At 41.5% G+C, this 72,089-nt stretch overlaps 2 protein-coding genes across 2 annotated transcripts in view; both read left to right on the forward strand.

Moving 5' to 3' along the window:
• Positions 1–7,818: 7,818 nt before the first annotated feature.
• On the forward strand, positions 7,819–33,451 carry WARS2 (tryptophanyl tRNA synthetase 2, mitochondrial). The gene is made up of 6 exons (XM_081321593.1): positions 7,819–7,872; positions 19,682–19,939; positions 31,219–31,299; positions 31,912–31,997; positions 32,347–32,465; positions 32,900–33,451. The coding sequence occupies exons 1-6, from the start codon at positions 7,828–7,830 to the stop codon at positions 33,346–33,348; spliced, it is 1,038 nt and encodes a 345-aa protein (XP_081177719.1). The 5' UTR covers positions 7,819–7,827; the 3' UTR covers positions 33,349–33,451.
• A 24,302-nt stretch (positions 33,452–57,753) lies between these two features.
• The window catches only part of TBX15 (T-box transcription factor 15), an 80,133-nt gene continuing 65,797 nt past the window's right edge, over positions 57,754–72,089 (forward strand). The window contains exon 1 of the mRNA XM_081318435.1: positions 57,754–58,212. Within this exon, the coding sequence (XP_081174561.1) occupies positions 58,011–58,212 (202 nt within the window). The 5' untranslated portion in view covers positions 57,754–58,010. The remainder of the gene's footprint in view (positions 58,213–72,089) is intronic.

Below are 72,089 nucleotides of genomic sequence, written 5' to 3' on the forward strand. Positions count from 1 at the left end.
ATTATCAGGGACATTAAGCTCATTCTTGTATAGTTCTTCTGTGTAATTTTGCCACCTCTTCTTAATCTCTTCTGCCTCTGTTAGGTCCCTGCCAGTTTGGTCCTTTATCATGCCCATTTTTGCATGGAACGTTCCCTTCATCTCTCCAATTTTCTTGAAAAGCTCTCTGGTCCTCCCTATTCTATTGTTTTTTTCTATTTCTTTGCATTGTTCATTTAAGAAGGCATTCTTATCTCTTCTAGCTATTCTTTGGAATTCTGCATTTAATTGGGCATATCTTTCTTTTTCTCCCTTGCCTTTCGCTTCCCTCCTTTCCTCAGCTATTTGCAAAGCTTCCTCAGACAGCCATTTTGCTTTCTTGCATTTCTTTTTCTTTGGGATGGTTTTGGTTGCTACCTGTTGTACAATGTTGCGAACCTCTGTCCATAGTTCTTCAGGCACTCTGTCTATCAGATCTAATTCCTTAAATCTATTTGTCACCTCTACTGTATATTCAACAGGGATATGATTTAATTCATACCTGACTGGCCTAGCGCTTTTCCCTACTTTCTTTAATTTAAGCCTAAACTTTGCAACAAGAAGCTCATGGTCTGAGCCACAGTCAGCTCCTGGTCTTGTTTTTACTGACTGTATAGAGCTTCTTCATCTTTGGCTGCAGAGCATATAGTCAATCTGATTTCTGTGTTGACCGTCTGGTGATGTCCATGTGTAAAGCCGTCTCTTGGGTTGTTGGAAAAGAGTGTTTGCTATGACCATCGTATTCTCTTGACAAAATTCTATCAGCCTGTGCCCTGCTTCATTTTGTACTCCAAGGCCAAACTTGCCTGTTATTCCAGTTATCTTTTGGCTTCCTACTTTAGCATTCCAATCTCCCATGATGATAAGGACATCATTTTTGGGTGTTAGTTCTATAAGGTGCTGTAAGGCTTCATAGAACCGGTCAATTTCATCCTCTTCAGCACTGGTGGTTGGGGCATAGACCTGGACTACTGTGATATTGAATGGTTTGCCTTGGATTCGAACTGAGATCATTCTGTCATTTTGAGGGTTGTATCCCAGTATTGCTTTTCCTACTTTTTTATTGACTATGAAGGCTACTCCATTTCTTCTGAGGGATTCTTGCCCGCAGTAGTATACCTGATGGTCATCTGAATTAAATTCACCCATTCCTGTCCATTTTAGTTCGCTGATACCTAAGATGTCGATGTTTAGTCTTGTCATCTCTTGTTTGACCACGTCCAGCTTTCCTTGATTCATGGATCTTACATTCCAGGTTCCTATGGAGAAAGAATCTTTACAGCATCGGACTTTCCTTTCACCACCAGACATATCCACAGCTGAGCGTCCTTTCGGCTTTGGCCCAGTCGCTTCATTCTTTCTGGCGCTACTAGTACTAGCCCTCTGCTCTTCCCCAGTAGCATATTGGACGCCTTCCGACCTGAGGGGCTCATCTTCCAGCGTCATATCGTTTTGCCTTTTGGTACTGTCCATAGGGTTTTCATGGCAAGATACTGGAGTGGGTTGCCATTTCCTTCTCCAGTGGATCACGTTTTGTCAGAACTCTCTGCTATGACCTGTCCGTCTTGGGTGGCCCTGCACGGCATAGCTCATAGCTTCATTGAATTACGCAAGCCCCTTCGCCACGACAAGGCAGTAATCCATGAAGGGGATACTCAAGTATATACGGTAATAGTTCCCACCTCATTTTGAAGACAAAATTCTCGATAACATTTACTGAGCAATATCACTTATTGATTTGTTTTAATTCTGTATATTTTAATATGATTTGTTGCAGCCACTTTTTAAAGCATCACAATATAATTGCAAATGAAATTGATAGCATTGTATCCATTGCATTTGCAGTTATAGCCAGAGTTTTCAGGCTAGTTACTAGTTACTTCCTCACTGGAGAGCTATAGAAATGTTTGTGTTTATCCACCAGTCATTGTGCTAAAGTAGCAGCAATACAGACATGTCTATGGAGATTCTCAGTCATCCAGGTCCCAAAGATGATTTTTTCATGTGGCAACCGGACTTTCTTGTTTTTCTTGAAGATGTTTCGCTTCTCATCAAAGAAGCTGAAGAAGCATCTTGGATGAGAGGTGAAACGTCTTCAAGAAAAACAAGAAAGTCCAGTTGCCTCATGAAAAAAGCACCTTTGGGACAGCAATACAGCCTTTATAGATAACTCCAACAACAACTGGGCATTGCTTTGAAGGTGCTATAAATCACTAGTGAAGAAATGACCTCTGTAAAACTCAAGAGTCTTATTCATTTACATTGAAACTTATTCATTGTGCTGAATCAGTGAATTGGCTCAAACTGTTAAGAAACTGCATGTGACCTGAAAACGCTATTTTCTTGTTCTCCTTGACCAGCCATTTTGTGATGAATTTCATATTCTTCTGTTGATGAATTGGAACCATGCATCCTGGTGATTTTGATTCTATTAAAACATATTCTTGGTAAAGGAATATCCAGTATATGAGTCCTTTGGGAGATAGGGCGGCATAAAAATCCCATAAAATAAATAAATATGTGCATGTTATATGACAATTTTATAATTATATTGTTTTCTTTTGATTGGGAATGCTTACAAATATTGAAAATCAATCAAAATTTCAAATCCAATGCAAATCATTTTCATGTGCCTAAATGGAAACCATCCATTTCCAATTTATTTGTATCTCAAGCAACTAGAAATGTTATCTATCATTGGAATTTTTGATATGTCTTTAATTTTTTCACTTCCACCTCAGAATGGTTGCTTTGTGTACAGTAGTAGTTGTGAGAAATATTTGAGTGTCTTGGTAGACCACAGAGAAAGCATGATCCAGCCATTTGGTGCAGCTGCCAAAAGGGTCAGTGCTGTTTTGAGCTGCATCATTACAGGTGTAATGTCAGGATCACAGGAAATGATAGTGCCATTCTATATGGCACTGAAATATTGTGTCCGATTCTGCTCATCACAATACATAAAGGGTGCTAAAGACTTGTAAAGAAAAGTAACAAAGATGGTTAGAGGCTTGCTTACAGGCTAAATCCTACAAATAGCATTTAAAGGAATTTGGTATGTTTAGCTTAAAGAAGAGAAAGTTAAGAGGAGATATCAGTCTTCCAAGGATGTTACAGAAAAGAGGATACTGTTAAGTACTTAATCTGTATGTCATCTGCGGGTAAGATGAGAGCCAGTTGATGGAAGCTTGACAGCTAGTGATCTACACTTAGAATAAGGAGGAATTAAATAATGGAGTAGCTGAAACAGTGGGTGCCCCATTAGTAGAAATATTCAAAAAAAAGATTGATTTACCGTTCAGGGTGATATGAAAATTCCTATACTGGGAGGGGAGTTCCTTCCAACCTTACAATTCTGTGAATCTACAAATGGGTAAATCTGCTAATCTATGATTTATTTATTTATTTGTTCTATGAAGACAAAACCATTTATGGCTGGAAAGAGTGAATTAGGAAAAAAGTCATCATGCAACTGTTCCCAAATGCTGTTAAGTTGGCACATATGTAAGGAATTTCTACCAGATCCATTGTCAGGAACAGAGAATTCCCTGATAAAATGCACCTCTCCAAGGGATGAGAAATCAAGGGGGCTGGGCAATGTCAATGAGTAGGTGATGATTCCTACTATATAGAGTACTGATGTATGTGACACATTGAGTTTTTTCAGCAGCCAACTCTGCTGAACTACCATATAATAGTATCTCAGAGACCAGGGTGACATTTGGTTTGAATATTGTAGTTGAATATTTTCAGTCTACTGCAGACTCAGAGAGTATTATTGTATTGTCCTTATGTGTGCAGTCCATTGACTTGAACCTTTTGAATGCCTTAATGTGGAATCAGCATCCTCTGATCTGTTATCCATATTAAATAATCTATTAGTTATATTGAGGAACCCTCTTCTTGAATTGCTTCTTTATTGTGCTGTCCAAATGATAAACCAGCAGCACATTTATTGACATGGAGATATATGTACCAGTTTTGTGCATCAAGTGCTTGGCTTCCCATTGTTTTCAACTGTTTTGAAAACATAAGAATTTGGACTTTAATTCTGCAGAAAATTTAAACTTTCATTTTCACAGAGGGTAGTAAAAGAAAATATCCCAATAATGACAGTGAGCAAACTGGCACCACCATTACATGAGTTTGAAAGGTAACAAAATATATGCCATTTGTGAAGCAGTGTTTGTTAAATAATCTTAACAAAAAAATAGACATCATCCCTAACAACCACCAAAATTATGCTCTCTGTTGTCTTCTGGCCAGCACCTCTATTTATTTTTGGGTTGCTGGTTGGCTGTTCCCTCTTAGAATACACCCATCAGGAGGCAGTTAAAGCCAAGGGGACTTCTCCAGAGACTACAGCTGGGATATGTTTTTCCCCTTTATTATTACTTACGTTTATATGCTGCCCATCTCACTATCAAGCAACTCTGAGATACTGCGCCTATCCTAGATTGCCCAATACAACCTACAAGGTTGTCACCTACAAACAAGCATTTTCAAGTTTCTGTGCCAAAGGAGAAAAACCTTTGTTACAGGATTAGTCAGAATCCTTGCACACTTACCACTAGTCTATTATGTCCTTTTGACTCAGTGACTCATAAAACAAAGCTATTGACAAGGAAAAAAGAAAATAATTAGTAGATTTAACATTTCTCAAAGATCAAGGTGTTTGGCCACATTTGCTATATTTAGTTTAAATGCTACTTTATATCTAGTCATTTCTAAAGCAATCTTCATCTTGTTACAGTAGATAAAATTCCTTTCACAGGACTGATGTCCATACAACTGATAGTGGATTGCAGCCTATGAATACATACATACATACATACATACATACATACATACATACATACATACATACGTGTGTGTAAATTTTTTGGATTGCTAAGAAAGAATTAAAGGGAGACTAATATGGCCATTTCAAACTTATTTGTTCTCATCAGTCAGCCATTAGTCTCCCTTTAATTCTTTCTTAGCAATCCAAAAAATTTACACAAATATGAGCAGTCACTGTTGTGACTACTGCCTGTGGAAGGCCTTGGGTTAGGCTGAAACAGGAAATAAGATTTGTCCTGTGTTTGGGGCCTAGCAAGGTATTCTAAATACTTAACAAACATAAGGCATAAACTCATTGAAAAATAATAATATGAATATTAGAAATAATCTGTATGATGTTGATGTACATCCACTATTAACACTAATAATTTTTCCCCAGATTTTCAAGTTGATAAGTCTAGTGGGAACAATAAAAAAACAACAGCAAGATGTACACCATGGCCTTGCTTATTTCATTCCCCTTTCAGCTCTCTTAAAAACTGTTATCTATCTCCAACCTTTGTGGTATGCAGCTGAGAAAAAGAATGTACAAGGAAAAGTTAAGAAAAAGGTAAATAGTAGTATAGGAAGAAAGTGAGGGAACAGCAGATTTGAAAAGGTTGCAAATGGATGTACTGTAAGGAGATGGTTAACATTTGGCCATCTTTTGTCTCACGCTGCTTGAATTTCAGGCACTAAGTTTGGAGTGTAAACATCTGTTGAACACAAGGCATGTGTTGGCCAGATTGTGCTGTTTCAGGCTCAGAAAGAAATTATATAAAATCACGAAGTGTCTGACACCAAGGTACATAAAGGAGGGGTTGATCAGTGGAGACACGAGAAAGAGAAAATCAGACAATAACCGAACAATAAAATTTTGACAGGATTTCCTTGATGCATTCTGGATTTTATAATCATGGTCAAAAACAGTCCATCCACACCCCCAATCTCTCTTCAGCAGCCAAGCTTAATCGTGAATTGTTCTAATCTTTCATGTTCCATATTGTAGCCAATAGTTCTGAAGCCAGGACCCACAGAGATAACTGTGTTCAGTTACTGCATATAGGAGACAAAGTCATATCCCTGTAAAAATCGTTTCTGACATTTGGGGAACAATTAATTATTATATTTATGAGGAACAGCCATGTTCATAATATATTGTCCAGGTTTTCTAAATATATGGAACTCTTCTTGAGATTGGATAGTTAGATAACACAGAACAAATTTTTGATGAAAATAGCAATCTTATTTGCAATTTATTTCAGCCTTATAGTGAATGTTTCGAGTGGGTGATGAGACAAGTCTAATAATAGCCAAAAGTCTTTGATTCAGTCTTTCCCATTTTAGCAATCTTTAGATTTTGGGTGACATGGTTTATAATTCTACTTAGCAAGTCCAAAGGCCATTCTGGAGATAATAGTATAATATGTCTGCCTTAAGATACACATGCAGCAAAAAGGCTTTGGTTGTTCTAGAGCAGGCATGTTAAACTCACGACGTCATGTGACATTGTGTGATATATCACGACTTTTTTTCCCATTGCCGGCAATGGGGTGGGCACGGTTTCACTATGATGCATCCGGCCCGTGGGCTGGGCTGGCAGTTTGACATGCCTTTTCTAAAGCCTAGAGGCATTGCATTTCTAAACAGTGGAAAAATAACAGACTACAACTGAAAAAGTATTTAAAACCAGAGACTGATAAAACCCCACTTTTTGTAAGGCAAGCCTTTCTTTAAAAGAAAAACATACACTATATTATGCAATTCGCCACTGGAGAGGAAAACAGTTTTTTTTGTAGAATGGAATTTCCCGTCCTAAGAATGGTCACTGAGAAGGTGGTCTACAGTTTACCTGTCCCACTTCAAACCATTTCTGGCATCTCAGCATTCTTGTTTAATCTTTTCACGTTTCTCGTATCAAGCTATAGTATTTCAAATGCACTGCATTAGTCCAGATATGATGTAACTCTGGCATGCATCACTGTTGTTTAATCTACCTTCTCCAAGGAATTGATGTAACTAGAACTCCAATCTCAGATGGTCAAATGCATTCCTACTCAGAAGGGTTGAAATCTGCTCCAAAGATATCACAAAAAATATACGTCTGTTTTCAAGGGAAGTCTTTCTCAGGACTCCGCCACAATTTAATAGTATTTAGCTTTTCCAATATCTATACACTAGTCTAGCAGTTTTTCTGAGGGCCACATAGCATGGATGTGAATCAAAGGTAAACCCATTTTAGTTTGCCAGTGCAATACTACCTCACATCTTAGAACAGGGGTCTTCAAACTTGGCCCTTTTATGACTTGTAGACTTCAACTCCCAGAATTCCTCCTCCAGCGTGACTGGCTGAGGAATTCTGGGAGTTGAAGTCCATAAGTCATAAAAGGGCCAAGTTTGAAGACCCTTGTCTTAGAACTTTAAATATGAGGATTTTGACTCCCACAATTCTCCAGCTAGCATGCTGGCGAGGAATTCTGGAAGTCCACACATCTTAAAATAGCTGAGGTTGAGAAGCACTCTTCTACCGTAGCAAGCTTGATTCTCTCAGTGTTTATTAGCCACAAACACAAGAGAGACGTCAATCACTACTTCTTTTAACTTCAGTATTTTCATATGTTAAAAAGAAAGTGTCTTAAGGAAAGGGGGGGTAAAGGCGAAGGCTGAGACAAGAAAGGGACGGCCATGAGAACCAGGGGACGACTCCAGCTGGGGGAGGAGACGGCAGAAGGAAAGGGAGAACGCGCAAGGATAGCTTTCATTGAAACCATTTTTTTCCCGAAAATTTTGCTGTGGGTCGAATTTGATCCTATGATCCATTAGGTGTTGCACAGCAAGCCCTTTCCAAACTGTTCCAAGCACCATTAGAGACATCCAAGCCTGATGCAGAAACCCTGCAAGAGAGACGCGCTCGAAAAGTTGGGACAGAGATGAGGGCGTTGAATCACGGCGCATGCGCAGCATCACGTGACCGCCGCCCCTTCTTCCAACATGGCAGCGCCCAGTTCTGCTCTTCGGACTCTCCACCTTGTGCAGGTAGAGCGGAGGTCTGGCCCGGAGGGCGGGGGGAATTCGATCCTCGAACAAGGAGAATGATATTCTGACTCAGTGTTTCGTCGCCTCGCCCGGGACAGCGTAGCGCTGGATCATTTAATTCAGCTCCGGAGCCTGAACGGCAGCCAAGTTATGGTTGCATCCCCCTTTGTATATTCTAGTTCCTCCCCGCAATTCTTTTGTAATACGGCTGCTGTCTTTTTCCAAGAGAAGTGGAAACCGGTGTCGGGTATCTTTAGCATGTTGGACTTACCTCGACAAAATTCATTTTTTTATTGCATCTGTACTTACTGGGGGCCAATCTCCATCACTCAGACTAAGCCAGCCCGTGATATCGGTGCAAAGGAAATAGTGGGATATATAGAGCCCTGAACTCCTAGGGATAAGTAGATTGTAAATGTAGCAAATAAATAAATAAATAAATTGGTGTTTGGAATTTACACATATACAGATTTTAGGCTAGCCTTCTTCCTGATATGCTAGTTCAGAGGTAGGCAACCTTGGCTCTTTTATGACTCGTGGACTTCAACTCCCAGAATTCCTGAGCCAGGGAGTTGAAGTCCACGAGTCATAAAAGAGCCAAGGTTGCCTACCCCTGTGCTAGTTTATTATGTACAGGTATTTTAAAATAATTAGTCCCCCAGAAAAAATGATTGGCCTAGCACTTTAACAACATTAATTCTTGTAGTTGTGATTAAATGCTAAAGCATTTCTGTCTGCATATGACTGTATGTATGCACAGTGCCATTTCATTTAGTGTTTCTGCCGGTATTGTATTTTAAGTACTTCTGTGACTGTTTTTTAAAATGGCAACTAGCTGCTGTGAATGCTCTACTGGCAGGAATATTTGATATACCTTGAAATAATAATGATACAATCTTTCATGAGACTATGAAATTAATAATTATAGCATCAGAAAATGATAACTTTAGAGTTAAAAGAGGGAGAAATAAAGTTGCAAGTCTGCTATATACTGTGCTTTTTAGAAAGCTAAAAGAATAAGTGTTATCAGCAAAAGTTGTAAAACTGAATAGCTGGATATTCATAGTTGAGCATAAATTGTATCAAGCTTGATTGGCTCTGCTTGTCCAACAGGATTTTGCTTATGGCTGCACAGAATTTGTCAACTTTATATGTTATGAGTGGTAAGAGTCAGAAAATAATAGAGAAAAGTGTAAAATTAGTATATGTGTCCTGATATCCTGATAAGTAGTGGAAGCATAAGGAAACTGGATATCTCTAAAATGAACAGAACAGCAGGAAGTGCTTTGTGGTTTGAATTTATAGGGTAAATAAAAATACTCTGTAATAATTAACATAAAATAATGATGCACAACTTTTTGAGATCAGGGCTGGCCTTTTTATGTTAGCAACTATAGAGTATTGTATCTGTGGCCAGAAGAAACTAAATTTGATTTCAGATTATTTAATGAAAATTAAATCCAGTTTAAGATTTCCATCCATTAATCATCCATTTTCATCTTATTTGTTAAAATTTACAAGTGGCTCCAAACTTTGTAGCAGGTTTAAAAGCCAAAATTGTGTGGTTCTTATATAACTGTGAGATATTAGATTATTGTAGAATATTCCTTCTCTAAGCATGGAGAGTAGGAAGTTTACTTGTGGTCAAAGACCAAAATTTCAAGCATACTATAATAAAATGCAGCCAATAGAGTCAGATTGGTGGAGCAGTGGGCTAATGCCTCCTTAAGTAACACCAGCTGCCTGCAATTAGTGCAGGTTCGCATCCCACCAGGCTCAAGGTTGACTCAGCCTTCCATCCTTCCGAGGTAGGTAAAATGAGGACCCAGATTGTTGGGGGCAATAAGCTGACTTTGTAATAATGCCGCCGGGAGGGGGGAAAGGCCTAATAAGCAGGCATATACATAGAATGAAGGCTATTGCTAAGCACATTGATTTGTGCTTTAAATTGTAAGCTGCACTGAGTCTTCGGAGAAGGGCAGGATATAAATGGGACTAAAAAAAATTAAAAACAAAGGTGAATCTACAAAATTAAAATATCACTAGAATGGGTTTAAATTAAATTTATGGTAAGAAGATGAAGCATGGAAGGCAAACTAAGATACCATATTTATTAAAATAATCAGGAAAATAGTGAAGAGCATTAAAAAAGGAAATACAAATCATCTTTTGAAAACCAAATGATCAAGTTTGCTAAACAATTAATTGTCCTACACCAATAGGAATTGTAAGAAATTTGTTGTTTTGTTGTTTTAAAGATATTTTCTGAGCTGACAAGTAAAAGGAACTAGTGATCCCTTTTCCAATCACATATAACTATGGCTTGGAAAAGGAGTAATTAATTCAGTGTACCATGTCGTGTAAAAAGGCATCACGGCAGGATTTGTGAAACTGTTTTGTTTCCTCTGGGGAGCATCAGCAAAGATTTTATAGAACTGTAACATTTTAAAATCTTCCCTCTAAGAAGGAAGGAAAAATATAGCTCTCTCTGTCTGTCTCTATCGTATTTCTGGACCGCCTATCTCTCAGAGTGGCCCAGCATTGTAATTTTTGAAGGGATGTTCTTTTCCCTGTTGATTCATAATCATTCATAATGAACAAAGAGCTTGGGGGTAGGGGGTAAACTTTCAACCAGTGGACAGTAATACAAATCCATGCATCAGTTCTATTTTAATCAGAGTAAACACTCTCTCCTTAGTGCCACATTAGTTACACATGGAGTCACTTGGAGTAATTCTTAAGAAATTGGATTTAATCCTTTCCAGAGGGGCCAAGGTGTTACAAGGTCCCAACTGAGTATCAAACAAAAGTTGCACATATGCCTTAGTCAAATGAAATTTTAACACTGATGGAATATGCTGTGCTCTTCTAGAAAAGCTGATTTTAGGGCATTTTGGATTTTATAGTTTTGGTATGTGCTATAATTGGAAAAACTATGAAAAACCATGCCCAAATATTTTTTTAAAGATTTTTTTTAGCCACCAGAAATGCAACCTAGGTCACTTTGGAAAAACTTAAGACCTCAATTTTAATGTAATTATTTTAAGTCATTATTAATTTATTTGATGTATTAAAATTTATTTATTTTTTAATCAGTGCAATGGCTTGCCTCCAGATGTTAGAAGTGAAGCTGAAGGCTTTCAAAAAGAGATGGCATGATGTAGGGTCTACTGCTCGACCGGGGAGTTGGATTAGAGGACCTCCAAGGTCGCTTCCAACCCTGTCATTCTATATGTTCTTAAGTGCTCCCTCAAAACAATAAGGGTCTTCAGCACTATCTTAAAGCAATGTGTTGTGATGAATGAAGGCGAATATACGCATCCCGCGATAATGTTGCAGGATCCCGTCTGGGTTGGTCACCAGCACCAGAGGTTTAGTCTTCTGAGCTTTCGGACTTCTTGTGCTGGAGTCCATCCTCAGGAAACCTCTCTAGCAGTGTGTGTGTTATAACAGACTTTTTGGCTAAATTTGGGGGATGTCAATCCAAATTAACTTACTTTGGTCACAAGCAGTTTGGTATATAAATTGATGAGAAGGGGAACCAAAATATATCTTTTATTCCTCTTCAAGTTGTATTGTAGTTGATACAGTGCCTCACATGCTACCATGAAACTTTATTCTGGAGTTCTTATGAACCTGGCTTGATTGAATATTTTGGGCAAAATGTTGCAGAATTAAGGTGTGATCAAAGATAGAGCATCCAGCCCTAAAACCTCCATGCTCATCTGTCCGAATATACTCTGCATTGACCCAGCTGGTTAGTTTTTAACTGCCTCAGTTGTTGGCTGGAGATGAAACCAAAAGGTAATGCCATGAGGACCTGGAATAAAAAAAAAACCTAGGTCCTGCGGCAAGAGGATATGAGATTGAGACCAGAGATAATGATTCCAATAAACTCATGCCTGTATTGTCAGTACTTTTCATTTTTACTTTATTAGCACCACTCAGATGGAGTTCAGGGTGTAGTTTCTGTTGAACCCTTCATTGTAGTTCAAGATGGAAACCTCTGCATTGAGATTATTGTGGAAAATAATGTTTTATAATAAGGTATTGTTGTTAGTTGCGAAGTTGTTTCCGACCCATCGTGACCCCATGGACAATGTTCCTCCAGGCCTTCCTGTTCTCTACCATCTTCTGGAGTCCCTTTAAGCTCACACCTACTGCTTCAGTGACTCCATCCAGCCACCTCATTCTCTGCTGTTCCATTCTTCTATTGCCCTCAATCTTTCCCAGCATTAGGCTCTTCTCCAGTGAGTCCTTCCTTCTCATTAGGTAGCCAAAGTATTTGAGTTTCAACTTCAGGATCTGGCATTCTAAAGAGCAGTCAGGGTTGATCTCCTCTAGGACTGACCGGTTTGATCACCTTGCAGTCCAAGAGACTCGCAGGAGTCTTCTCCAGCACCATAGTTCAATGCCCTCAATTCTTTGGCACTCAGCCTTTCTTATGGTCCAACTTTCACAGCCATATAATAATGTATAAAGGTAAAGGTTCCCCAACACATGCGTGCTAGTCGTTTCCAACTCTAGGGGCCGGTGCTCATCTCTGTTTCAAAGCCGAAGAGCCAGCGCTTGTCCAAGGATTTCTCCGTGGTCATGTGGCCGGCATGACTAGACGCCAAAGGTGCACGGAACACCGTAGTGGTCCCTATTTTTCTACTTGCATTTTTACGTGCTTTCGAACTGCTAGGTTGGCAGAAGCTGGGACGAGTAACAGGCACTCACTCTGCTACGCGGCACTTGGGATTCGACCTGTCAAACTGCCGACCTTCTGATCGACAAGCTCAGCGTCCTAACCCACTGAGCCACCACGTCCCTATAATAATGAATAGCTCTATCTATATAAATGTAGGTCTCTTGGTGAGAAGACATATTATTTAAACTTCAGTTTTTCACTTGCTAAAGCATTCTTGATTTACATGTCACATTCACAATCTTGGCAGAGATTAAATTGAGACTATCCTAAATTTCTGGACTTTGGTTTGCCTTCAGTTTCTAGTTTGTGACAATGTATTCATATAAATATTTTTATGTGAAGTTATCTAAATTTAAATCTTATGTTATGCAAAATACTATCTTTAATATGCATACACCCTTACTGCATTTAAGAAAAAAAGATAAATTTTAATTATGTTTAAGAAATAAAATTTTTGTAACTGAAATGTTTCTAACTACTGCATTTTTCCTGTTCTACTCTATGGGCTCTGTTAAGGAACTCTCATTTAATGCATTATAGTACTCTTCAAAGAGTGGATTAAAAATTATGAATTGCCTCACTTTACTATGCCTAGTTTATTTTTATTTATTTATGTGTAATAATGTTGAATAAATTGTATATTTTTTATTTTTTAAATGTTGTCTCGCAAGAAAATATCTGTTCCTGGATAGATTACATTATAATTTACAAATAAAAAGCTCCATCGTTATTTTCATTCTTTGGATAGTTTATTTAGGCAATGTTCCTTTTTTAGGATTGAAAGGAAACAAAAGAAAAATGACAAGGCAAAGGTATTTTGCCAGCCAAAAAAGAACTTCAGCTTACTCTCAGCTAAATAAGTGGATTTTTTCATAGTATTTAGTTGAAATTGTTATTACAACATTAAAAGCCTGGTTGTTATCTTGAAGCATGATTTGGAAAATATGTACAATTTGGAAAATATGTACCTTTATTAAAGGTAAGGCAGTTCCCATCATCTGATATGCCTTTCCTTTATTGGCTTAAATTCATATCCAAGAAACCACTAAAACCATATGGAATTCTGTGATTCCAATTACAGTTAAGGACAAATAAGGGTAGTCTAAGCAGGATTTTTCTGTTTCCTGGGCTGCTGCCGCCGCCTCATTAATCAGTGTTCAAATGGTCTAAGAGAAACAGTTTGCTGTACTGTCAGCATAGCAGCTTCATAGCAGCTTCTTCATCCCTTTCCCCACCCCCTGTATGCCTTCACAGTGGGGAAAACTAGAGAGGGAAACCATCAATCTTCTTTGTCACAGATGTCAGCAGTGATTCGCTCCCTTCTTCCTGTGTTGTCCCTCACTCCCATGCATTCATGCATAAGCACACACCACCTGTATTTAGAATTAGCTTTCTTCACCTGCTCTGTTCCATAGGTACACGTTAGGGGTGCATAGCATTCCAAAATGCAAGCCAATTGTGATGGCATAGAGAATTTTGATAAGTACTTTTCAAAGGAAAGGCTCCATGTACATGGCTCTATGGCGAAGCTTGGGGCCCCAAGTGTGTGAAGAAGCCAATCTCCTGCCTGGGTTAGTGATTGTTGTTTGTGATACCTTTTTGGCTGCTATATATTTTTAATAGTTTTTATTTTTATTAATATTCATTGCCTAGAGTTACTTGTTGAAATGGGTGGCTATACAAATTGATTAGATAGATAGATAGATAGATGATAGATAGATAGATAGATAGATAGATAGATAGATAGATAGATAGATAGAGATAGATAGATAGATAGATAGATAGATGATAGATAGATAGATAGATAGATAGATAGATAGATAGATAGATAGATAGATAGATAGATAGATAGATGATAGATAGGCAGAGAGAGAGAGAGAGAGAGAGAGAGAGAGAGAGAGAGAGAGAGAGAGAGAGAGAGAGAAATGCTTCTTTATATATCATATTTAGAGACCACCCATCTCCTTCATAGAGCAGCTTTGGGTGGTGGGTATGCTTCTTCTGGTTTTAACCCCTAGCAGATAAAGCATTTACATAATATTTACAATATAATTTCAGTAAGTGTTTTTAGAATTATTTAATTAAGGCTATTGTGATTTAGATGTAATTGATATATCAAAGAATCAAAATAATGTATGTTGGAGTCCAGGGGAACAAGAAATAAAATGAGTAAAATGCAGATTAGATTTTTTTTTCTTCAGCAGATCATTGAAAATATATGTAAGTGAAAAATGTTATTGTATATTTGTTCATTTGGAGAAAGAATATAAAGTATATAAGGCTGAAATATGGAATATTTTTTAGTGAATATGGAGGTGAAGATTGGTTGCTGAATATGATAAAATACAGATAGAAAAACGGATGGAGACATTTTAAGCTATACAGGTGCTGATATAAAGGTGGACAATATGGTGATTTTTTGTAAGACTGTCAAAATATTTTATTATAAAATGTTATGTTACATAAAGTGAGAATTGGGTATGTCTGGAGAAACAAATACAAATTAAATGCATTACTTAGGAAATGTGTTTGGTGCAATAAGAATACACTGTAAAATGTCAGGAATGAATGGGAATTAAATATAAAAATTAACGATCAATATGGAAAAAGTATGTTGAGATGATTTGGTCATATGGAGAGAATGTAGGAAGACTGAATTGTAAAACAAATGCATAAAGGCAGAGTGAATAGGTCAAGAGAGGACTAGGAAAGTGATGGTTAAATGGAGTTGATGGGAACTTGAAAGAGAACTTGAGAAGAGTAAAGAAAAAAGGCAATGTATCTACTAGATAAGGACATTGTGGAAACGGTTGTAAGGATAGAAAGTTGTGAAGAGATGCAGTGAATGGTATTGATATAAAACTGCTAGAACAATAATTAATCTCTTGCAAATCCATACAAGCTCTGTCTGTTTGTCTCTCCACTCTGTACCAAAGGACCCAGCAACTCTGTTCAGAATCTAAAATGCATTAAGACATTTCCCCATGTAAAAATGGTTCTAGTCTGAATTTGAATTTCTTGCAGCTTATGTTTCTCTCCAATGGGAGTTCCCCTCTCTCTTTCTCTCTCTAATCTTTTACTAACTCCAGATCTTTTGAGTATACAGCTCTGATGCCTGACCTCAACATTTTAGGGAAGCACATTCCAGCTCCATGATTTCATGACACCAGGCTGAACTCCCCGCTAGGCTGCCTTCTGCCTCTTGCTGGGTGGATAAACAGTGAACAATGCTTATAAAAGACCAATCAACTAGGTATAACTTTCGTACCATGTTTCAAGAATTCTCTTTTATTCCTCTCAGTAAAATGAAATGCTTTACGCTGCCTGAATCCTTCATTAATGAAGAATCAAAAGTAAAAAGTGTACAATAATTATATAGCACTCAAGAAAAAAACATTACAAACAGTGTAAGAACAAACTTCATCATCCCATCACTTTGTTTATCAAAAATGTTGGCCACATACACCCTTCATGTTTTACTATCATATCAGACAATTTATTTAACTGCAGATGTTATTCCTTTTTGTAATAGAAAACCAGGTGAAGGTGTTGGAATAGGAATGGGGAAAGCCCCCCCCCTTCAAATCTAGTCTCAGCTTTACAAGCTCCCTTGATTATTATGGGCCAACTACCTCAAAAGAGGTTGTTTGGAAGAAATGAGATGAGGGATCATGTTGCATTCTGCCTGAAACTTTTTTTTCAAAGGCGTAATATAAATCAAATATTATCCTGTTATGCCCATATCCTTGACAGTATCTCCACTGTTCTGTAATCAGTATTAATTATCTTAGAATTTAATACGTGCCTCTTCTTTCTTAAATCGTTGAAATTCTAGTTATTGTGCTTTTAGCTAAGTTTGTTCCTCAGGAGGTAGTACCATAGAGCCATTTTGAAATTTATCTTCTAGGATTGTTATTGACATCCATTCTGGCTGGCTGACTTGCAGGTGCCCTCTGTATCTGCAAATCTGTGAAATTCAAATGAAATTGAACTCCTGAATATATGTAAATAAAGCTATGCTGTTAATCACTTGGTATGTCATTTAATCTGTTTCTAAAAAAAGTTTCACTATGATTTTTTTCTTTTCTTGTCCTCCCTTTTTGAGATGATCTAGTGATATAACAAATTAAATTTAAAACAAAAGTAATTTCTTCTTCCTCTCTCTTTTTTTTCTGAAATAGTTTTAAATTCAGCCATGGAGCTTTGCTTGCAATTCCCTCTTATTAACAAGTTTCCTTCACCCAAGCTGGATAGAGACACCTTTGGTGCAGATGTCTCAGAAATGGGGAATAAGCCTCTTAAAGCCATTTATGCTTATCATAAATGTATGCTGCAGTCTTTGGGTAATACTGAATGGAGAGGAGAATGCGTTCCTTAGGTTCCAAGCTCTGAGAAGGGCTGAGGGGAAGTTGTAATTTGGAGGAAAATGAGATTCTTACTAGAAGTCTAGTAATATTTTCACCTCTTCCCAGCCTTGAACACTGGCACATGGAAAATATTTAAAATAAAAATATTTCCAGTTGATTTGGAGGTATATGAGATGTTTGAAGTGCAATAGATCAAATTCTGACAGCCCAGATTGCTAAGAGACTGGTCAGCCTTAGAGGCTGGGAGGGGAATAAAGCAAGCTTCCTAAAATGTCGTAATTTAGCTAAGCCCTACATATGTAATTGTTTTAATCTTTTCTCCCAGCACTTAGTTGTTCCCAGGCGTCTAATCATTTTGGTTTCTCTCTGAACTCTCTCCAGATTATCAATATGCTTCATTGTTGAGGTATCCATAATGGGTCATAGTATATTAGATGTGCTTTTTAATTCTGCATGTAATATGATGCATCCTTAAACTTTTTATTGTTTTTTAAAAATAGATGTATAAAAATGTGCTACAGTGTGGCTATCCTACATGTTTAATGAACAATTTTCCCTGCCTGCCTGTTCAGGTTTCTGTTAAAACACAGAAGTGACTTTTTTATATAAAAAAGAGGACATGAATTGAAGATGCCCTCTTCTGAGGCTTATATTAATCCACGTACATAATGTTATCTCACCTAGCTATCTAGTCTGTCTTGGAGAGGAACCTTCCCTGCCCTGGTACCTCTGAGTGACTTTTATTATAACTTTTATTTATTAACATACCTGGATTCAATTTTTTAAAAATGAAAAACATGGGCCTTATATTTAGCTATGGGGTCTCGAACAACACTTCATTGTGCCACATAAATTTTGAAACTGAACTAAGTTTCAAAAGTACCTTATGATATGGCATGGGTTCAAAAAAAAAAAGAAAGAAGTAAAAACAAATTTTTCTGGATGAATGGAATCCCTGGAGTTTTTTAAGAGCAAATCTATAACCTAAAAGAATGTGAGGTTTTTTAAAAAATTCTATTACTACTGGAAGTGGTGAACTTGGCACCAGGATGCAGATTTTGGAAGCAAGAGCCCCTTTGAGCTTACAGTGCATTTCTAGTTTTTGCTGTGTATTTTTCAACATTAAATAACTTTTTAAGGCAGAAGTGATAATTTAATGTGAATGTGAAATTTGCATCATCATTTAATATGGAAAGTAAAGTTAAAGCGACCACCCAGGAAGTAGCTTGAGAGATGGGAACTGTCAGACCTTACTGATGATTGATGATTTCAGTTGATTCCTTAAATAGCCTAATACCATGTTATAGCCCAGGTTCTTTTTCGAAGCTTAGTGAATAATCCAGTTCTGTTTAGACAATCATATGTTAGGCTTTCCATTTAGTATCCACAAACATGGTTTTCTCTCAAAGGAATTAGTGGATGGCAGTGTTAAAAGACATCCAGGCAACCAGAGAATGAGATGGTCAGGAAAAAGAAATTGAATAACTAGTTGATAGGATGAGGCTATCAATATTTCATTTATTAGAAATTTTGCATTATTTTTTCTCTCAGAACTTTAACTAAAGGACCTTTTATACTGTTTTTGAGTCTTTTCTATAAGGCAGCCTGAAGCTCCCGTCTTCTGTTTGTAAACTAGATGGAAATGAAGCTGTCTTTTTTTAAAAAAATCCTTTCTAGATTTCAAGCTTTCTTCCACTTTGAGCAGAGTGATGGTCTGATGTTCAGTACTGACCATATTTCTTACTTTCCCTGATTGAGGGATTCTTCTTTTCTCCCTCCTGGTCAGTTAAAGGACAATTTCACTTTTAACTGACAGAATTCTTGTTAATTTCACTTTCTTTCTTTTTTTTTTTAAAAAAAGACAGATCTATCCTTTGGCTGTTACATCAAATAAGCTTGTAAAAAGAAAATAAAAATGTCAGGTCCATCGTTTCACTGTGTCATCAATGAACTTGTAAAAAAATAAAATTAAGCCCAACTTTTCACCATTCCATGGAATGAAAGAATAGCTGTTGAGGGCACAACCAGTGACTGGAGGGGAAGGAACATTCCTGTCGTAAGGTATAGTAACCAATTAGAGTAGAAATCTATATTTGAACTGGGGCAAGCTGGCCATCTGGATCAGGCCTACTCTACTGGGTTTCTTCTTAGAACAGTAATATACACATTTCACTCCACATTCAGAAATCTGCAGTAAACTATGTGTGACTACATTTGTTGCAATAAGGGCTTGGAATTTTGTTTTCACTCCAATCCTTGACTAAAAAAAATGCTGGTACATAACTACATTTTCATTTTCTCTTATAAGCCATATGTCCATTGTTACTTTATATAGCACCGTAATTGTCTTTTATAATACACAAAACAGCAAAAGAAAAATGGCCTCTAGAATTAGGCGACCTTAATGTAAAGGAAAGAATCTGAGTAGGAGAAAAGGAGATTTGCTTTTTCATCACTTTTCTTTCAGATCAAAATGAAAGCAGTGACTAGACAATATGAGGATTAATTACTGTATGGGATTTTTCTTACTTTGCTGGAAAAGCTTAGATTTAAACTGTGAGGGTAGCCTTTTAGTATAAAGTGGTATTTAACGGGTAGCCATTGTGACCTTCCTCAAGTTGTGCTGCTCCCCAAACTTGTTGGATTCATCTGAGCTTTATGGGAAGAAGAGCAAATCTGCATAACTGTATCTGAGCTATCAGTGATAATTTACCTATAGCTAACATCTATGGTTATGGTTTTCTTACAGAACAAAGGTCTGAAAAGAATATTCTCAGGAATTCAGCCAACCGGGATTCCTCACCTGGGTAATTATTTTGGCGTCATCACAAGCTGGGTGAAGCTACAGGAAGAATGTACTTCTGTATTATACAGCATTGTGGACCTCCACTCCCTCACCATACCAAGAGAGCCAGCTGTTTTACGTGAAAGCATCCTAGACATCACTGCTGTTCTCCTGGCCTGTGGCATAAACCCACAAAGATGCTTCCTTTTCCAGCAATCCCAGGTCAGTCTCTTCCTCTGGAGGTTTCTTCGTGGTTTCTCTAGAGTCTGGATCATACTGTACATATGTCTTTATGCTATTAGCCACATATCTACATCAATAATCAATGCTAATTTTGAATAATCCAGAAGGTGTTTCTTATGAAAAATAGACAGGAAAGATTACCAGTCTTTTAGGAGAGCTATTTCTGGGCTCACTAACAAAGAATTTGGCCAGTTAGAATCTTTGGAATTAAAGAGTAGGTAACTATGCATCAGAGTGTTCATCTTGCTTCCTTTATAGCCCTGCATTGGAGACTTAAATCGGGAAGTGAGAATACAAGAAAAAATATTATTGTGAGGCTGAACTTTTATGGTTTGAGTACTTGCACAGCGGTGTAGAGGAAAATTTTCTGTAAGGAAGAAAATAGGAGTTCCATTCTGGTGTTAAATTGCAATGGTCCAAACAAGGAATAGGAAGAGTACCGTATTTTCCGGCGTATAAGACGACCCCCCCAACTTTTGAGATGATTTTCAAGATTTTTCATCTTATACGCCGGAAAATCAGCGAGCCCGGGAAGGCACGCCCTCCCCTCTCACTGTGGAGGAAGCAGGGCAGGCTGGCGTCTGGCGGGAGCCGGCAGGGCAGTCCTGCCCACGCGCGCGCTCCCCGACTGTTAAGGAGCACTCCTTAGCAGCCGGGGAGTGCGCACGTGTGCAGGACTGCCCTGCTGGCTCCCGCCCGACGCTCTTCCCTCTTGAGGCAGCATCGCTCCCCGGCTCCTAAGGAGTCCTCGGGGATGCTGCCTCAAGAGGGAAGAGCGTCAGGCAGGAGCCGGCAGGGCAGTCCTGCACACGCGTGCACTCCCCGGCTGCTAAGGAGTGCTCCTTAACAGCCGGGGAGCGCACGCGTGCGCAGGACTGCCCTGCCGGCTCCCGCCAGACGCCAGCCTGCCCTACTTCCTCCACAGTGAGAGGGGAGGGCGTGCCTTCCCGGGCTCGCTGATTTTCCGGCATATAAGACGACTGGGCGTATAAGACGACCCCCCAAGTTTTGAGATATTTTCATGGGTTAAAAAGTCGTCTTATACGCCGGAAAATATGGTATGCTTGTTGTAGCTTTAGCATAGCATCAGCATCTCTGGGATCTGGAGGGAAAAGAATTGGTGCTGACAATAACAGCAGCAAAGGCAGGAAGGAGAATTTAAAATATTGTGCATTACTACTAAACATTAAATTCTAAAACTACAACCTATAAACACCTCCAAGTCCATTTCAAACTAGTTGGTATAGCAATATTTCTTCAAATAATCCTTGAATTTTTTCCAATCTTCTTCCACCGACTCTTCTCCCTGGTCACGGATTTTCCCTGTCAGTTCAGCGAGTTCCATATAGTCCATCATTTTCATCTGCCATTCTTCCACCGTTGGTATTTCTTGTGTCTTCCAATTCTTAGCTATCAAAATTCTCGCCGCTGTTGTGGCATACAGAAAGAAGGTAACATCTTTTTTGGGAATTTCTTTTCCGACTATACCCAATAAGAAGGCTTCTGGTTTCTTAATAAATGTATTTTTCAAAACTTTCTTTAATTCATTATAAATCTTTCATTGCTAATGAGGATTAACGAAGAAATGCAGATAGGGGGGATTCGAGGAAGTCACCTGAAAATGATTAGAAAGATTAGGAATAATGGAAGTTAAGTATTCTTTTTGTATTTTTGTTGTTGATTGTACTGTTCATGTCATGTCTTGTTTTTTATATGTGTTTTTTTTGTTTAAATATATGTTTATATAAAAGCAATAAAAAATTAAAAAATAAAATAAAATATTGTGCATTACTTGTGAACTTTGGAGTAACATTTGTAAAGAGGAGGTTCTGCACCATTCAGGCAGAGTTCAAGGAATGAGAACCTCAAATGTGTGAAGAGAACAGACACACTGAGGGTGGGAGAACTAAAACTGAAACCCAGTCTGTGCTAAATTGTGATTACTATTACCAGTGCTTTTTTTGTAAAAGAAAAAGGTGCCGGAACTCACACATGTCATACAACCCGCCTTGCCTACCCTACAAGGTTCCATCCAAAAAAGGTGCCGGCACTCCGTTCTGGGCGTTCTATGAGAAAAAAAGCCCTGAGTATTACCAAAATTTTTTGAATAGGCTGCAGTAGGACTCAATTTACATAAAACATGGAACCATGTTTTAGTTCTAATATGATAAGGCAGAACCAAATAAACTACATGATTTAGTGAAATGTATGTACACAAGCTAAGTGCAACGTATTTTTCCTCTGTGTTAAATATAACAAATTGCATTGAAATAACATAGTAATATTTTCATTTGCTTATTGCCTTTTCCCTTCCCTTCCCTTCCCTTCCCTTCCCTTCCCTTCCCTTCCCTTCCCTTCCCTTCCCTTCCCTTCGCTTCCAGCATATAATTCTCCACATTTAATGGTAGGATTCTGCCCAAAGTAAATAGGTACAGAATGAACAGGAATGTTTTGTGCCAGTGAAATAATTTGCAAAATACCTGCATTGGGGTGAATTTTATTGTTCTGGCTTTAGTTTGTCCTGACCCAAGTGGCCACAGAACCTCTTGATCTTATGTCTGGTGTTCATTGATTGCCTCTACAAACCGAAGCCTCCCAGTGCTTTCTTTTCAGTGCCATAATTCCAAGATATGCAATTTGGCAAGTCAAGGCAAAATAGACATCTTGCGTGAAAAAGTTTTCCAAACTCTCTGTCTTTATGAGGAGCCTTTTTGATTTGGGACATATCAAAATTTTAATGGGTCCTAATGTTTATTTAATAAGAAGAAGAAAGACAAAATAAATTGAACAGTGGACGTGGCAGTACTAATAATGGGATAATAGAAGAAAAAGAACTGGAGAAAATCTCAAAATATGTAGACTTGCAAAGAGAAGCAGAATGACTTTGGCAAAAGAAAGCAGAGATAGCTCTAACAGTAATAAATCTAGTCCCTAATGTGGCAGTCCAACAGCTTCATCAAAACAAAACAAAAACTCAAGACCAGTTGCAATAGTTAAAATAATTAAGAATCTCCTAAGAGAAATGGCAAACATCAAAAGAGAACTAGAATATATCAGAAGAGAATCTTTTGGAATATTTGATTTGAAATTAACACTGTCTTAGAAGAGAAGAGAGAAAAGAACCAGTGGGAGACAAAATATACTCTAATCAACAAAAGCATTCTAATACAACCTGGCTAAAATACGTTTAGTAGAGTGTATAGATAAGTCAGGTTGCATCTTCTTTATTCGGTATTAATATTTTTTGTTCATTCGATCATTTTTACAAGAAATGAAATAGTTCTCTTTCTTAGAATTAATATGCCAGATTTTTTTCCTTTTTCAAAATGATTAGCTCTGTACTGATTTAAGACAGAAGCCAATCATTAATACTCTTGTACACAGAATGACAGATTCTGCACACAGTTCCACAAAGCTACTGTTTGAGCTCCTGCTTTTGATTGCAGATTCAAATTGACACAAATACGGTTCTCTAGCTGAAGAGTTTCTCTTTCCAAAAACGGAGCTGTAGAATTTTATTTTAATTTGCTGCCGCTAGCTCATACTATTTTTCTGACTGTTAATAACCGTCTTTTTAATAAGATCAGGCAACGTAGTACCAATAATCAGAGCTTTGATTTAACTGCTTCATAGTTTCTATTATCCATAGATTTTTGGTAGTTTGGCTCTGAGTGATCTGGAACTGCTATTTGGCTCTGAATCTCATTGGCGGAGTTAAAAAGGAAAAAGCTGGAAAAGCTGCCAGAGGGATACATATGTGAAATCATTCAACATTAATAAAACAATCAGTTTATTTGAAAAATGTAGTTTCTTAGAAAACTATCTAAGGTAGATTAGATTAACAGTAACCCACAGAAAACAGAATTTATCAGAATACCGTATTTTTCGGACCATAAGACGCACCCAGTTTTTAGAGCAGGAAAACAAGAAAAAAAATATTCTGAACCAAATAGTACCGGTATACTAAAACAGGGCTTTTCAACCTTTTCATCCATTGTACCACTTTTAGGATATGGCAACGTCCGAGTACCACCAGTCACCTAACAAGGTGTCAAGAGCTTGACACACACACCCAAAAAAGGAAAAAAAATGATAAAGTACAGGTAGTCCTCGACTTACAACGATTTATTTAGTGACTGTTCAAAGTTACGACGGCACTGAAAAAAGTGACTTATGACCATTTTTCACACTTATGACCATTGCAGCATCCCCAGGGTCATGTGATTTACATTCGGATGCTTGGCAATCGATTCATATTTATGATGGTCACATTGTTCCAGGGTCATGTGATCGCCTTTTGCAACCTTCTGAGAAGCAAAGTTAGTGGGGAAACCAGATTCACTTAACAATCATGTTACTAATTTAATTTCTCTCTCTCCGTCTTTCTCTCCCTCTCCCCCTCCCTCTTTCTTTCTCTCCCTCCTTCTTTCTCTCCCTATTTTTCTCTTTCCCTCTATTTCTCCCTCTTTCTCTCCCTCTATTTCCCTCCCTTTCTTTCTCCTTCTTTCTCTCTCCCTCTATTTTTCTCTTTCCCTTTATTTATTTATTTATTTATTTATTTATTTATTTATTTATTTATTTATTTATTTATTTATTTATTTATTTATTTGATTGGATTTGTATACCGCCCTTTCCCGAAGGACTCAGGGCGGTTTACAGGGAATTAAAACAAGAAATACAAAAATTAAAAACAATTAAAAAGATTATAACAGTCCCTGAAAGAGTAAAAACCCCAATTAAAATTAAAATTAAAATTAAAATTAAAATTAAAATTCTCAGCCTGTGCCAGAGAGCTCGAAGAGCCAGGTCTTCAGGTCCCGGCGGAATGAACGGAGGTCGGGGGCAGTCCTCAGCTCCACGGGCAGCTGGTTCCAGAGGGCAGGCACACCCACTGAGAAGGCCCTCCCCCTGGGTGTTACCCACCGGCAATCTTTTACCGGCGGCACCCTGAGAAGACCCTCCCTGTGGGAACTTGATGCTGGTGTTCCCTCAGATATCCCAGACCCAAGCCATTTCTCCCTCTCTCTCCCTTTCTCTCTCTCCCTCTATTTCTCTCCCTTTCTTTCTCCTTCTCTCTCTCTCCCTCTTTCTCTCCCTCCCTATCTTTCTCCTCTCTCTCCCTCTTTCTCTCCCTCCCTATTTCTTTTTCCTTCTCTCTCTCCCTATCTTTCTCTCTTTCTCTCTCTCTTTCTCCCTCCCTCTCCCATTGTCCTTCCTTCCTTCCTTCCTTCCTTCCTTCCTTCCTTCCTTCCTTCCTTCCTTCCTTCCTTCCTTCCTTCCTTCCTTCCTTCCTTCTCTCCCTCTTTGTCTTTCCCTCTCTGTGTTAGAGCAGTACCCACGGACGCGGCCCTGCAGCCCGGCTTTCTCTTGCAGAAAGCAAGCTGAAACAGAGCGAGGGAGATTGCCAGGAACACGATCACGCGCGGTTTCAGAGCGAGGAAGATTGCAGCAGTGCGAGATCGCGTTCCTGGCAATCTCCCTCGCTCCATTTCAGCCTGCTTTCTCTTGTAGCAAGGGAAGCTGAAACTAAGCGAGGGAGATTGCAGGAGTGCGAGATCGGCGTTTCTCAGCACATGCCGATTTGTGCTCCTGGCAATCTCCCTTGCTTTCCACTTGGGGCTGGCCATACGGATCACCTTCAGACCATAAGACGCACCCTCGTTTTCCCCCTCACTTTTTGGGGGGAAAAGTGCGTCTTATGGTCCGAAAAATACGGTATATGAGAATTTAAAGTCAGAATCCAAAGTTAAAGGGAAGACATTGATCAAATAAAGTTGACCAGCAAAGAAAAAGGACAGGGTTACTTGTCCTGGAAGACAAATAATCAAGAAACAGTCTCAAAACTAATTTTACCCAAAGGGTAGTTGATTGTTGTTATTGTTGGTTGTTTTTATTATTTCAGAAAATCAACTATCCCCATATTTTGACCAAATAAAATTGAAATATTGTAAATAGCAATATAGCAATATCAAATGAATGTGAGAAAGGAAGAATATTCAATAGAAATACACTTTACAAATCAGATCTAGATGCTAATTGATACTTAGAGCTCTGGAGATCAGTAGGAGATGCGATTTTGGATGATCACATCTTCGGTTAATTCAGCTCGGTAAATTATAGTGGAATTTATAATACTTTATAATACTTCTACATATTTGCAGCTTTGCTGCAGGAAAGATTTCCAGAAGATAACTTATCACAAGCTTCCCCTAGATTCTGGCTGTTTCAATATGAGACTAAACTGGGTGATTTCGGATAAGAGGGAAGATAGCAAAGATATAAAATATTAGTTTTGTCTTCTTTGTATATCAAAGTCAAAGACCAATCTAGGTACACATTGGGAAATGCTCTTAAACTCCAAGCTTGCTCTAAATGTCTTATTTAGGTGGAGAAGGAGACAGCCTAAACTGGCTTCTCATCTGCACTCTGCCCAACCTCTTTCACAGTAGGGCGTGTCATTGAATGGGGTTAAAATTAATTTGCAATTAATTTGCAACATATTCCAAAAATATGTTTTTACACCAAGAATTCAAATCTGCTGTTATTTTTGCAATTGCACAATGTTTAGCTTGGTAAAATCATATCTGATCGTATGCCCCACAAAAGTCTCTTGTAACCCAAATACTGATAATGTTATCTTCACAAAATTACAGCTTGTGCTACAAAACTTAATGTTTTTTTCTGCATGGATCTTATCTAGCTAAGCAAAAAATAATCCATACAATCATAAACTAACATCAGAAAGCAATTATCTGAGTTACAGAAAGGTTTAAGCGAGTTTCATCAAGTCTTGTTTTCTTCTTCATTCTTTGACATCAGCCGCTGACTTCTTTCTTGGCCTTTGGTATAACCCTCATGTTTTTCATGTGTATACCACTACTTGCTGCCTCTGTGACATGTTTCACGTATCTCTCTATTGATTAGGCATGACAGGGCCACTGTGGTACTTCCATTGGTTCATCAATAACCTTCTTTATTTCCATTGTGGTCAGTTTGCACATTAAAGGTGGCTCATATACATCTTCAGACCAGTCACATCAGCTCCAGCAGAGTGGATGCTCAGGCATTTTCTTGTACGTACAGAAAAATCTCCCAGCGTGTAATCTTCTGCACCCCTTAAGTCAATGATTTTTGCACATCAGCTCTTCTCTCTTGATTGTCATCCGAACACAAGAGTGTCTGGATTATCATTTCACTGAAAGCATACCATGCTGAGTGCAAAACAGCATCAAGTACAGCCTTCTTTTGCAGTGCAGCTTGCTGCAGCTGGAACAACACATGATGCGGGCTTTCAATCCAGGAATGTTTTATTTGATGTTGAACCAGCAAGGGTAGTAACACCCCAACAACGTATTCCACTATCATTCCTACATTTTGGACATTTTTGCCTTTAAAGCCATGTTTTGAAACCCTATTTGCAGTTGTCAACCAGCGTGAATGGCTTACGGGGCCAATTTGCAGAAGAGCCAGATCTGTGGGAAATTCTCCTGTCCTTATTGCCTGTGTGATCCTATATCCATCTTGATCAGTAGAGGGATCCTTACAACACTGTTGCTCAGTGACATGAGAGGCTCATCAATTAAAACTCTGATGAATGAAGAATCAATGTCAAGTTCTGTTGCAGTGTCTAGCATGTTGCCAATTTTACCTGCCCATTTGTTGTTAGACAAGGTCTTCCCATCCAATTTTGTGATTAAGTGTTGTAGGGGTAACTCATTCATGTGGAGTGCACATACCAACCAGATCAACTTCTGGTCAAGCTTGGCCTCTACCCAGTGCATGGCACTACCTTCACAGCCAAGATTAACATTTATAGAATCGTTCCAAGCTTTTTTCAATGCCTTTCTTCTTCATGAAATACACCAGATTATCTGCAATCACTTGAGCAGGTTTTCCTGTTTTTGAGCCTTTCTCTGGAGTGAAATGATAAAGATATCTTCCACCCAGCTCACTGCACACAGAATAATGTTCTTTGATGTTACTGGGGAATTGCTGGTCTGAATTGTTTGCTTTCAGCATAACTTTAGTACAGCCGTCAAAGAAGATGCATTCTATTTTGCCCTTCTTACAGAGCTCATCAAATTCTTGATGTAGGGAAGTCATAATTTTTTTCCTGGGCCCTCTTGACTTTATTGTGATCAACTACAAGTCTCTTATTTTTTGGTGATCAAGCCAGCATCTATGAAGGCAGCTGGGATAATGTCAACAGTGGCATGTAGACCAACACCGTATCTTATGCTCTGCATAGCAACATTTATTATTTCTAATTGTTGTATTCTGTCTTTTCTTTTGAAGTAGAGGACATGTGTGTTTGGTCTAAAGCCTCTTCATATTTTCCATCATGTTCCTCTTCCTCTTCATCATCCATCGTCTGTCCTTCATTTTCATCATAAGATAATTACCGTACTTCATTTGTCAGTATCGAAATGTCTGGAATACTTCTCTGCTTATATTTAGCAAGGCTTTGTCTCTCATCGTCTTGCAGCTTTTGCCTTTTGATTAGTTGTTTCTGCTCGGGCACATCTGGCAAACCAATCTTGTGTGATCCAAAAGAACCAGCCTTATCTCTCTGCCCTTTAACGAAAGCAAGTTCCTTCAGTGGTATCTTCATCTCCTTAGGGTAGGTATAGTTCAGGGGTCAGCAACCTGAAACAGTGAAAGAGCCACTCGGAACCGGTTCCCTCACAAAAGGAAAAACTGGGAGCCGCAAAAAAATGTGTGCGCATGCGCGTACATGCATGCATGTGCAGAACAGGGTTTGACTGAAGAGTGGAGCCAAGGCGAGATATGCACCTACCCTGCATATTTGAATTGATTGAACTTTTTTAGTCCCACTTTTTTTTTTCTTTTTTGGACTGCACATGGCAGAGGACTGGGAGCCGCAGGAGATGGCTGAAAGAGCCGCATGTGGCTCCGGAGCCGTGGGTTGCAGACCTGTGGTATAGTTAATGTGAGCTTCTTTTTTGCAGCCAGCAGGGCAGCCAAATTCGACACACAGAACAATTTGACACTTGCAGTTGAGGATGTCAGTTTGTCAAGTTTCACAATGAAAGTCTCTTTGACGTCTAGCTTTCCTGTACCAAGAGATGTTTTTGGCTTGATCCCAGCTCTCCTGGATCTTGTTCCAAGATTGTCAGTCGTGAATTTACAACAGGGATCACAAAAGAACTGTTCACTCGTTCCCACTTTTCAAGCACTTTTGGAAATATGTCTCTTGCAAGACTGGCTGCTGGGTAGTTTCTAGTAGTTATTTACCAAGCACATCTAAATTATATTAAAGTAACCAAAATATCTTTACAATCCTCAAGGCATATCACAACTTTTGAGCACCCCTAATGTGTTGGAAATTGAAAGTTGAAAAATTTGGCATGCCTTACTTTCATAGTCAGCCTTGGAGAATGATGGGATTGGAATTCTTATCTTATTTTTGCCCTTCAGGGTTGGGAGTTCTTTCTCTAACCTCAGAGGACAGAATTCTGTAGCCTTTAGGATGGTATCTCAGAGGCCCTTGCACTCATCCTTTTGATCTTTTATTAAAAATCAAATCAAAATCTGAATGATACATTATATGAGGAAGATATGAAATCTGTACATTTGATAGGGATTGCTGTATTTTTGGTTCTTAATATTAGTCTTATCTAATATTAGAAAAGCTGTTAAGAACAAAATTGAATTTCTGAATCAAGTGGTCTTAATTTCTAGTTTCTAATTTCTAGAATTTCTGGTTCTCTGCTCTTTCCCCGTACCCCTCTCTGAACCTGTTCTAATTTGCCTACATCTTTCTTAAAGTAGAATGATTACTTCCATTGGTGTCACTAAAATGGCATGTAACTTTTTGCACCCATATTAATATTGTAGACTCATATTCATTTTGTAATCGATTTAAAACCTTTTTCACAAATATGTTTATCAAACACCTACAATCAGAGACTATCAGAAAGCCACACAGTTGCAGGTTAGACTAGAAAGTCAAAAACACCTTGGAAGCAAACCACTTTTTTATTGCTGTCCAAAACTTCTACTTGGCTAGGTCTTGGATATGTTTGACTAAGAGACGAACTTGATTCAGGAGATTTTTTTTCTTTTCATTACCAGAAATGTTATCCCTATCTTACTCCTAAAATATGTCTGATCCAAACTAACTTTGTTCTATTCCTTTCCTCCTCCCCACCCCCCACGTGATTGTAGCTACTTCTTGTCCATAAAATTGCTGTTTCCATCCATGGGAAGAATATTCTGGTGAGAAAGATAGTCCTCTTTCTAGGGACCAATATAAAGTTCCCAAGGAATTATCAAATTTGTAAGAGGAAACAGAGACTAATGAATTAAATCAGCAGAGCATTTGGCATGATAATTAGCAAATTAGTCAAGTGTGATCTGAATGGTATGGCAATTAAATGGATGTATAGCACGTTTAAAAATCATATGCTTTTAAGAGCTTAAAAGTAACAACAGTTTGACAATGGTACTAGTTACCCAGAGTGATGGACTCGTGTTTAATAGATGTATTCTGGTAAAACTAGACAGCTTTCTGTTTAGTGTGTTTTATGTTGGATATCTGCACTGAGAAGGAAGTTGGACTTGATATCCTATGATTCTGCGGGTGGTAAAACTTAAGTTTAAAGATTTATGAAATTGAATAGACTAGCTGGGCAATGTTGGCTAGATTCAGATTCCATAGATAAGAAACTACTATGACTTGCTGGCATTTATTAGCACCCTTCTTCTGTATGTTAATTTTCTCTTATGTATCTCTACAGATAGTCCTTGATTTAATGATTATGGTTGGATAGAACCACAGTTTCCATTGCTAAGCAAGGCAATCATCCATATTTTTTTGCCACAGTTATTAAGTAAATCATATGGCCATTAAACTAATCCAGTTTTCCTTATTGACTTTGCTGGTTGCCAGAGGCCTCAATTTTGATCATGGGACCATGGGAATACTGTAAAAGTCATAAGTATGAGTACCGGTTGTAAGACAGTTTTTCAGTGCCATTGTAACTTCAAATGGACGCTAAATGAATGGTTTAAAGTCAAATATTACTTTCACTATTTTTGATGTGATATACAAGTAAGGCAAGTTATAATTACCACAGACCAGCAAGTTGAGTGTAGAATATATTTTTGGGAGCTAAAATAACCCAATACATGAAAAATATATAAAATCCTTGCCCATATTTGGAAGGATATTTCCAACTGGTGCTGAGTTTTTATAAAAATACAGTGTACTTATTTTCGTATATCATTTGTTTCAGGTGCCTGAACATGCTCAACTTGGCTGGGTCTTAGGGTGTTTGATAGGCATCCCACGTCTGGAACATTTTCCCCAGTGGAAGGTAAGGTTCCATTGAAAAAACAAAGGTGACCTGTCTAGGAAGGTTCTCCTCCATGGCCTCAATAGCCCATTCTTCACTGCAGTATCCCATTCTTCTGCCTGTGCATAAACATAAAGAAGAAATGGGAATCCTTGATAATGGGGCTGAGATTACTGAATATTCAAATTCTCTATGTGCCGGGTTTTTTTATTGTACTTTTTGTAGGCTGCTCCTTTACTTTAAAGAATTTGTTTGAATGACCTTCTGATTTTGGACAGTATTCTTATAAATCATATATATCACAGGTCCCCAACAGGCACCATGGACCGGTGCCATGGAGAAAGGTTTTTCCATGGACCAGAGGGGTTATAGTTTTGAATACTGCCTGTATCCCAAGGATGGAGCTTTGCTTGTTTGTGTGGCCTGCTTGCTGGCATGCTGTGGACCGGTGCCAGTCCACGGACCAGGGGTTGTAAATGACCTGATGTAAATGACCTTCCGATCTATAAATAAATAAGCAATTTCTTAGTTTATGGCGGGGAGGGGGAAACAACCTGGCCTAATTATGACTATTTTATTCAAGATCAAATAATAAAGAGATTAATCAAGTTTGTGTTTTTTTTCCACCACTAGCTTAAAAAGGCCAGTCAGACCAGTGGAGGAACAGTTGGGCTCTTTACCTATCCTGTCCTTCAAGCGGCAGATATTCTTCTCTACAAGTAAGAATGATAATTTCCCTATTTGCAGATGGAATGCCTGTAATATAATGTGTCAGAGAAAAGGTGCAACTGAGTTATTGAGAGCATTCAACTCCTCCCAAAAGAATGGAACCATCCATGGAGCAGATCCCCTGCCCTCCACCTTAAGAAATGTGAGGTTCTCTGTAGCAGATCTTATGGAGAGTACTGCTGAAAGTTTGGAAGGAGAACAAAATAGAATCTCCTTCTGCTCCAGCTTCTGTAAACTACCAGCAAATCTAATTGCTCTTGTTAGCACTCATTCTTCAGTTTTCTGAAGGAATTTGAAGTAAGCAGATAAGATGGCAGAGTTTTCTTCTTCATTTGAAAGGTCAACACATGTTCCTGTTGGAGAAGATCAAATCCTCCACTTGGAGCTGACTCAAGATACAGCCCGCCACTTCAATAAGAAATATGGGGAGTTCTTTCCAGTACCCAAAGCCCTTTTAAGTGAGTAAGAAATATAGCAAAAAGCATAACAAGCAGCTGGTTGAATAATATCAATATGTTTTGGATGGGAGGAGGATGAGGATTGGGCAACTATCAAAGAAAATAAAATTCAACAATGAATCTTTTTGGCAGTCTGAAACAAACATATGTCATCATTCTAACTGGAAAAGTATTTGCAAGGCCACAAAAGCTATATAAAAGGCTGCCTGTCAGATCTAGAGAGTAGCTTGGTTCTCTGCATCTCACGACCATCCAGCCACTCTGCATCTGATGAAGTGAGTTGCAGCTCAGAAAAGTTTGTGACTTAAAATCAAAATTGGTGAGTCTTAAAAGATGCTACCAGACTCTTTCTGATTTGGGGCTATGCTAGACTAAAATGGCTCTTTTCCTATAGTATGTACAGATTGTAATTTCCTATTTTCTTCTGATTATAGCCCCAGCCAAAAAAGTGAAGTCCCTCAGAGATCCCACATCGAAGATGTCAAAATCAGACTCTCATAAATTAGCCACAGTGGGTATCACCGATAGTCCTGAGGAGATAAAGCTGAAATTTCGCAAGGCTGTCACAGACTTTACCTCTGAAGTGACCTATGATCCTGAACACCGCCTAGGAGTCTCCAATCTTGTGGCTATTCACTCTGCTGCAACAGGACTCAGCACAGAGGAAGTGGTACAGCAGAGTATTGGCCTGGATACGGCCCATTACAAGGCTGTGGTGGCTGAAGCCGTCATCGAAAAACTTGCACCAGTTAGGAATGAGTTCAAGAGACTAAAAGAAGACAAATCTTACCTGGAAGAGGTTCTGTCATCCGGAGCAGAAAAAGCCAGAGAACTTGCAACTCCTGTGTATTGGGAAATTAAAAGATTGGTGGGGTTGAACTGAATCCAAGGAAAAGTAGCTAGCATCTTTCATAACTTCAATATGCACCTTATTGTATTTTACAGTCCTCTGTTTTGAAGGTCCAAAAGACTGATTGCCAGATCTTTCCCTCACACGTATTGTTATTCCTTGAGTTACAACAGTTCAGTTAGCGACCGTTCAAAATTACGTTACCCCTCCCCCACCCAAAATAAGTATTTACAACCCCATCCCGAAGTTACGCATGTTGCAGCACCACAGTGGTCATTCAACCTTACGACCGACCTCAGAGACGCTTCAACGTGCCCCCTGCCTATTTCTCTCCACCCTGAGGGCCCGCAGGCTTAGGTTGGGCTCAGGTTGGGCTCCAAGCAGCCTCCTCCTTGCTGCTGATTGGCTAGTTCGAATGAGCAGCTTCAAGGATTGGGGCGGCAGCAGCATTCAATCAGTGAGGAGCTTGCAGTTCAGCCCGATGAGACAACGGAAGCAAGCTCTTTGTTGAATTGGCTGTTGCTGCTGCCGCCCCAATCCCTGAAGCAGGAGGCCCTGCCCAGGCCTTTTCTACTACCAGAGGCCTACTGGTCACATGGCCCGCAGCCAAAGTCTTTTACTCAGAGGCTGGCAAAAATGTTTTCCTTAGATTTCACGTGCTTAGAGCTTCGCCATAATCTGAATAAAACCTGCAATTAGTGCAGGTTCGAGTCCCACCAGGCTCAAGGTTGACTCAGCCTTCCATCCTTCCGAGGTAGGCAAAATGAGGACCCAGATTGTTGGGGGCAATTAAGCTGACTTTGTAAAAATGCCGCTTGGGAGGGGGGGCGAAAGCCCTAATAAGCAGCCATATACATAGAATGAAGGCTATTGCTAAGCACATTGATTTGTGCTTCTTACATTGTAAGCCGCCCTGAGTCTTCAGAGAAGGGCGGTATATAAATGGGATTATAAAAAAAAACAACACTTCAGCTTCTCTGCCAGTGTGCCAGCCTCTTTTGGAGCGCTGGAGATCTTCAAAAAGTAAGTAATCCATGGGAAATGGGGTGGGAAGGAGTAAACAGGGATGCTAGTGAAGCAGGCCCAGTTCTGTAGTGACCTGGGGGGGGCTGGATGGGGAGGGGGGAAGCAATTGCGGGGACCCCAGTGGAACATGAGGTATCTCAGTGGATAGAGGGAGGCCTTGGGTGGCCTGTTCCAGCACCAGCCCCCCCCCCAGTCTTCCCCACCCTGAGATACCTGATGTGCATTTAACAACCTATGCTTTCAAATAGCGAATGTATTGGGGAAAGCATGGAGTGATCACGTTCATTTAATGTGATTCAAACAAATCCTCAGGTTATGAATGTAATTGGCAGGTTCTATTACATCCATAACTTGAGGATTACCTGTATTAATTTTTTTAGAGCCAGGTTTGGAGACTGCAGAGAGCCAAACCACATGCAATACAAGGAAGACATCTGAGTACGGTTAGGGTGGGAAGCTGAATCTGCTCCAAAGGCCAGGTTTCTCACCAGATAGATGATTATGTGAGGTGGAACTTCTGAAAGGAGCCCTGCCCTTTTCTGCCACACAACACAACCCTGTGAGGTGAGTTAGGCTGAGAAAGAGTGGCCTGCCTAAATCACCCAGCCGATTTTTATGCCTAAAGCAGGACTAGAACTCACAGTCTCCTGGTTTGTAGCCTGGTGCCTTCACTAGTAGACCACACTGGCTCTTTATTGCTCCCAGGTCTCCAGCAAAATGACAGAATAGTTTTCATGACTGGAAAGACAAAAATATAGCAAAGCCTCAAAAGGAGCTTTATCCTGAAGAAGCTCAGTGAAGTGATGGCTTAGGGGAAGAAGGAAGTTCAATCTGGTTTGAGGTCCCAGGGATAAGTTGGGGAGAGTAGATAGTTCAGAGTTTGCCTATGGAATTTGAAGATTCCTTAATCGCTTCTTTCATCTTCCCCTTTCCACAGTATGAAAGCTGCTCTAGACAACCTGGGCTTGAGTGACAAAAATGGTACATGATTCCAGTGTGGTTGTTGCTTAGAGTATTCTGCCTTCCTAATGCAGGCTTTGGTTGTTGCATAAGAAAGTCAGGTCATTTTATTCTGTTACAGAGTTCATGAAGAGAGGAAATGGCACTTATTCTCTAAAGTATATTTTGGGAAAAGTCAGTCACATATCTCTGGATATTTGAAAAGGGAATGCTGAGTTTATGTGCTCTTTCTCAGAAGAGAGAAGTTATTTCTTCCATAAGATGTGAACCACATCCGTGCATCTTTCTTCTAGTATGTTTGCAAGTTTACGTATTTGAAGTGCAGCTTAACCTATAGAAAACAGGACATTATTATTATATTGTGAATGCTTGGCAGGCAGAACAGCCTCTGCTTTATGAACTTAAGATTTTTTCATGTGAAGCCAAACTGGTTCTGAAACACATCTTCCAAGTTTTTGTGCCTTACGTAAGAGTGTGAGCGAAAGATTGCAGCCAGAGCCAGGGTTCCCAAACAGCTGCATAGCAACTCCAACTCTCTCTTATTTTGTTTCATGTTTACTGACTTCATATAAAGCCCTACAAACTCCAGAGCCAGTTTTCCAGTGTCCATCCCCTTACATCTAGCATTGTTAGATCATGGTCTTGAGCAAAATCCCAAATGATGTAAGAGTAGCCATAAACCTATCCGGGCGATGCTTCATCATCAGTTCTCTATTCTGCACACCCTGTCTGCAAAACTAATTCTCCTCCAAGGTTCCCAGTATTTGTGTGTAAGCGTCCATGAATACATAAAAACATGTGTGACACAGCCTTCCTTAGACCATTGTGTGGAAGAGGAGGGTATGTTTGTACTGTATGATAATACCTCTGGCTATTCCCTCTGTGAGAGAGAATGAGCGGTTCAGAAATGTGAAATATAAACAAGTAAGTATTCTACCCGGCTATATCATGGTTGTGCCCTGTGGCTATACGGCCATAGCCAGCCAAGAAAGCACTGCCCCAGCCCAACAGCACCTCCTTGCAGCCTGCCAAAGAGCTGATTGGTGGGTTCCTGGGAGAGTAGGAGGTAAAGGGCAGGATGCTAGCATCTTCTGAATTGCCATCTGGAAACTGTTTACACGTGGCTGCCTGCTAACCACAGACAGATTCAGCTTTCTATCCAGACTCATCAAATGGTGTGTTTGAAAACAAACTCGAGCTCTTCATTTGACCATTTTAGCTCTTTAGAGGGATTAAATTCTATCTTTTGCTGGCTAACTTAAACAAATGTTCACTTTTGTGCGCAGATGTCTCTGTCATCATCAGCCACCTCTGGTTTGCTTTTCAGTGTCAAGTTGTAAAGGCCATATGAGACGCACTGCTGCAGAGAAGCACTTGGAAAAAAAAGAATTCAGTGCCTTTCCTGCACCATGTGATCTTTCCCAGTTATCTTTAAACTTGGTGCATTAACACATGAATTCCATGAATTGATATAATGGAAAGAACTATTGAGCCTGTTACCTCATTCTAAAGGCAGTGAAAGATGAAAACAGTAATAAAACAGTAAAAGCCTTTTGTTGCTGAATGAACTGGAAACTATTGTTGGTAAAATGGTGAATGGGAATTAAGTAGTATTCATTCGGATTCTTCATTTCCATATGCTGTCAAGACTGATATTTCTGCCAAAACTAATTATTGCCGAGTGTTTTTGTTATACCATAATATTTTTATAATTTTGATATAGCTTAGTGATAGCATGTTCTATGCAATGTGGCAGTAATCAAGTGGATGAGGGAGGTTTTAGGAGAAGAAGAGTTCTGATCTCTGAAAATGGAGAATCATAACCATAAACTGATAAGCCCCCAAGAACAGTGTAGGTCCTGAAGATATTTTCTTGCCTCCAGAACTGGGAAGTTAATCACTGGCTGGATGATCAATTGCTGTAGGACTATCTTCAGCTATTCTCAACAGAGCAAGGAACACATGCTGTCTTTCAGAAGATGATAGGATGAAAATGTTGTGCAATATACAATGAATAAAACCTGTACCACAATGCTCTAAAGAAACATGACTCCAGGAAGTCGTAGCATAAAACATTGAAATATTATTGCTTGGTAAATTTATGGCCTATTACCCCAGGTCCTGCTTTTGGGATAATAAAGCACCTGGCTTCTGTGAGATCTTATTTTGTTTCAGAAAATCAACAAATAAAAATCAGCACTGAGTCTGTTGGTCCTGCATCCCACCATATTGGCATAGAGAAATATCTCTTAAAAAATACTCAACAAAACATTAGATCTGTATCATTTACATACCTGCATCATTTCTCCTATTCCCCACTTGAAAGCAGTAATGGCAGAGAGGACACTGAAGATCCATAATCCCTACTTTGTAGTCCCAAAGATGTTGTTCAAAAGGCAGCTGGACTTTCTTGGGGTTTTTCCTTGAAAACATTGTGCTTCTCATCCAAGAGGTTTCTTCAGTTCTGCTGAAGAAGAACTAAAAAAATACTTTTGAACAGCACCTTTGGAACAACCGTGACCTGGATGAGTGAGAATCTCCATAGACATTTCCTCACTTTGCACTTCACCATGCTCACTGCCCATGTACACTGATTTTTTTCTATAATTGCATGAAGTATAGAATCTTGCATAAATCTTTGTAATATTAAGCATTAAAAATTATTTAAAATAATTTAAAGATGAATGTCTCATGAACCCCTCAAGACAACCTGTGTTTTGCCCAGCTGCTGAGTCTGTTGAATGACTATAAATGATTTGTCTTGAAGTTCTGTGTCCCCATTTATTAAGTTTACTACCTCTCAGCCAGAGCATTAGGATGTCACCACAGTTCAGTATTAACAAGCATGCATCAAAAACTACACCTATGTACACACAAAAGCTTTCTATCTTGAGCATTTTAATTCCATTTTAATAGAATAGCCAACACCCCAGAAGACAAGCTCAGAATCCAGAAAGATCTTGACAGACTTGAACAATGGGCCCTATCCAACAAAATAAAATTTAATGTGAAGAAAAACAAGGTTTTATACTTAGGCAGGAAAAACCAACGGTACAAATACATATTAGACAAAACTTGGCTCAAAAACAGTAACAGAGGGATCTTGGTGTCCTAGTGGATGATCATTTAAATATGAGCAGCTGGTAGCAGCCAAAAAAGCTAGTACAATCCTTGGTTGTATACACAGAGGCATAGAATCAAACTCACATGAAGTATTAGTACTGCTTTATAAAGGCTTAGTAAGACCATATCTGCAATACAGCATCCCATTTTGGTCACATCACAAAAAAGATGTTGAGATTGGAAAAAATGCAGAGAAGAGCAACTAGAATGATTAAAGACCTGGAGACTAAAACATATGAAGAATGATTGCAGGAATTGGGTATGGCTACTCTAGAGAAAAGAAAGACTAGGGGTGACATGATAGCAGTATTCCAGTATTTGAGGGGTCAACTTATTTTCCAAAGAACCAGAAGGTAAGACAAGACACAATGGGAATTAATCGAGCAACCTGGAATTAAGGAAACGCTTTCTAACTGTGAGAACAATTAACCAGTGGAACAGCTTGCCTTCAGAGTTGTGGGTGCTTCATCACTGGAGGTTTTTTAAGACGAGTCTGGGCAGCCACTTGTCTCCAATGGTAGGGTCTCCTGTTTGAGCAAGGGGTTGGATTAATATTCCTCCAAGGTCCCTTCCAGCTCTATTCTGATGGATTGAAATTTCTCCACTGTGCCTTGTTGATATAGAGGTAGCTTAGTTCTCCCCATCTAGTCCCTTTTTTCCTCCCTCCCCCCCGCCCCCCACTTTATTGAGACTTAATCACATTTCAGTCACCTTGGCTCTGAATGTGGAATTGTTGCCTGAGGCGGCCACCAGGGGGCAATATCATCTAAAATGCAGCATTTCTGCACTCCTAGAGGGCAAAATGGAGTGGACAAAAGAACTGTGGGTAAATCTCACAATAATTTGTAATACAGCAACAAGGATTTTTGATTCACTTTTCTTTGCCTAGAAAGCTTTGGATAATCAGAAATGGACTTGCGTGCAAAAGGGTTATTCTGGCTAGTATGAAATAAATTCCTTGGTTCAGAGTACTGTGTACTAAAAAGTAGCTGTGATTTCATCCAAAGTACCATTTGAGTGACAGATTGTGATTCAGCTCTCTGAAGTGAAGTAACTACTGAAAGCTAAAAAATTGCTGCTCTTGCTCTAACACTGTTTCACACATTACAGATCCTCAAAGATAGGAAGGCCATTGAGTATATTACATTCACAAGGAGCTTTAGCCAAGCCGGATTTGCAGGATACAGACAATGCCTGTAAAAACACTGCTTTCTGCACAGGCATTTTCCAATAGTAGCTTTACAATATGAACGTGTACTGGGTGGTGGTTTAATGGATGAAGTTACCCTCCATCCTGCTCCTTGGGTATTGCTGGAGAGTCTTTGGCTTGCAACATTCCAAATGAGACCAAGGCTGACCTTTGGAATTTAATGCAAAGGATATTTTTAGAAGCAGAGAAATCAGAAACTCTGGCTACTCTCGCACAAACATGATCATTATGCAAGTATGTACATTTAGAGGAAAAGCCATTGGCATGTTACACTTTTTGTGTGTGTGTTTTCAAGCCCTTCTACGTATATGGAACTGTTCAGTGTTAATTAGATATATACAGAAATGTGACCTATATAATAACAACTTTTTTAGAGCTGAGAGAAGAGAGGCTACTTGTTCACCCTCCACCCTCTCGCTCCAATCCATAAAAAGGTGCTTTACTTCAGATCATTTCCTAAGGCAATGGGTGTAAATAGGAGACAGTTAGTTCAATAGCCTAATTTTATCTTTATTTGTTAAATTTGTGTCCCATCACAGAGTGCTCACATTCCCTGGTAAAGTCATATTCAAAAACCAAGCATTTGGTAAAAACATATCAGTAATGTCTGTGCAAACACTTACTAGTTAACATGTTTTCAACGACTTTATGATCATTCAGCATCTGCAGTTAAAAAACTAATCTTCATGATACAGATCATTTTGCCTCAGACATTAGAAACATGGAACTTTCTGGATAAACAGGGGAAATCAGCTTCCCATCCATCCGTATCTATGCTGCAAAACAGACAAAAATGTGGTCTTGAAACTTGGGGTATGATAAAAGGCACAGCATCAAAGAGTCTGATGGTGCAGGCTGTAACCAGCTCTCTGAGTGATGCCCCCAGATTGGAATTACTCTTCTCAGTACAAAGAAGTCATCAGAAGGGCAAAGTCTGAAGGACTGGAAGTAAGTCAAGGATTTCTGACTCTCAGAAGTTGTTTGGAGGATGTGCTTCTTTTCTTTTACATCCACTTTTCCCCCATTTTTTAAGTCCCAGCATTAAAAGAAACTGACAAATCTGGAGTTCACATGTGCTATGGATCCCTCCTACTAATAACTAGCCTTCCTGGTTTAAAACTACTGTACTCAGACTTCCACCGTGTTTGATGGCAAACACTTAGTAACGTGCTTTACAAAGTCTATACCTTAATAATATAACGATTTAGAATTTATTTAGTCACTATTTTAACAACCATACAGATTCATTTCATGGGTGTTAATGACCAAATCAGCCCGTAGTTGATCTACTCTTACCCCATAACTTCTGCTCAGCCTCAGCCCCCTCCCAAAATAAAAAAGTTCATCCAACAAAACATGAGAAGACAAAGCTCTGAGATTCTTCAAGGACTGACATATATCTATACACTGTGGGGTCCAGACAGAAACAGATAGAAATAATTTAACCTTCCAATTGTCTCACAGATGTGCCAAGGAGGGTATTCCATAATAAGCTCTTATTAGTATTTCTTGTTAATTGTTCTAACATTCCCTCTACTTGTCTTGGAGCTGCCCAAACTTTGCTGAAAAGGAAGAGTCTCTAAAGCGATTGGGTCAGCTACTTAAGTCATCTCTGCAGTTCAGTGATTAATAATACCAGAGTTGTCAGAAAAAAAACAAACCATCCCCAATTTTCATAAAGACCCTGGAATCAGTTTGAAACCATCATTCTCTGGTGGTTGGGCTGATTGATCTGACAGGCTCCCGCCTTCTCCAAAAGGAAAAGCAATTCTAAATCTAAACATAAGGAAACCATGATAAGGGGAAAGTTCTAAAAACAGTGACAAGTTCTAAAATCATTTTCTTTTAAATCAATGCCTTCCTGTCCAGTAAGGAAAATGATATTTTAAACAGTGATGTCAACGTAAGGCCTTCCCCAGTTGAGCTTTAGCAAGCATGACCAACGAAAGCAGGTGAGAGATGGACTCCAACAACATCTAAAGAACTGTAAAGTTGTCCATCCTTGGTCTAAAGTACAATCTGCCAATGGGTTAATCCAATAAAATGTAGGGTCAGCTTCACAGTTTTCGTACAGGATATAAAATCTGCAGCCAGTGCTGCTTCAGGGACCTCAACATAGATACTGAGATCCGCCAGTAAAAATTACTCTGGCAATTCTAAATATCAAGAGGTCATCTTTGTTAAACAAGACAGGAACCACTAGGACAGGGGTAGGCAACCTCGGCTCTTTTATGTCTCATGAACTTCAACTCCCAGAATGCCTGAGTCAGCTATGCTGATTCAGGAATTCTGGGAGTTGAAGTCCATGAGTCATAAAAGAGCCAAGGTTGCCTACCCCTGCACTAGGACAAGGGCTAATAAATGCATACAGCAGCTGACTCTCCAATCCATCCCACAATGAGAAACACTCGAGTTTGCTACTTATATGAATAGGAAGTCTATAGAAGCCGATAATTCATAGCAATATTTTCTTATTCACCCTCTAGTACCTTTAATTATTTTTTCTGATTCTTGGAATTTCTTACTCCAAATTGTACTGTCAACATTCATTGGCAAATTCTCAATGTAAATTATGTTAATTTTGTTTTAATTGTGTCAAACGGCCTGCTAAAGGTTAGCACACTGATTTTGAATGCACAGGAATCCCAACCCAGTGCGAAAGGTTTCAAAGGAAAGTTACCCATCTCTGCTCTAGCCTATAGAATACAGCCGAGAAGAACAATTGATCTGCAACTCACCTCATCTTAATTACACTCTGGATCAGGTAGGCAACCTCGGCTCTTTTATGACTCATGGACTTCAACTCCCAGAATTCCTCAGTCAGCATAGCTGACTCAGGAATTTTAGGAGTTGAAGTCCATGAGTCATAAAAGAGCCGAGGTTGCCTACCCCTGTACTAGACAATTAGATCATGAGTAGATACCTTTTACTGGGAATGTACAATACCAGCTGGATCATGGGCCACTAAACTTTCTTCTTCCACTTCCTAAGGCCATATTTATCAAGCCCAGCACTCCATGCTTTCTGAGAGATAATAATATACTGCTTCCTGCTGGCATATACTAAAATTTCCCTTTGAAACAAGCCAGCAATTTATAAATGTATCCACCCACATTCTCCCTAAATAACAAAGCCCCACCAAAAAAACAAGTAATGAGCTGTTTATGTCAGAATTATAATTTTGCCTTCTGCATTCAGATTCACATGGTTTTTTTTCATTCATTTGCAGTGGGGCAGATTCTATTCAAATATTCTCTCTACCAAGTAGAATTGTCACTCCCACCCCCCAAAATAAAGAACTATTTTAATAATAATGAGCCAGCAGTGTGCTGCAACTGCCAAAAAGGCCAATGCAACAAAGTTGATTAGGGATCTGGGAGCTGAATTATACAATAAAAGGTTAAAGGAATTAGGTATATTTAGCCTAACAAAGAGAAAGACTAGGGGTGACATAATAACTGTCTTCCAATATTTGTTGCCCATCCCATTTCAAAAATGACACAAATACTTGAAGGGCTGTCACAGAGAAGAGGGCATCAAGTTATTCTCCAAAGCTCCTGAGGGCAGGACAAGAAGCAACAGGTGGAAGCTCATTAAAGAGAAATCCAATCTAGAACTAAGGAAAAAAATCCTGACGCTGAGAACAATTAACCAAAGGAATAGCTTGCCTCCTTGTGGGTGCACCATAGCTGGAGGTTTTTAAGAAAAGATTGCACAACCATTTGTCTTGGATTATATAAGGGCCTACAAGACCTCCAAAGTCCCTTCCAGCCCTATGATTCTAGGCTTCTTTGGTGTCCATCCTACAATGTTCTAATTTCTACCTTCAAAGAGAACCTTCAGTGCCAATTTTTGGAAATGACATTGTTGGACTGCAGTTATGGTCCACCTCTAACCTAAGAAGAACTTAAGTTGCCTTTATTATTTGTCTGGTATTCTTGATCTCTTGACCTTTCCCTTGCTTCTCCTCCTTTTGCCCCGGATTTACACCTGTTGGCTCCATTTTTGTCATTTCCTCACTAGTGATTTATAGCACCTTCCAGTGTCGCCCAGCCATCCTTGTGGCAATATAAAACCTGTCTATATTGCAGTTATATCAGCACTGTGATACTAAGCCACTATAAATCACAAGTGAGAAAACAGCCTTATGCTCTCATTGACAGATTGATCTTCCGCAAACGTGCCAATCCCCTGATTCCACTGACTCAACCAAGTCAGGCTTTATTCTCCAGGACATTGATTAGTCTTCAGAACTTCTCCAGCCCAGTTCAGTACTGAGATCCTTTTAGTGGTAATGCTTGGAAGTGAAACTAAGTGATCTTTTGCTGCAGAAATACCTTTCCCACCCAAAGCAACAGTGTGTATTATTCAGCTCTTAAGGATTTCTATAAGCTGTTTGAGAATAGCCAAAATTGTCAAATGGCCTTCTGAAAACAACCTCTGGTTATTCCATATTACTGGACCAACATGTGTGGAGCTGTTGGACACACCAAGGTTTTCCATCTGTTTTGGAGAGCACGGCTAATTTGAGGTCTGCACTTGCCTTTTCTTGCATCCAGAGAGTTCACAAGTAGTCCAAAGAGAATCAAGGGATCAATCGAAGGGTCAGCCAGGATGCTTCCTCCCTCCTTTAGAGCCAGCCAAGAATCCCCATCCCATTTGCTTGCTTTCAGCCTTCAGGAGGCTTCCCTTTGCTTCTACGGTATTGCTCAGTTCTGAAAGCTGGCACCGTCTGCAGGGTAGTGACACTGACAAAGGTTTCAGCCTTCTCCCAAGTCTTTCTGGAGAAGGTTTGTCTTGGGGTGGCTAGATTGCTCAGCCACTGATTTGACTAAAGACCAGAGAGCTTTGGCATATAATTGGAAGAGTTAGAATTGGAAGAAAAGTGGAGAAAACAAGCACCCAAATCCAGAGAGAGGCTAACAGTGGTGCACAGTCAAGGTCTTCTTCTTCCAGTCCAGAGGCCCAGACAGTTTGGCACTCTCTGGGAACACCCATTGACCAACTCAAGAGTTTCCAAACGCAAGATCATGTCCTTCACATGGAAATCTGGAGCAAGTGGGCCAACACTTCTGGAGCTACCTAAAGCCCCCTAAAAGGAAGGCTATGTGACTACTAGATAGCAGCATAGTGATGCAGAAGGCCTCTGCTGCCATCCTACTGGCTGTCTGGGTTTCTGCACTCCAAATTTATTGGTTGACCCAAGAAATCCTAAAAAATATGAAACTGCCATCTGCAAGCCTGAATGAAGCGCAGAGGTCATTTCCAGAGTCTGCTAGCCAGATTGATGGAAATAGGGCTACCAGGTCAGGACTGCAAACATCTGCATGATCTCTTAAGTGGTAGCCAAGAATTATTTTTCTATATGGATTTTCTGCCATCTGGTAGTCATCCCGATTAGAACTAGTAGCCTAGAGTGGGAAGGAGTGGGGAAACCTTTTACTCCCAGATCACTTCCAACGTGTAAAGATTCACAAAGGTGAGAATGACTCACATTACGAGCAACAACAGTTAATGGTCATTTTTTTTCTTTCCAAACTCAGGGCACATATGGGCTACAAAAATCTGGTTCACCAGTAGATGGCAGCAAATGGGGTACACTAGAAAACTCTCAAAGCCAGGATTTTGCAATCCAGCCACATTTATGCCAAATTGAGCATTTGCTGGAGCCAAAATGCTTGGCTTCTTCAGGAGGCCCAGGTATGTAAGGCCCTTCCTCACAGTGGAGAGTGGACAAAAGTCTAGTGGACAGAAGTGGTTGGGGCTGGACAGGTCCCCCCAGAATGCTGGGCTAAGCAGGACGATCCACCCTAGATTACCACAAGTCCTGCATTTCTCCTTCAAATAGGTTTTTTTGGAGGCCTGCCATGGAGTCCATTGTCTGCAAAAGCACTAGAGGGCTTACACAGGGGAGGGGGTTGAACAACATTTGCAAATCTCTTTGAACTCCAGCAACTGTTGCCGCTCCACCCTATTTGGGGCTCCAGATGCACTGAGCGAGATACATGCTTTGATCTCCAAAAGCAGTCATTCCATGCCACTATTTTTATTTTCTAGCCAATAGTTGCATAAGTCAAGGTCTAATGGCAACCATGCAGGTATGAGGTCACTGCAGAGTTGGGTGGAGAGTTGAGGGGAGGGGGACAGAGAACCAGCCCTGCACTGGTCTTTCTTCCACCCCATCTGTGGAAGTATTCCTCCCTACACCTCCCCTCTTTCACAAAATCGAAATGGTTTCTCCCCATGAGCCTTTTTATTCCAACTGGACTGCTGTAGAATCAATGAACAACTAGTTTCTGGAAAGAAACTAGTTCAGCATGCAAAATTCCATGCTCTAGTGTTTAGGTTATCCATCATCCCTTCAAGAGATCCAAAATACCTTTCTGGATGAACAATGACTTGGCTGCCAAAGCCTAATAAAAAGAGAAAAAAAAATCTGGATTGTCAACTGAATGCAAAAAGTTCCCCCAACTTCGGAATTAAATATTGTTGCTAGATGTGCATTCCCTAATATATGTTAACCTGTAGTTTTTTAAAAAATAATATATTGTATGAAAACACTATATAAACAAAAGCAGAAATTTCAACCTCTAGCCTGATTGCAAACAGTCTGGGACTAACATATAATTAACTATTTATGTGTGTATCAAATATATTGTCAAGCAATATTTCATTCAATTCCTCAGTTGCCAGCCGGCAAAAGTGGAAGGCAGGGTTAACTTTCCTGCTCCCTCCTAGCAGAACTTCTCAAAATCCAAGTCCACACTGGGAAACTGTTGACTTTTTGGAGGCAGCTTTTTAGTGGCTATTAATGAACTGTAGGTTGTCTGATTTAGTCTAACTGCAAGACACTTGATTTAAAATCCTAATCATTATTTCCACATCATTTCTTTAAGGACATTTTCTGAAGAGCTTAATCAAGTTGTGTTCGAATTCTGCATTCTTAAGATACTAGTTTTGGAATTCAAATAAATTGCAACTTTAATTGGCAACAAGAAATAAGGCGCAGGAAAACAATATTTAATAGCAAAAATATTTTTTTCATGCAGGTTTTCAGTTAACAGTATGCTTACTATTGCATTAAAACTTCCTTTCGAAATACCCTTGCCCTAGGTCCAGAAAAATATCACATTGGCATCTGTTTAAATTTGTAGGAGAGGGTGCAGGTTTTAAATATTTTCACTTATTATGAGTGGAATGAAAAAATTCTCCACAAGCATAAAATAGGACCAATCTCAATCCAAACGTTAATACCATTTTAGCATTAAAAGAGTAACTTCCAAGAGTCTTATGTTTTTGATAGCTGCAATACTGCAAGAAAGTGTAGGTGACAACGGGCACTCATCTTTTCTCTGGGTCTGGAACTGCCACTAATAAAAATGCAGAAAAATAAATTGAATTCTACTTGCCTGCATGGAAGAATCTTGCTTAATTGCTTCGGATTAAAGCGTCCCAGTTCAATATTTAAAAGACCTGCACCCTCAAAGCACCAGAACATTTGCTAACGCAGCAAAGGAAGGGCAGGCAGGAAGATCCCGGGGACTAAACCAGGCCTATTCCTAAACAGGACTCTCCGTCGCCGTCAGTACCGCCACTTAAGGCGGGCAAGAGTCATTGTCTCTTCCCCTTTCCTTCCATCTGATCCCTTTGCGTCACCCATCGAAATCCGGCTACAGTCCTCCAGGCTAGATCGCTTCAAACAAACAAACAAACAAACGGAGGCGCCTGCCTTGTTGGATGAGCGCACACTTTACACCAGGCGTAGTTCAAGTTCGAAGGTTAAAATCCGGCATCGCCTTCCCGGAGGAGCGCATCAGCTGCGCCCAATGACTATTTTGGGTGCCTAAAAGCTGCTCTTCGACTCCGGACGATTGCCGAAGAGCGCAATCGCAGAACTTTTCCCGGCAGGTTGAGGCAGTTCCCTCCTCTCCCTTCTCCACGCAGGGGGATCCAGCCCTGAGGCTCAGGATCGAAAGGGGGGGGGGGGCAGCTGCTGGTTGTTTTCCCCGAGAATGAATTGTGTGGTTTTTGCAAACGGCGGGAGGCTGCCCTCGCTTGTGTGGCCTGTCCTCGCTTGGCGTCTCCAGCGCCCATTACTTCTTATAATCGCGGCAGCCCGTTTCACACCCCTTAAGTCGAGACGAAGAATGTCGTTCCTGGTGCCTTTACTCAAGAAATAAATCTCACCCACCTTCATCCCGAGTTGGCTTGCGAGGGAAGCAAACTCACAGAGCTCCGCTCACTAAAGTAATCCGGGGAAGGGACCTGCGATCTTAAGAGCGGGGGGGGGGTGTTATCTGCTCCGAGGTCTCGCCTTCACTAGGTGCTTTGGGCCTACTCAGTGCAAGAGATGGCGGGCTGGAGATTAAATTGGTCTGAATTCGCTCCGGCTTCTGGAGAGCTTTGCTTTGGTTTGCAGCCTCCAGCAGGTTCGACTCGTGGGGTTCCAGAAATGGTTTCTGCCTCCGGGGAACACAAAGCTATCTAGGTCAGGGGTAGGCAACCTCGGCTCTTTTATGACTCATGGACTTCAACTCCCAGAATTCCTGAGCCAGCTATGCTGGCTCAGGAATTCTGGGAGTTGAAGTCCATGAGTCATAAAAGAGCCGAGGTTGCCTACCCCTGATCTAGGTCCTTTAAGTTTAGCGCCTCACTGAAATCGCGGTCGGGAAGAATATTCCCAGCCCCGCCGCCACCCAAACTGTCTTGCGGAGACAAGGCAACATTTAAGAGAAATGCTCCAGCCTCCCGCAGAAGAGGGACGCCCGGCAGGCACGTGGCGCGCTGCTGCTCTAATGTTGACCTATCCATCAGCACAGAAATTAATCAGCGAGCAATCCAAAGGTCCGGACCCCGAAAGAAACTCTCCTCCCGAAGACTCTTTAAGGGCTGGGAGTTCGGCAAGGAAGTTTCTCGGCTCCCCTTCCTAGCAAGGGAGCTGCTGCCACAGAAACAACTTCTCGGGCGGCCGGGCCCCCAATTCACCACGTAGTGTTAGTCCTGGCCCTACTTATCTGGATCTGATGAACATCCTAACGCTCGCTTCCGTACTCGAGTAAAGTCCAAGTAAGATACCCGGGGGGGGGGGGCAGAGCGAAAAGGACGCCGTCAAGGAAAAAAAGGTATTTGGCGTATTGTATGGGGTCATGTAAGGCCGCTGGTTGCGAGAGGCCTGAGGAACAGCCGCCGGAACCTCTCGACGCCCCATTTAAGGCAATGTTTGACCTGGGCGGGTGGGCATTGCAGGCGGCGAGCTAGACAAGGAAGGGGGACTTTTTAGGGTCAAGGCGAGTGCCGGCGATCTTCTCCCGGCGCTCCTATGCATTTCTTCTGGCGGAAAAAGGCGTGGCCCAAGAGTGGCTTGCACGAAGAGAAGGAAATGAGCACCACCAGGAGATCACGACTCAGTCTACAACATGCCAAGATTTGCCAGCTGTTCTTTGCTGGAGGCGAAACCGATTGCTTCCGACAGGCTAGATTTCTACCTGCCACGGGCTCGTTTCGCACGCGACGGGAGGAGATCGATCCATCCGCTGCCTGCAGTCGCGCAGCGCACAAGAGCGGCGGCAGAGTCTTCGGGGCTTTCCTAAAGCAACTCGGCGCCTGAACCGGGAAGGAAGAAACCTGGCCGGAGCCACCGCACCCTGAAATAAAGCGAAGAGAAGTACCCGCGGCGGACGGGCAAAAAAGTCAAGATGGTGGTCAAACAGGGCGATCGAAGGTCCGCCTGTTGTTTCCCGCCCCGTCCCGGCTCCTGCCTGACCTCCCGCAGTCTTAAAAGCGAACCGAGAGATACTCGCCGCCTTTGCTCGAGACTCCTCTGCGCCCCTTCCAAGGGAAACTCGGGGCTGACCCGGTTCCCTGAGAACTGGCGGACCTGATTCAAATAGCCGAAGATCCTGGTTTGGCTTTCGGGTCAAAATATGTTTGGCAGCCGGAAAAGGCGATTAAGGAGGTCGAAGGAACCGGGTCCGCGGCTCCAGGCTTTCGCGCTCAAGGTGCTGGAAGAGGCGGCGGCGATCTCACCTTCCCGCGTCTTTCTGTGTTATTCGGACCTCTTGGGACAGGTCGGCAGAGGAGGCTGGGCGATGCTTTGAGCCGGGCTCAGGCCGCAGGCCCGTTTTAGCTGCCGGGGACGGAACAGAGTATCTTTCGAAGATCCCTCCGCCTTCCAGGAAAATAAGCCGCCGCCGCCGCGCGTCCCGCAGCTCTCGCCTGCCTCGGCCCCCACCGTTTCCGGAGGGCTGGTCGCCGGGCCTCCGGTTCTCAACTGCTAGGTATAATTCGCTGGGCCTCGCGTCTGGCTCTCCTTGAAAGGCCGCGCCGAAGTTTCCCCCGCGCCCTAGATGACGGCCTGCTGGGACAGTCAGAAAAGCCACTTGGCTCAAGCCGGCAGGGTGCCGGATTGATCTGGCGATAGGAAAACCAAGCAATACGGGGGAAACCGCGTTTTTTGGATTACAGAGATCCTAGCCCAAATTCGGCGGTTTTACTAATGACATTTTTACTGTAGGGGAAATAATTGGTAGAAAAACTCTTTGTTCTACGACAGTAATCTGCAAAACCTTTTTTTTAAAAAAAACCTAATGCTGTAAAGAAAACAAAGGCTGTATTTGCAAGAATATACACTGTGGACATCTTTAAATAATCTCTTCCCTCCAGAATCATACTCATATCTGCACACAAATAGTACCTTTAGTATTCAGAAGCAGGGAAAATACTTGCATGCCTGAGATTAAATTGGATTTAAAAAATCTCTGTTAAAATCCAGATTATACTCAAAAGCCTAAAGCCTACACCGGTGTTTTTTTTTGTCTTGTTTTTGCTTCAGCTTTCCATACCAGATATTTTTTTTACTTAGTAAAACCAGACGAGAAGCGCCCCTGTTCCTTAGCATCTTGTGCTTGTCTTCTCAATTTATCTTCTTGGAAGCAGATTTTTCTCAGTACAGTATGTAAACCCCCCCACCATCCGATGAGCCCATCTAAAACTGCATGTGGTTTACATTCATAGATGGTGCACTTTTACATGCCACACATTTTCTCTTGTTAGAACACGAAGGTGCAGTGGATTTTTAAACATTTCAGAACTGGAATTTCAACTGGAATTTTAGCTAAAGTGGGTTTCATTAATTTAGAAATGGAGATACAGTTAACAAAGTTCAGTTTCCCTATTAAATTATGGGGTTGAAGCCAAAACCCTTCTGTTAAGGTCCTCGAAGTTATTCTGGGATAAATTGTAGGGACAAAGGATTGAGTAGGCTGGCCGAAATCAGCCAGTGAGATGGCAAACTCCTTTGTTGTCTTTCTTTCCGACGGGCTAACCTGAAGAGGCACGACAGGCTCGAGAGACAAACTTTGAAATTGAGCCCCAAACTCTGGCTGGAAGAGCACAAACGAACTCCTGGCCCCATTTCCGCTCAATTTCGAAACATCTTCTTGGAAAGTTGCCGACCACCTTAAAATCTTGAGTTTTAGTGGAAGTATTTGGCAACGCCGGCGCGCTGGTGGTATTTCTGGCACTGGGAGACGGTCAACGAGGCTTCGGAAGTCAAAACACCGGCTTGCCGCACGAGGGCAGCAGAGACCTGAGGGAGGGAGCAAAAGCATTGCAATTTGGCCAAGGCGGAAAGGCACTTTTTTCTTTCCCCCCCCCCCCCCGGCGTTGCACGGCGTTTGTCTCCGAAAAACGGGTAGATTAACGTCGGACCTTTCTATTACGCTAAGTAAGCTTGTTCCCAAACGTGAAGAGGGTCCGAGGCGGATGCTCCGATCGGAGTTGTGCCGGGAAAGTTTCCGGCCTAAAGCTCTGGGCCGGGAAGTCTGACCCACTTTCCTTCCTCCGCATTAAGAGGCCACCTTTTCTTTTCCCGAGGGCGCTCGGGAGCCTCGAAGAGTACCAAACTTTAGCAGGTCCGAAGAGCTTCCGCGTCCTGCTGTAAAGCAGAACTCTTCCACGGTGTCTCCCGCCTCTCCCATCCCACCCCCGCGCTCTCTTCCCCTGCTTCTTGCCAGTCAAAAGCCGCCGCCCAGCCCGAGGAAGCGCAAACGCCGCGACTGCCCTGGTTCTGGCCCGGCCTCTCGTTTCCCACCTTTGCTCCTCTTGTCGGGCGTCTGAATTAAAGCGTGGCCAACCCTGGTTCTCTCTGCCACCCGAGGAACAGAGGTCCTGACCTGGAGAGGAAGGGGCAGCGCTGCAGATGTAACTGATTTCGGCCTGTCCCCCCGCGGTGACTGGCGTCAGCTAGCGCAGGGTTGGCGAGCATCGGAGTTAAATTGATAGAGACGCTCCGCGCTTTTTCTTGCTCGGCGACGAGGTGGAGAGAGGGAGAGCTGCAGAGAAGCCGCGTGTCTGAATGGGCAATGCAAAAGCCGGACCAGACTTGGAGGAAGCAGTTGCCGGGACTGGAGCGGAGTCGCATTGAAATCGCACAGAACCGGAACCATCATGTATCGCCAGAAGTGCTTGTCCGACGCTTCTAGGGATGATGGGCCTGTGGTCCAAGAAGAACTGAAAGGCCACTGAACCACAATCCTGCTCTGGAAATGCGGAGAGTGGCGGCAATCTAAGTTTCAAGCCTAAAGGGATTTGCCGACCTCCTTTTAAAAACACCTTTTGTGTGGGTTGCACCGATACTGAGATTCGCTGATGAAGATAAAAGAGAGTCCCAGAGAAGAAACTGAACTGGAGGTGGGGTGGGAAGAGTTCAGTTAGGCTACTTGTGCCTCTGTCATACTCTGAGCAATACAAGTACCTGCTCGGGAAATTGCTGAAGATGGGATGATGTGGCCTTGTGACATTTCACTGACACAGATCTGGAAAGGAATGCTTGTTCCAAAGGTCTTCTTCTCCGGTGGGAGACGAGAATGATCCTCCTATATTGGAGCCAAGCTAAAAAGTTAAGAGTCAAGCACTGGAAGCATCTTTCACCAAAGAACAGATCTCTTAGATCAGTAACCTGTTAAGTGAAAGCACCTGGGTTTGAGTCATAACTTGTAGCTAATTGGCCAGCTTTGAATCTAGAGGACCAGTTTCCAAGGAAAAATGCAGAGCTGCTGGAACAAAGCAGCCAGGATTGCTTTGAACACAATTTCCTGAGATGAAAGTGAAGATCATTTTGGCTCTATAGGAAATTTAACCTTTGATTGACAGAGGCTACATTAATGAAGGGTGTCTGAGTGACTTGGTCCCTGAATCCTCTTTTCCTACAGATATGCATGTCCTTTTATAAATTCCGGTCTAATTACATTTTGGACAATTTTTGGAAGGTTTACTTCTGAATTTGTGGAAACGAAAATATTGAGAAAAACCATCTTCAAATATTTTCTCAGCTTCCCATTTTTGGAGATTTGGGTTGTCTCAGAAGTAAAATGCAGACTTGCTAATGCAGGCTTGATGCTGAAACAGAGCATGTGATTGATAAAATTAGAGAACTCTGGTGATTGGATTGATTTTTTTTCCTTTTGTGAGAAGAAAAACCATATGTTTATGGATAGTTAGCTAAAAGAATAATTATAGGAAAAAGCATTTTGTATCATGTCCCTAGAGGCAAAAGCTCACATGTTATTGCAAACATCTGGCAGTGTTAAGGATGAGTGGCATGGGGTTGGATTAAAACTACATATTTTAATTTGGGGCAAAAGAGCAAGTGAAGAGAAACTCCCCCAAATCCTATCTTGTCCAAGGAAATCAGGAAGGGCAAAAGCCTACAAGAAATTCTCTTAGAAAGAAACTGGGGCAGTGCAAGCTGGGGGCGGGGAGGGGAGGGGGAGAGCCTGGTAGACTGAATAGCTCCATTTTGCAGTTGGTTTTACTGCAAGCTGTGAGCAAAAGACACCCTTTCTGCCCTATCCGAAACTGAGGGACGCTTGAGGTAACCAAAGGGTGTTTCCGTGGAAGGAGGCCATCACTCCTTCAGACCAGGTTCCTAGGCTCAGGAACCTCAGAGGGATCAGGGATCCACATGCTCAAGCAAAAGGAGTGCCCCCCCACCCCCGCCCTGGGCTTTACATCCCGATCAGCCCTTGGACAGTCCTGCCAAGCTTTTCCCAGCACAGCTTTCAGGCATCCTTCCAGACCCACCCAGCAACCCATTTGAAGAGCAAGAGGCCCTCGGAGAGTTTGGTGGACTTTCCCAGAGACCAAAATTACTTGCCCGGGTGCTGGGAGCACAGCAGCCCCACGCTAACTGGCTAATAATACCTGTGCCGAGAGGGGAGGGGGGGGATCAGTGGGTGGTGTTTTGTAAAGCTATGCCTGTTTTTTTTACAGTCCTCATGAATGCCCCCTTTTACTAGCCAGCAGGAGAAACTGACATACTTCCCATTCCCTGAGGTGGAAATTAATCTCTTTTGAACTAACGCTGGGCTTGGCTTTTCCAACCTCTTTAATGGCCATTTAGCAAAAAAGGCAATAACACGCCGGGCATCAGCGGATTTCCAGCTAACCCCAGAGGCTGAACGTGGCCAAGTGGCTGCCTCACGTCCCCAAGGCAGTGCGGCTCAGGAGTGGACCTTTCCTGTCCTCTAGGTCCGTCCACAATCCACATGCCTGCCCATTATAGAAAGCACAGATCCTGGCCCAGAGCAAAGCAGGGGCTGGATAAGCCAGTGCTCCTATGGGTCACCAGTCAGGCCTTGAGGAGTTCAAGGAAAGGTTTGGGATCTCAGTCTCTCAGAGCTGCAGCCTGGGCACCGGACAGAACAGGCAGAAGCATGTGCAGGAATGTTTGAGTGGCAGCCGTCAGTGACAGATCAGGGTCAAAAAGGTTCCTTCTGTCTGCAAAGGGCCACACCTGTGTGGTTGCAACACAGTGGGAAGAGAAATGACATTTAATCCGGCCTGAATACAGGCCACCATGTATAGGGGATGAGCCCTGCCCCAATCTAGGGAGAAACTCCAGTAGGACCCCAAGACACCAGCAAAGTGAATGGAGGTCCTTGCAGTGTTCACATTGCCTGACTTAAGCAGGGCTTCAGAAGGGAGGTTAGCCATGGGGAGCCTTCAGAGAAGCTCAGAGAAGAATGGTGTGGCTGATTGCATGAACTCTGATCCTGGTTATCAGCAGCCTGGCACATTCTCTGAAGGATGAATCTGGCTAAATGGCACAACTTTCATGAGTTACCCGAGGGGGCAACCATTTCTTTCACCCCTCTGATGAAGGGGTGAGATACCCTTTTGCCTTGAAACAGCAGCAGGAGGAGGAGGAGGGTGTAGGTAAATGATAGACTGGGGGAGAGGATCTTCCACGTATTTTAAATGATGTCTGCGAACAAATGAAACCTAACGAAGCCCAAGTCGCTTAAACGAAAGGGAGCATAGGGAGAGGAATGTTCCCTGGAGTTCTCCTGGGGAATTTGACTGGGGATGTTTTGTTCCTTTTAAGTGTCAAACAAGAATAGGGATCAGAGCTCTCTGTCTCTCTGAAAAATCTGACCTCCTCCTACTTTGTTCTAAAGGCAGGTGGCCAGGTACGTGTCATCTCCTTGGAAGCACCTTTGGCCACAGAGGGCCAGGCACATGAAACCTTATGTCTTCGTCTTAAGGTAACCGGGTGCAGTGCAAAGAGAATTGCAAGCCAGAGCACGGGTCCCTTCGGCACTCCCTCCTCTATCACCTCCAAACTTCCTGTGAACGTCTTCCAAGACGTAGCCACTCCATTGGTTAATACTTTGAAGCATAAGGGGAAAAAATTCCCTGTGAAGAATATATTCAGTATTCATTGAGCTCCCTAGGATTTACTCCTATAGTGTTCAAAACATTAAAAAAGATTCAACCGAACCCCCCCCCCACACACACACACCAAAAAAACCCCTCAAAGCATGCTTGCTTGCTGTTTTTGTTGCTTGATGGCAGCATATTAATATTGTCCTGAAATTAATATTCTATTTAACAAAGAAGACAATATCAAATGATTTTAAAAGAAAGAAAGCCTGGGTGGGAGAATTGGGGCTTACACCAGCTTTTTAAATTAAGCAAAATGGAAAGTAAAATCTTTTTAAAACCTGTATTTTATTTTTTTATGAGTCCGTTTCTTTCCCTCGTGAGAACAAAACCCGACACAGCACAGGCAACATCAACGAGGCAAAAAAGGCGCAAACCTGGAGGAATTAGGCGGGTATTCAATACGGCGCACCGCTTCAAGAACGGGGCAACGCCTTCCCGGCCGGGTTCCTAACCTGGTCCTCTATTGGGCTTTGCCTGTTTGAACGGATCCACACATTTCATGCGTGTGTTTGCGTGCGTGTGGATCCTGTAGAGAAAGAGCGACGCACCTTCTCCGGTGCCTTTGAAGCTTCGCAGAAGAGGAGGCGTGGGGGGGCCCGCTTCTTTCCTCCTGCACGCAGGCCTTGGAGCAGCCTTGCCAGGCGGCGGAGCGCGTCGCTGGCGTCCTCCGCGCCGCCGACACTTTTGCCGTGTTGCCGCTGGGTAAACGCGCTTCGCTTTGCAGCTTGCGGGCCATTCCCGTTTAGGTTCGCTTCATCTGCTCGTTTTCCTTCTGTGCAAAAACTAACCGCCTGCTTTTGTTGCTTCCCTTTTTCTTTTTATTTCTGGAAGCCAACGAATGCACAGGGTATATATATATATATATATATATATATATATATATATATATATATATATATATATATATATATATATATATATATATATATATATATATATATATATATATATATATATATATATATATATATATATATATATATATATATATATATATATATATATATATATATATATATATATATATATATATATATATATATATATATATATATGAATAAAACGCCAAAGCAAAGATAGTCAGGATTAGAAATTATATAGTGTTCGGGAGGAGCCTTCTATAGTCCTAACATACACTGGGGGGGGGGGAATCACAACTGGCTAGGGGGAATCGTGGATCCGGACAAAAGGCAGCGCCCCTCAACTGCAAGAAACAAGCCAAGCCGTGAATTCACCCAGTAAGTCCTGCAAATCTTGATAGGTAATTTGCTTATTTGGACATTGACTTTAGGATTTCAGATTTAATCCCTTATTTCTTAGCGAGCAGGGTCTAAAACAGAGTCGCCGGGAAGACTGCAGCAGAGCTAAATGGCCGCCCCAACTGTGCGTCTCGGTCTCCCACTATAATCAGTATCCCGTCCAAGTTGCTAGTTTGTTCCATCGTTAATCTGTGTTCTCTGGCCATTACAAATCGCGTTTATGGATGTGGCTCGATCGATAGGACTACGGGCATGAAGCATTTCCCGCATTTTATATACTGCGTTATATAGAATAAGGGAAGTCATGGTATAATCGGAGACATGGTGCTATTAAAGTCGCCATAGGGACACAATATTATACGTACAGTATACGATTTTTAAAAAAATTATTGCCTTGATTGCACAGGACATATATAGAAATGTGTTGGAGTATAGTCAAATGTTTACAGTGTTTCCTAAGGGTTCATGACTCTTTTCAGATTCTATCTTCCAAACGGCTAAATCGAAGTTTGGCTGGACTTTAACAAAATCTCTCTTTTCACCAAAGGAGTGCAGTATAAAACTCAAAGATAAGTCAAAGGTAAAACTCAATTTACAGATTTAAGTTATAGGGTACTGATTGTGGCAACTCCCACTTAGGAGTGGGACTTCAGAAAAGGTACTTTTTTCTCCAAGAATTTTCTTGGAGAAGCCGCTTTTCTACTTTATATATGTGATCCACCTATAAGCGGTGGGGGGGGGGAGCAGAAGGATAGTGTAACATTGTTAATCTTTTCTGCTTACGATCACAGACGCTGTAGAGTTCACTCCTAGCAGCTTCGCATATTTGGGAGGGGGTTTATGCGTGCTGCCAGGAGGCATCTGGGCCTGAGTGGAGGCTGGGCGCCCGCTGGCCGCCTTTTTAGAGCGGAGGGGGCGACCGGCTCCCCGCTCTGCAAGAGTTAAGGCCGCGGGCAGCCGGGAAGCCCGGGCGCTTGGCCCGCCCCTTCCTCATTGGCTCCCGCGACCGCTGTCTCCGGATTCGCCACCTTCTCATTGGGCAGCGACTCTTGACGGGCGCTCGCAGCCGGGACCAGGCGAGGGAGGAAAGAGGGGAAAAGTTCCCCAGGAGTTTGGATCAATCAGAGGGAGAGAGGGAAGAATCGCGCGGGGGGGGGGGGGAAGAGATGAAGCGCAGCCCGAGAGCGGGATTCTGAGCGGTGCCTTTCGGCCAGCCAACAACTCGGGACCCATGTAGCGCCCAGGCGGCCGCGGGACTCTCACGTCGGAACGGCCTCTCCGCTCTGCTTTCCTTCTCGGCCCGGCTTGCCGGCCCCGACCCGTCCTCTGCCAGCTCGGCGGCCGGCGGCGCGGCGGCCTTCTGGCTTCGGCACCCCCGCCGGGCGGCTAAGATGAGCGAAAGGAGGCGCTCGGCTGTGGCCCTCAGCTCGCGAGCGCACGCTTTCTCGGTGGAGGCCCTGATCGGCTCACACAAGAAGCGGAAGCTCCGCGACTGGGACGCCAAAGGCCTGGATTTGTCCATGGAGAGCCTCAGCCCCGACGGGCAGCTGCCGGACGCCGACGACCCTGCCCAGTGCCTGGACCTGAACCCCGGTGAGCGCGGCGCAAGGCGGGACGGGACGGGAGAGGCGGCGGGTGCCCGGCCCTTAGGGGGACCGGTGGCCGTAAGAGAAACTGGATCAGGCAGAGCTTAAACGCAGCTACCCGGGAGGTGGCCCTTCTACTGACAGCTGGGCTGCGCGGGCGGGGGGGGGGGGGAGGACTAGCTATCGAAGTGGAGCCTCAGCCAAGAAAGTGGTCCAGACAGCCGCGGCCTTTTTCTCGCTTTCCTTTCCAGACTGGCCGGTTCCCCTCCTTCCCCACCCCACCCCTCCCGCCTGTTACAGCGCACTTTTACATCAATAGAATGCAGGTCGGTTGGGGGGGGGGCTTATGGGAAGGCTGATTGGCCCCCTGGCGCAAGCAAATGTCCCCGGGGGTTTTCTCCGGAGGCGCCTTTCTCTTTCCCTGGCTTCTTCCGGGCGCGTCCAACAGCAGCCCCTGCCTTGCACGCTGGACAGGAATAGATCGGCTCCTAGCTATGAATAGCCCAGCCTCGAGGCAAACCTCACCTGGAATTAAAAGGGGCCCACCTCGGGGAAGGCCGCCGGCCACTTCCCCCAGTAGTGTGGGTCTGGGAAGGCAGGAAGGGGGAAAGAACAGGCGCAGAGAAATGCCCTAGGCGTGATCTCTGTCTGGGGAGAGCGCTCCGCAAGGCGCGCGTTTACAGCTTCGAGGAGGTTCAGCCGGGGACAAGGCGGTGGCCAGCAGTTGTCCCAAGTCTGCCAGGGTTCGCTGAATTGCAAGAGCTGAGAAGGCGCCGAGAGTGGCAGTCAAACCCCATTGCCATTTTCGGTGCCACCGTTGGGTTGCCAAAGCGCTCGGTCGGTGTCCAGCAGGATCGAACACCTCAATGGCAACGGGCAAGGCCGCTGGGGCAGTAGGGGATCCCGAACGGTCGGGAGTGGATGGCGGGGCTTTGCCATGGCCGAACTCTTCCCCTTTCTCTCCCCGCCCCCAAGCAACGTAATTTACTGTGGATCTCGAGATTCTTGTCGAAACGAAAATGCACAGATCCCCCTCGGCCCCCCCCCCCCCAGGAAGTTTCTTGGGATTCGCTGAACCGGGTGCGCGGAGAGGGTTTTGTTTCGTTTTCCTCCTTGCGCTTTTCAACCTGCTCTTTCTATCAAAGGCATTCAAAGGATAGAAAAACCGTCCGCTTTGAAAAGTTTGTTGGCTAAGCAGCTGCATAGGTTTTTCACTTTCGGTTTTAAGCAGGTTAACCTGAGGCTTTCCAGCACCTCTAATTTTCATGAGGACGGGTTTAAGACACACACGCGCACTCTTAAAAATGGGAAACCTCTTAAGAGATTAAATTAGAGCCAGAGGCCTGGCAGGTAATTTGCACACTCCTCTCCAGCTTCATGCTGGGGACCGGGGGTTGGGGTAGGGGGCTAAGAAGCGAAGGCACCTCAAAAGTTCGGCCGGTGAGCCGTTCTGTCGGCCTGGTCGCCTTTGGGTTTCGGAGGGTTTCTAGTACTCCCTGACAGTGCGCTGCTCTTGAGCAATGGACTCCGCCGCTGCCGTCCTGCCTGCCTCGCCGTTCCTCCTTTAAAGCAATCCCCGATGGCCCCGTGTCTCGCCCAAAACTTCCACCAGCGGAACTCCAGTTGAGTGGGTTGGGTTCTAAAGCCTAGCAGCCGGGCCTGTCTGTCTGTGTGTGCGTGGGTGGGTAGGGGGGTGGGTGCGCGCGCGCGCGTTTGTGATTTATTATTTTGCTTTGAAGACCGCCAGAGGATGGCGACGGGCAGGTTGGTCTTGCTCGAATAACCAGGACCAGTCCGTGCAATAGCAAGGTTCCAGTCAAACTTCGGTGCCATTTTCGTTGCCACCGTTGCCTTACGGCCTTCTTTCCTGCCTCTGCAGCATCTGGCAACAGGGGCCCGGCGAGCAACGTCCGATTCTCCAGAGCGTGGCCTTCCACCCACAGGCTATTGGGGTGAGGTACTTTCTGGGAAAGGCAGGGAGTGGAACCATCCGGAGTTTCCAGAATTCTCCGTTTCTTTCCCAAAGGAAAACAGGCTCTTCTTGGCTTGCGCAAAAGCCCCGTCGGCCTGGTCGACGGGGCGAAAGGCTTGTGCTCTGCGCCGGCAGGGCTGCTAGACTTAGTTGCCGCGTTCCTTGAGCCTCGCTGCAATCTGAGGTGGAAAAGTCCGCCTTCCCTAGAGAAAAGGAAAGCGATCTAGATTTTTTTTTGCCAAGGATTACTTTAGAATAGTATAGAACAGAAGGTTACTGCACATTCATGAATGATCCGGGATTCTATGAATGTTCAGAGAATGGATAGAATGTTAAGGAACCTTGGCCCATTTAAAGGTAGGAAGTTGAACTTTACTCCTTTCCCTTTCCCCTTCCCTTCCCTTTCCTGACGCAACCGATTTCTCAGTGACCCTCATTCGTGTTGCCTGATGGCTTCTTATAGTTGCCTGTTCGATGGGTTTCCCTGCACCCGGCCTCCTCTAGGCCTTTTCTTCGCTATCTACATCTTCGCGTATAGGAGGATTCCAGCTAAAAAGTACACTTGAAGCAAAACCCGCCAGGGTGATGAGTTGGCCCTCCATAGCTTAGTACTGTCCCCCACCCCAGAAGGACCTGGAAGGGGTTTTCGACCTGGGGGGGGGCTGCAAACCTCCTTCCCCGAAGATCCCTTGGCTGGTTATTCTGATTTCTTTTCAGATCTATTGTACTTTGGGTATCAGGCTGCCCCGGCAAAGACAGCTTTTCCCCGAGTTCTGGTACTCTGCATCTCCCCGGAGAAGCGGCTGCGTTAAGTAGCATGGAAGTGTCCGAAGCTCCTCCAAAAACGAGGAGCCTTCAGCTTTACAGGGCGGCTGATCCTGCGGGTGTGTGTGTGTGTGTGTGTTTCACTCTGGCCGGCCTCGAGCGCTGAACACAGGCCGCGATTTTTTGCTTCAGGCGGGAACATCTCGAGGTACAAAGCTGGCAGTTGTCTTATTAACATTTGTTTTGTTTACAGAAATAATAATAATAATAATAATAATAATAATAATAATAATAATAATAATATTATTATTATTATTATTATTATTATTATTATTATTATTATTATTATTATTATTATTATTATTATTAATAATAATAATAATAATAATAATAATTCGCATAGACAGCCAGATGTTTAGACTTATTATTGTTATTGACTACTGTTGGACGCCTAGAGTTACTTATGTACGATTGGCGGCTATAGCCCATAAATTTTCCAAAATTTTTTTCTAAATACAAGGGAAGAAATGTCGCCGCTGCCCCTCTTTGAATAGCCGTGCATCGCATCCCTCGCAATGCGCAACTGAATTCCTTGGTGTACGAGAGCCTTTATTCCCCACCCCCCTTTTTTATTTTAATAGGCACGTACTGAAATTTTTGATTTTTCATAGGGATTACGAGCATAGGCTGCGATACTACGGACTTGAGTAGGAAAAAAAAATCCGGAGAGCAGCTTTCTTGCAGAGGTTTCCTCGCAAGAAAAGGCTTCCCGGTTCTGGGTGTCGGGGACATCCGACACCTCTTCTTTACTAATTTACCGCGTTTCAACACCTCTCCCGGCCATCGCTGTAGCCTGGCTTCATTATACTGATCTCTTAGCCGCCCAGCCAGATCCTTTAAATCGGGGGAAGGCGCCCTTTGATCTTTTCTAAGCTGCCGAGACGCGTCGCGGGTTCCGTAAACCGGTCCCCCCAACCTTGGCTTTACATATGCGTCTCCAAGTTTAGCGGAGAAGCACGTTCGCAGTCTGCACCCCGAGTCTTCAGCGTGTCTGGGCCGGGCCTCAAGCGATGAATCTTTGCGAGCTGTTCTTCCAGCAGAGACCTGGAGAGAAGAAAGCAGGACCAATTCCTCTGCAAGGGGTTCCCTCTGCAAGGGGTTCCCTCTGCAAGGGGTCCCTCGGCGGGGCTCCCTCCTTTCCCCTCGCTTTCCCACTTGAAATAGATTCAGGCCGGCATAAAGAGATCTTGGGGTTTAGTTCTTAGAGCGCCGCGGCCGAACGGAAGGAAGGTCGAACTGGGGAAGCGTGACGGAGGCCTTCTTTACTCGCTCCTCCTCACCTCGATTTACTTCACGTTAGAACTGCATTTATTAAACGGCGTGGTGAACGTGTTTTTGCCGCCTTAACTGCGGAGGAAGTGTAATTAAGAAAATAATTAAAAGAACCTACTCAAATGCAGCTGCAATCTACAAAAATATAGAGATATTTTTGCTGCAGTTTCTGAGCGACTGTGATAAATGACTATCTGTATGTATCCATGTATCTCTCTCTCTCTCTCTGTGTGTGTGTGTGTGTAATGTCTCTGTGTGTGTGTGTGTGTGTGTGTGTGGCGCGCAGAGCTCTTTTTGTTGCAGTTGCATTTGAGTAGGTTCTTTTAATTATTTTCTTAATTACACTTCCTCCGCAATTAAGGCGGCAAAAAACCCGTTCATTATGCCGTTTAATATATCGTAATCTGACAGGAAACAGATTACAAATAAAATCCAATATATTTTCAATTAATAATACTAATGAGCACACTCTGACAAATAGTTTCCATTTTTTTTTATTCCTACTCAAAAGTGGTCTAAGCAAATTTCTTATTTTCTGATACCAGTCTTGTAGGTTTTATCTGGAAGTTTAACATAAAAAAATTATTAATAGGAAAAGGCTGTCAAATTGCTAAGAACAGCTGTGCATCTTGATGGATAGCGATATCTGGGATGCCTCTACTTATGGAATTTTTAACCAAAATTGAACTAACTTGATTCTATTATCCTTCTCAGTACTGATGACCTAACTTTTTACACAGTTACAAATTACTGTGGATTGTTGTCTTTTTTAAGGATGCCCTTCTAGTCATACTTGCTTCAGGACTTCCCACCCACCCACCTGTACAATAGTTGGTGTTTCTGTTGAGAGAATAAAAAACAAAAGGCAAAAGCATCTATTCTTCCAGTGGAATTAGAATCTCAGGAAGAGCTTATCTTTGGAAGATAAGCTGCAAACTTCGCAAACGGCTTGGGCTCAACCAAGCTCCAGAACTTTGCATTTTATGATTGTCGGAGGAGAAGAATCTTTCCTCTGTAGGTTCTTGGGAATGGATGGAGTGGTCAACCACTTTCCCCTCCGGAGCCAAATGCAATAACTGCTGTGAGGACTGAATGCTTTTTAGCTGAGCTTGGTTGTTCCATTACTCGGTCAGGAGGGGGGCAATTTTAACCATTAAATAATTGGAACGGTGAGCTGGCTCAGTAATTTGACTATGCCGTCCTTTTTTTGTGGCCTGCGGTTTAATCTTTATAAACAGCCAGTTTTGTTAACCCCTGATGAATGCATAATGGCTTTCTGTGACAAATTGTCCTCAAACATCTGAAAAGCTTTCACAGCCCGAGAGGAAAGTTGTAAAATATAGTGTACATGCATGTGTGTAATCATAGACGGCGATCTAAGCAGTCTCCGTAATATTACAAGATGTGCCCACATTTCTCTCTTGCTTGTCAGCCTGACACCTCCACTTCAGCAGCTGTGGAAGGGATATTTATAAAGCTGATGACCACTCAGCCTGGCCTCTGACTCTTCCCCATGATCCCGGGCTAGAGGCTGCTTGGGGAGTAGCAGGTGGCCCAGGCAGTTGCCGAGAAGCACTCAGAGCCTATTTTTCTGTTTGTTTATTGCTCCCATGGGGAAGGGGAACAAGGAGCATTCCACACACAGCCTGCTTGCAAGCCACATTGCCTTCATCCCAGCTTTCCATGGACCTGGAGTCCCTTCCCACCAGGGCCATTCTGCAGTGGTTCAGCAGATGAACCAAGTCATTTGTTAGCTGCAGATCAAGGAGGACAGCATTTAATTGACCCATCCCCTCTGATTACTGATTCACAATGGAGGTTTGGGGGCTTGATAAGCACCCCTCGCTTTCTCTGGATGAATTCTTGCAGAAATCATGCTTTCAAACCTTTTGATTGCCACAAGAGCCTTGGAATGTCACTTTTTAAATTAAGTTTTATTTGGGCAATGAGTTTTAATTGCTTAGCACACATTAATATGATAATATTGACTCTGAAAGAATAATATAGTATTGGTTGAAATGAAAAGCTGAACAATCAGTTTAAAATAGAGCCAATTTGCTTTATTTTTTTTCAGAAGCTTATTCAAACAGATTATTCTTACTCTTCTTATCATCATCATCATCATCATCATCACTGTTATTATTTGCAAGTCAGCCAGACGTTTAATCTAGATTTGGCATTTTTTATCCATCTATTGAGTCTTTTCGAAGGATCTGGGCTAGGTAGATGTTATCTGATGGGGCTATCTGATGGGGTTGCACTCAAAGTGCTTGTTGTCGTTGTTATGCATATTATTCAGTCATTATAAAAGTTCAGTTGGCCATTATTTTCACAAAGTACCATTATTTGGATATGTGTTCTTGAAACAACAAAATACTGGTAGTTCTAATGTCTTTTAACACTATTAAGTCCCTAGCACACTCTTACATTTTAGGAAATTTGACAACATCCTTGCTTCCCTTAATTCATATAAATTGCTCTTCAATTTCTGATGTTTCACCCTTTCTCAAGTTTAAGTTATTTTGCTTTTCAATTTTCTGCCTGCAAGTTTTGTGGGCATATAAGAATATTATGCCTTCAAAAAGGTGTTTGAAGTGCTGTGACTTTTATTAGTTGCATTCAACACAACTGTTTTATTGGCAGAATTTTAAAATATCCAGGGAGTACATTCTTTCAGATTTGTTTTAAGGGTTAAAAGAAACTTTGCAACAGATGTAGAACTTTTGGAGATGGTGGAGGAGAATGAGAAGTTGTGTGATGAAAGCGAAAGTGCTTCTTTCTCCTTTAGGTAGCCCATAGATCCAAAAAGAGCATGACACAGAAGGGCAAACTATCAGAGTGTGACAAATATGAATATCTTTCTTTCTCTGGAGCAATCACAAAACACAATTAATGCCTGAAGAACGTGTAAGTATACCTGGCTGTCTTGCTCATGGAAGATCACTTATTATATGCTTTTCTCAATGACTTGCAGCAACATTTTGAAGTAGTTCTAACAAAGAGGAGTTAAACATCACTATAGGAAACCGCAGGCTATGCAATCCTATGTAGTAGAAATGAACATCTGCTCTCCTCTCTGCAGCCCCCCCCCCTGACCCCCTTGGTCTTCTTTGGAGGTTGTCCACTTCCCTAGTCTAGGCAATATTTCATGGGCTACATCATGGGCTGCAGAGGGAAGTCATGCTGCGTTGGCGGAGGCACTTCCATGGATAGAAATCTTTGGACAGAGAGCTGACTGGATCAGATCAGACCAGTTCATCTGCTTGCTGACAGCATTAGTTCTCCAAAGTGTCAGAAACAAGGTTTTTTGCAGCCTAAGTTGGAAATTTCCAAGAACAAACTTGAGGCCTTTTGGATTTTTACTCACCAACAACAACTGCAGTGGAAAAAAACCCCATCTTCTCATGCCAATTCATGTTCAGGAGAATGAAGCTGCATTGGATGTGAATAAAATGAGATTGTGAATAAAAAAATGCCTTTTTTAAACAGTCTCTCTTGGGGGGGGGGGATTGGCCTCTACAAACAGTGAGAACACCCATGAAAAAAGATCTTGAGATCTTCCATTGTTGGTTGAGTTGTTTTAATAATATTTTTTTTCTACACAAATTTAAAATATGGCACACATTCCCAGCATTCTCCCAGTCTATTCCTCCACTTGAGCATTTCCATGATGTCATTCTATAATAGGCCAACCTTTTACACTGCCATAAAATATAACAGGGATGCGTTTTGGGGTGGTAAAATTAATAGCTTCCTGCAAATGCACTCAAGGCTGTAAGGGGTGCAATATGTGTTGACTAACGTCTTCATTTAAAGAGATTACTTATGTTTTAAATAAGTAATTTCCATTTCCATATAGTACGATTGTCTTACATATGTAGCAGGAGAAAGAAGTGGGATTCGACACAGTCTGGACTATGATTTTAGGCTATTCCAAAGAAGTCTCGTTGTAAGCAAGATTCAGAGCATGAGATCCAAATTGTCTACGATGACTCTGTTTTTCCATTTGGGTGCAAGTTATATTATATCAGCTCAACTCAGCCTCCTCCCAGCAGCATCACTCCGTCTTCATCTATAGTTGTCTTCAGAGAAAGATGGGGTTTTTTTTCCAAGTGGGAAAGAAGGGAGAAAAGGAAGGGTAGTCTTCAAACTTCAGAAAAGACTTTATAGCTTAGCAAGGTAGCCTCACTCACCCATAAATAGAAGGCTAGTTACCTAACGTTATTAAACTCCAGGGGGGGCTTCAATGAATAAAGATGTCCTGCAGACAACTTAACCATTTGGAATGTATTTATTTAGGACTTTGCATATTTAAAAATGTCCCCATCCAAAAACTGGTACAAGATTACATTTTTATATTACTTGATTTGTTTAGATCTTCAACTGGGACTTGGGGGTATGAGGCAGCCTGCAGTGAAAATTAATGATCACAGCTTGTCTTTAATGCATCTTTTTAAATCCATTTAAGTTTCCAGTGCAGGCATAATTAAAAAGGCTTTGACAGCATTCTGCATTAAATATAGATGCAGACTTTTAAGTAACTTCAAGCATATTTTTCTCACTCTGTCATCCTTTATTTTTCTGCTAAGACTGCATTTAACCACACCAGTGAAGTTCTACTAATGTCAGCAAGACTTGTGTGTGTGTGTGGGGGGGGGGGGTTGCCATAGCTTAAGAAAATGGAAGGCTCCATCTGGAGCCAGAAATGGGAGTTTTACTTTTGATACATCTGTAATGCAGAAGTAGCACATTTGCAACTATTTTGTTCTTAGTTAATGTTTCCTTTTAAGACATTTGTTTTTTTAAAAAGTAAATTAGAAATACATAGTTGTCAAAATAAAAATGGAATTTCTTGGTGAATACTTATATTTTATTGTTTGAAAAAGCCCGCTTAAGAGTTGGAGAAGGATTTCAGCCACACTTCTAGACTGCTCTCCAGATCAGACTACCAGATAAGGGAATTCATGTTAAGCAAGTTAAGCCTGCAATTTAATTTACCTTTCTTTTTATTGTTAATATTTGAGACAAACCCATTGAATATATAGTATTAAATGAAATAAGTGAAATGAAAATTTGATCCTGAGCAATTATTAAAGAATAAAATGAACTGTCCCCTCATTGCCATTATTTTGGAATTCATCTCCTTCCCTAAGAATGAATTTGTTCATAAGATGAAAACAAACTCAAAGCAATATGAGATGAAATTCCCTTTCCTGTAAAATGGGGGCATGAACTTTGTTTTGCCTTCCTTTGTTTGCTTTGTTTGGCCTGCTGAGGGCCACGGAGGCCATTATCAAGGTTGATGTGAAATTAACAAGGAGAATGTGGTTGAATTTCATAGATTTATTTTTCTTTAAAAGGACTTTTGGAAGACAAAAATAGATGAAATTTATGCTTTAAGTCTGCAGAAGCTCGACTAACCCATTTATTCCTTCGCCTCTCTAAAATGGGGGAAACTATTTAATACTGAGAGCCTGTTAAGGCTACATGTCAAGAAGTCAATGCTAATCAATACCCAGCATGTAATGCAAATAATCCTACATGGACTTCATCATTTGGAGGAATTTGTGGGGTCCCTTTTATATATATGTATATGTATATGTTAGTGTTGTAACATTTATGATATAGATTTCCTAAGGCTTCTAGTTCAAGGACAATCTGCAGCAGAGATAGAAGAGGCAAAATCTGAGTATAAAGGCAGTTGGTGCCCATGTTACATGACTTGAATATGCTGGGCACTCAAAATCAATATTGGGTTCCCTTCTGTGAATTTTAGTTCCATCATCTGTTCGCTTCTTGGATTCTACATTTCTTGCATCCTTTTATTAATTTAATGTTTAATTAATGTTAAATGTTAAAAACATTTAAAAGATTTGGATAAAAATAGCATCACAAGAATAACTTCCTACTAAATGTACCTTTCTGCAATCACTTTAAACATAGTTGTGAGAATGTAGACAAATTTACCACTATAGCACTATAGCAACATACAGTAATAAATGGACGATGCGTAGTAACCAGAGAGCCATAAAATATCACACCTTCCAATAGTGAATGTTGGTGAATGTTGAACAGAAGGAGCCAGAAGTTTGGCCTAGAAGAACAGGGAGGTGTCAGCATATTTTAGGTTTAGTTTCATTAAAGTAGTACTGTTTAAATAGGTTGAACCAACCTTATAGAATTCCCAGTGAAATGTGAATGGGGGAAATTAAAGGCCAGACTTCTAGAGGTATCAAGCCAGAGGAAGATGATCTGGAAAATCTGCAGAAATACAAAAAAATCTCAGTGGGCATTTCTTTGATCCTCTAATGAATACTAAGCTATACTCGATAGTAAGTATACTCAGTAGCAATGCAATGTCAAATTGAACTTTTAAAATAAGGATTGAATGGAATGGAATTGGAGTGAATGAATTGTCTGGTATTTTAGAGCTGGCTCGTCCCACCTTAAATATATTGGACCATAACAATTATAGCCAACATGTTTAAGCAGAAAGCTATTCTTGGATTTGAAAGTGGTGTGCTAGGTCTATATTCCAAAAGTAAATATTACGGGCTAGGCCAAAAATCAAAGAAGGCTGGGCCAAAATTTAAGCCTAATTTCATTTAATATTGTAATCATATAAAATTCTATTAAACAGATTTAGCTAATATGACCAAAGATGTGGGAAGTAATCATTTCTCTTTTTGGCACAGTTATATTTACAATTCAACTTTCAAAGTACTTGAGGGGCCACAGTTCAGATTATGCACCACTTATATAGGTTGATGATATAATAATTAATCAAAATATTTCTTGTTTTTCCTGTTCTGTTTTCTCACTTCCTCATGGACAACATTTTGATTGCTTACACAACTTCCCTACTAAAACTGAACTAGTTAAAGAAAGATGTACAGTAAACTTACAAAGTGAAACATCAGAACTTTTCTTTCATTTAATCTTCCTTGTTTTAATCTTTTCCCTGTCCAAAATGATTCTAGGACATGGATTACTTTTGTACAGTTAAGAAAAGTCTTATATCAGTGGATTGCATCATTTTAGTGATTTGTAAACTTGTCACATTTGATATGGACATTAGTTATTAGAATAATAACTTCTCCTTCCCTTGTGCATATGCCAAAAAAATTGGGAAGAAGGAAATTAGGCAGTTTTATATTCAGGAGGGTATAAATTCATTTGGTCTGAAATGTTCCACATAAGCACATATATAAGTACAATCATATTAATTAATATATTATTAATATAAAACTGAAGTGTTAAAAAAGCAGCAAGCTAGGTTTTAGCTGCTTTCTACAAGTTAAAACAAAATGTTCCTTTTAAAAATGGCTATTTTTGTTGGCAATGGTCAAAGGACAAAAAGAGTAAAGCATTGCAAATTGAATAATCGATATTTTTTACTCAATGATGCTTTGCAATTTTCTCTGAATGGGTCAATCAGTTATTTAATATCTTTGAAGTGCTAAGACCATTTCTCCATTAGTGATAATTTTTCAGGGAAATGGCCAGATAGTGCTGTTATGACTACTAAAAGGCTTCCATTACTTTATAAGGAAGTACAGCCAGAAAAAGCTAACTTATGCCCCTCCCCTGTCCCCACCCCCAAGAGTATGGAGACTGGAAATATCTTTAAGAAAGATATCTGCAGCAAGAACATAATTTGTACAGGAAATCAAGGCTACAACCTGTTGTAATAAATTCTCCAATTGCTTCATTTTTAAATGAAACATCACTTGAGAACCCTGGAATTTTTGTCTGAATTCTTCCAGGCAAAACAGCCAGAGGGTGGGGTGGGAGATTTGCAAGAGAAAAACTAAGGGAATTAACAACATTTTTTTTAACTTTTTGCTGTCCACTCAAAGCTGCTTTTTCCAGTATCTGCCAATGTTTGAATAAAGCCTCCAAGGACAGAAGGAAGATCTTCCTGCAATTCTCATGAAGATAAAAGAGGGGAGGGGGGGGAAAGGAGAGATGTAAACACATTTACTTGCAAGATTCTGTTTCTAGAGCTAGAGCTAGAGCTAGAGCTGTTCTAAGGAAAGTAGTTTTAGGTCTGCACACTGTCTGGTTCTTAGTCTGGCCTGTTTTATAGGCCTGACATCATTAGAGAGAGGGGTAGTCTGAGTGAAGTTTCTGAATACGTTTCCATATTTAAAAAGAACCTCACAGGATGAGTTTCTGGGGATCAGACTTTTGGCATAGGGAGAAAATCCCAGTGTACTCTGTAATTTTTCTTATTGAAATGAGTTCCCTAAAGTTGCTATTTATTCCTAGTGATGATTGTGCTTGGGGTAAGGACGGATCCAAACCGGATGACAGGGGTAGAATTTTTAGCAGAGTTTTTCCTGAGAACCTACGGGTTCACAAATATATTAAAAATGCAGAAACATTTAATAATGCAAACTTCCTCAGACATAACAATCCAGCTGCAAAAGCTAGACCACTAACGTATGCAGTAGGGATACTGGTAGATGGGAGAAGCTGTACAGTAGTGGAGGAAAATCTTACCTAGACTTATCCATGATGAAAGGGTAGTGCAAAATTTGTTGATGTGTGTACTTTCAGACATCCTTTTAAGTAGTTTGAGAAGACTTTGCATGGTTAAGGTTTTAATGAGGAAAAAGCTGCTTCAAACAATGTTCTGGCATTTCTACTTCATCTGCATTGCTCATTGGGCTGCAACACAGCTAGTCTTCCTGTTCGGCATAAGACAGACCGCCTCAGGCAGCAGATTTAAGGTGCTCTTAAGCAGCAATCAATTATTATTTTATTATATTTTTATATCAACAGGGAGCATTGTTTACTCAGGCATTAATGTCTTCTTTGCTTAGGGGCTGCAGCAGGAACTTGGAACTTTTAGAATAGGTAGCTAAAGGGTTATATTGTGTTCCATCTACAAAGATTTTTTCCGGTCCCCCTTTTGTGTTCCAAGAATGGTGTTATCATATATTAAAAGTTCTGGTTTCTAGCTTAAGTAGTTCTTTGTTTATTCCAGAATTAGTATGCATTGAGTTAATATACGGTACCCAAAGGACTGAGGAAAATGCTGGAATTATGTTTTAAATTCTGCCACGAAGAGCACACAATCATGCAATGCATCAAACTCAGGGCATTTGGGATACATTTTGGTTATGTTTCCTTGAATGTGTATTAGATTATTGTCTTATTGCATAAGACCAGGCATCTAGAGTTAGACAAGAAATCTTATTTTGGTGGGAGGAGGCATTCATTCATTCCAATTGGCTCAAATGGATGTAATGTGTGTATAAGTGTGTCTGTGTGCACGCGCACACACGCAAGTGCATGCATATGTGTGCACACATATGTTTACTATTGGTCTGAATGAAATCACAGTTTCCTCTTTCACATGGAAGTTGGTGTTTAATAATTTTTTTTCTCCTTTCATTTCCCTGCTGTGCTGTCTCCTAGCTTGCAACTTTGAAGTGTCTTTCATGTTTATGCACTATGTATTGCATATTATGAAATATCTTTCTTATTGCTTCTTTTTTCTTAAAAAAATAACAAGTCAAAATGTTTTGATTTTGTGGTAATAGAAAATATTATTAAACTATATTTCCTTGCATATTTTAGACAACTGCTCTTGCACCTGCTCTTTCAGGCTGGCTAAAAAGCCCCTGAATTTTTTAAATCCCAACACTAGGAATAGGATGGATCAATCTATGGAATTTGATTAAGGGCTGTATTTTCAAGGAAAAATAGTTCTGTGGCAAAAGGAATTTTGTATTTTTGATTCAATGGCTACTATATTCACATTAGTTTTTCCAGGGATTATAATCTACAAGCTTTGTGGGCAACGT

The sequence above is a fragment of the Vipera berus genome, assembly GCF_964194415.1.
Source record: "Vipera berus genome assembly, chromosome: 2".
In the NCBI taxonomy this organism is placed as follows: Eukaryota; Metazoa; Chordata; class Lepidosauria; order Squamata; family Viperidae; genus Vipera; species Vipera berus.

What these genes read in the sequence shown, in the direction of transcription:
- WARS2 (XM_081321593.1), top strand. Translation starts at nt 7,828, where the DNA reads ATGGCAGCGCCCAGTTCTGCTCTTCGGACTCTCCACCTTGTGCAG. An exon ending in GCAGATATTCTTCTCTACAA is followed by an intron (nt 31,998 to 32,346) that starts GTAAGAATGATA and finishes TTCATTTGAAAG; the next exon opens with GTCAACACATGTTCCTGTTG. An exon ending in AGTACCCAAAGCCCTTTTAA is followed by an intron (nt 32,466 to 32,899) that starts GTGAGTAAGAAA and finishes TTCTGATTATAG; the next exon opens with CCCCAGCCAAAAAAGTGAAG.